At 53.9% G+C, this 57,566-nt stretch overlaps 9 protein-coding genes across 9 annotated transcripts; 7 read left to right on the top strand and 2 right to left on the bottom strand.

Moving 5' to 3' along the window:
- Positions 1 to 8,632: 8,632 nt before the first annotated feature.
- Positions 8,633 to 9,083, top strand: IUM83_13343 (Integrase catalytic core protein; the record flags this gene model as incomplete). Its single annotated transcript, XM_067938012.1, has 2 exons — positions 8,633 to 8,952; positions 9,080 to 9,083. The coding sequence occupies 2 exons, from the start codon at positions 8,633 to 8,635 to the stop codon at positions 9,081 to 9,083; spliced, it is 324 nt and encodes a 107-aa protein (XP_067788339.1).
- Positions 9,084 to 21,883: 12,800 nt separating this feature from the next.
- Positions 21,884 to 22,750, top strand: IUM83_13342 (dna polymerase beta; the record flags this gene model as incomplete). The annotated part of the gene is made up of 4 exons (XM_067938011.1): positions 21,884 to 21,964; positions 22,057 to 22,113; positions 22,184 to 22,213; positions 22,295 to 22,750. 4 exons carry the CDS (start codon positions 21,884 to 21,886, stop codon positions 22,748 to 22,750), a joined length of 624 nt encoding a protein of 207 aa, XP_067788340.1.
- A 397-nt stretch (positions 22,751 to 23,147) lies between these two features.
- Positions 23,148 to 25,807, top strand: IUM83_13341 (Poly(A) RNA polymerase protein 2; the record flags this gene model as incomplete). The annotated part of the gene is made up of 9 exons (XM_067938010.1): positions 23,148 to 23,512; positions 23,580 to 23,684; positions 23,801 to 24,391; positions 24,474 to 24,645; positions 24,949 to 24,967; positions 25,035 to 25,105; positions 25,183 to 25,466; positions 25,535 to 25,655; positions 25,721 to 25,807. The coding sequence occupies 9 exons, from the start codon at positions 23,148 to 23,150 to the stop codon at positions 25,805 to 25,807; spliced, it is 1,815 nt and encodes a 604-aa protein (XP_067788337.1).
- A 388-nt stretch (positions 25,808 to 26,195) lies between these two features.
- IUM83_13340 (tryptophan-tRNA ligase) lies at positions 26,196 to 27,901 on the bottom strand (the record flags this gene model as incomplete). The annotated part of the gene is made up of 2 exons (XM_067938009.1): positions 26,196 to 26,469; positions 26,553 to 27,901. The coding sequence occupies 2 exons, from the start codon at positions 27,899 to 27,901 to the stop codon at positions 26,196 to 26,198; spliced, it is 1,623 nt and encodes a 540-aa protein (XP_067788338.1).
- Positions 27,902 to 28,435: 534 nt separating this feature from the next.
- On the bottom strand, positions 28,436 to 29,419 carry IUM83_13339 (Delta-aminolevulinic acid dehydratase; the record flags this gene model as incomplete). The annotated part of the gene is made up of 1 exon (XM_067938008.1): positions 28,436 to 29,419. The coding sequence occupies one exon, from the start codon at positions 29,417 to 29,419 to the stop codon at positions 28,436 to 28,438; it is 984 nt and encodes a 327-aa protein (XP_067788252.1).
- A 153-nt stretch (positions 29,420 to 29,572) lies between these two features.
- IUM83_13338 (Acyl-CoA-binding protein 3) lies at positions 29,573 to 31,650 on the top strand (the record flags this gene model as incomplete). Its single annotated transcript, XM_067938007.1, has 10 exons — positions 29,573 to 29,612; positions 29,696 to 29,873; positions 29,937 to 30,357; positions 30,443 to 30,694; positions 30,759 to 30,898; positions 30,965 to 31,052; positions 31,117 to 31,211; positions 31,301 to 31,367; positions 31,437 to 31,547; positions 31,633 to 31,650. 10 exons carry the CDS (start codon positions 29,573 to 29,575, stop codon positions 31,648 to 31,650), a joined length of 1,410 nt encoding a protein of 469 aa, XP_067788251.1.
- Positions 31,651 to 31,686: 36 nt separating this feature from the next.
- IUM83_13337 (putative vacuolar protein) lies at positions 31,687 to 33,270 on the top strand (the record flags this gene model as incomplete). The annotated part of the gene is made up of 1 exon (XM_067938006.1): positions 31,687 to 33,270. One exon carries the CDS (start codon positions 31,687 to 31,689, stop codon positions 33,268 to 33,270), a length of 1,584 nt encoding a protein of 527 aa, XP_067788250.1.
- Positions 33,271 to 33,460: 190 nt separating this feature from the next.
- IUM83_13336 (putative vacuolar protein) lies at positions 33,461 to 40,727 on the top strand (the record flags this gene model as incomplete). The annotated part of the gene is made up of 2 exons (XM_067938005.1): positions 33,461 to 35,602; positions 39,801 to 40,727. 2 exons carry the CDS (start codon positions 33,461 to 33,463, stop codon positions 40,725 to 40,727), a joined length of 3,069 nt encoding a protein of 1,022 aa, XP_067788249.1.
- Positions 40,728 to 40,789: 62 nt separating this feature from the next.
- Positions 40,790 to 42,838, top strand: IUM83_13335 (Vacuolar protein; the record flags this gene model as incomplete). The annotated part of the gene is made up of 1 exon (XM_067938004.1): positions 40,790 to 42,838. One exon carries the CDS (start codon positions 40,790 to 40,792, stop codon positions 42,836 to 42,838), a length of 2,049 nt encoding a protein of 682 aa, XP_067788319.1.
- Between the last annotated feature and the right edge of the window lie 14,728 nt (positions 42,839 to 57,566).

The following is a 57,566-nucleotide window of genomic DNA, read 5'->3' as shown; positions in this document are numbered from 1 at the left end:
GCATAAGCTCAAGTAGCTGCCGGAGATGCACCCTGTGCATCTCTACGTCGGTCTTCCCGTCCACAGCCCGGCTGTGGATGAATACATCATCGAAGTAGCTCGGTGCGAAGTCGCGCACCGAGCGCAACAAGTGCGTCACGCACCTGTTGAAAGTCGCAGGGGCATTCTTAAGCCCCTGTGGCATTACTAGCCATTCCCAGAGCATGCCGCTTGGCGTGCTCACTGCCGTGAGAGGGATATCGCTCTCACGCATTAGGATTTGATAAAATCCATCTCGCAAGTCGAGAGCACTGTAAACGGTGCTCCCGGCCATCGAATCGATGATAACATCTTTTCGTGGTATCGGCGTCTGCGCCGGTACCGTCGCATCGTTCAGCTTGTTGTAGGCATGAACGATGCGCCATCCGCCCTGTGGCTTCTTGACACAGAACGTCGGAGCACTGTGCGGGGACTTTGATTCCCGCACTTGTCCTGCTTTACGACGACTTTCAAAGAAGTCGTCGATCGCTTTCACTTGCTCTCGCGGCAGTGGCCACTGCCGCGTGACACAGTACTTCGTGCCCGGCACGAGATCAATCTCGTGCTGAATGCCCTTATCCTGCGGAAGCTCAGCAGGAATCTCTTCCGGGAGTACGTCTTTGTACTCCCTCAACAATTGTAATAGGGACTCGACTTCAGCGAGTCCCAACCTTATTCCTCGAAGCGCTCTCGCTTCGTCTTCGCACTGAGAGTGTCTTCACTCTCAGTGGTACTTCCCATGAAGAGCTGCCTCAGCTCTTCGCTCTCGCCTCGCCGTTCTTTCGCTGTCCGAAAGAACGCAGACTTGTTCGATGCGTCCATCGTGCAAGTCGCGCGTGAAGCGCTTCCAGCTCATGGCTGGAAGCGAAGTCAACTCCGACGCCGTCGTCGGAGGACTAGCGAGTTCCATGTCACGATACTGGAATCCAGTATCGGTGCGCGTCAAGACGCTTAGCGTCTTGACATTCGGCGTCACCGCCGCAGTCTGCCCAGCAGACTGCTCTTGTTGCGTCTCGGTCCCGGACCGAGACTTGCGCAGCGTTTTCCGCTTGCGCCGTCTTCTTGTTGTGCGGAGCCCGGCTCCGCACAGTTGTTCTTCTTGTCCAGGCCCGGCCGTGGACAGTCGTTCGCCGGCGGACCCTGTCCGCGGGCGCGCGGTATCAAGCCCGGCTTGACCGCATTTTCCTTCGTGCAGCCCGGCTGCACGGTAATGTGTCCTTCGCCGGCAGACCCTGTCTGCGGGCGCGCGATATCAAGCCCGGCTTGATCGCATGGCGCTTCGTCGTGCAGCCCGGCTGCACGACAGCATGTAATTGCGTCAGTGCGGTACGTTTGCAACCGTCCGCACTGTTTGCAGCGTCAACTCCCGGAGTTGACACGCCTTCGTCACCTCGACGCCATTCATTGGCGGAGCCCCTCATGACTGAGGGTGCGTCGGCTCCCGGAGCCGACGCGTCGTTGTCGACCTGACCGCTTCGGGTCAGGGACTGTCCCTTACACGCTTGAACGCGAGTGTTGGTTCCCGGAACTGACACATCTTCACCTTCCGACGTCGGCAGCACCGCCGACGTGGATCCCACTTGTGCGCGCCCTCGCGCACTTCTTGGGCACTCCGGGACAGCAGCATAAAGCGCTGTCTCGACTGGTGAGCCGCGCGCACCAGCAGGTGCGCGCGCTGCGGTAACAGGGCCATCGCTCTCTGTTCCGCTGTCGCGTCCGAAGCGCACGAGCGTGCGCTTCTTCCAGTCTATCACCGGATCATGCCGTGCAAGCCACGGCATGCCCATTACCACGTCGAACTTATCGTCCAGGTCCAGGACGATAAAGTGTTCGACAAACACTCGTTGTTTGTACGAGAAGCGCACGTTCACGACGCGCTTCTCGGTCTTCACGATGGCACCTGTTGCCAGTCGTACCTCCAGAAGACTTCGAGGTGTATCTACCTCCTCGAAGTCAAGTCTCGACAGGCTTCGTAGTCGAACAAAGTTGTTCGACGCGCCTGAGTCTACCAATGCTCGAAGAGAGTCACTCGCTCTCTTCGAGTAAACCTTCAAGATGACTAGGTTTGGCCTGTCATCTTGTTTCTTGCAGTGAGAGCTGGTCTCACTGGGGGCTGCAGTCCTCAGTGTCGCGTGTCCGATGTCGGCACGCGCGACTGCATTACCAGTAGGGCGCCCCGCGCCTACTGGATGTTCGCGTTTTTGTTGGTCCGCGGCGATGCCTAGCATCGCCACGACGGCCACCTCCAGGGGCATGGGAGCTGTACACTCCCGTGCAAAGTGACCGATCCTTCCGCAGCGGAAGCATCGCACGTTACCTCCCTGCTGCTGGTAACCAGCAGTTGTTGCGCTCGAGAGGTCCATTGGCTCCGGACCTCCCGTCCTCGCTACCGGGCGCGGTTGCGGCCTCGGTACGTTTACATGGAGTTTAGCCTGCCGCAGGCTAAACTCTTCTTGCATGGCAAGAGTGATTGCAGCTTCGAGAGTACTCGGGTACTCTCGGAAGAGATAGGTCTTCACAGGCCCATCTCTAAGCCCCCTTCATGAACGTGACGACCTTGGTCGCCTCGTCAATCGGGTTAGTCACGATATTCGATACCAAATATCGTGCGCGCTGCGCGTAAGCATGGACGTCATGCTTACCCTGCTGAAGGTCGAGGAACTCCGCCCTCGACCGGAACTCGTTTGCGGGGGCTCAAACGCTTGTTTGAGCTCCTCTTTGAACACTTCGTACGTGCTGAAGCACGTAGGATCGGAGAGTCGGCGTCCATACGCCCAACTCCTTGCGCGTCCGCCAAGGCAGGACATGGCGAACGCGACCTTCGACAGCGGGTCGACGATGCGTCGAGCCGCTATGGCTGTGTCGAGTTCGACAAGCCATCGGAGGAGAGGCTCGCCCTCTCTTCCCACGTAATTGCTTACGCTCAACTTTAATGGTTGAGCACGCGGTGTCGTCCCTGACGACGCCGTCACTGAGAAGCAGCATCACGCTGCTCCTTCATGATGAAGCCCAGAGCAACACCATGTTGCTCCGTCGGCGATAGCGTACGCAGCATCGTGGCTATCGCCGCTTCTCCAATGACTGTTGACAGTCGTTGGAGGGCCTCCCACTCTGGGTCAGACAGGTGGGGGCAGTCAGCGCGTGCAACATGCGTTGCAGGCGTGTTGGAGCTCTCCATGGGCACCTCCGTGCTCATGTGGTTCTCGGCTCCGCGTTCGTACACCGCGTACGAACGTCAAGCAGTCGGTCGTTGGACGGACTACAAAGTGCTACCAGGTGTAGTGGGTCTAACTTGACTCACTACTTTAGCTTACACGTTGCGCAACGTGTATGAGGAAGCGTAAGTACTTAGTAATTACTTAGGTTAATTATATTTGAATACACAAATATAAGTTAACTTATATAAGACTCCAAGTAGCTAGTTTAAGGTAAAATGAGAACTGTATTGTTTGTAAATTGATCTTCCTCTAAAAGCTGCTAAAACTTTTTATCATCTATGAAAGGGTTGGCAGCGGCTGGCTGTCAGAGCCCCGCTAATATGCATGTCTCTGATTGGTAGAAAGATGCTGCTTTCTACCAATAGGATCTTTTGGGTATGTGTGGACCACTCACTGTGGTGGTCCACTTCAATGTATCCATCGGTGTGTCTTACACCAATGTGAGGAAGTATCCAAAACGTTTAACAGATAACCTATCTGTTAAATTCACAAGTGGCTTGCAGCCACTTGTACGTGTAACCCCGTTACACCAAGCATTGAACTGAGTGACGATCATGGAGTGTGGTGCCTATGAAACCCTTGCCCGAGAACCGCGCAAGCCCCAAGTTACCCATGTCTGAAAGGTTATGGGAGAAAAATGGAATCGCATGGGTTGAAGCCAGCTCGTATCCGCATGGGCATGGGTCGACGATTTGGGCTAACCGAGCAGGTGATGCCTACCTTACGGCAGGTACAGGGGTTTGTCAGCAACTTCAACAAGAAAACGCTTCGCCGCACAGACGACTATGACGATGTGATGGATCAGATTAACCGTTTCGCGTACGAACCGGTCGTTGCAGACACACAGCCATTCTCACTCGGATGGGAGCAAAACAGGAATGGTACACCAGACGTGGGGAACGGCTTTGACGAAAACCCGTTCCTGGTGGGTATCACGACCAAGTGTCTGTTACGAAACGCCGCCGGCGACCCAAGCTCGTTTGTATTCCACATGGACGGCAACTTCAAATTGATCCTAGTGGTATATCCAGTCGTCGTGTGTGTGGAATATCGGATTGGGCTCGGTCGTTCCACTTGGTGGTCATCTTCATTACATCGCAGCGCGTAGAAGAACTCTATGTGAAGGCGTTATCATCTCTTCGCCGGATGTTTACCGCGGTCACAAATAAATAACTGTGCTGGGTACGATGGATGAACCGGTGATGGTGGATATTTACGACTTGCACTTTGCTTCAAGTGAAGTTACGTATGACGAAATGGTGGGGAAATCGTTGGCCAAGTGGTCGAGCGACAAGCAGCTGTCTGGTGTTGGAAGCAATTTCAAGAAGGTGTGGGTAAAAGTGTATCCGCCGGTGACAATGTTTTCACGCTCCAAGTGGTTACGCAACGACCAAAACCCCAGTGGGGCAGTTTAGTCGATTGATCAAGCGCGATTACACGCTTCGTACTAAACACAAGATCGGAACTCTTACCGGTCTACTCGCGGACTGTTGTGGACATCACTCAGTGATTCTCAAACCGTGCACGGTCATTCCTCAAGCTACTCAGCAGTTAAATGCCCGCGTTAAGGATTTCCGTCGCCGCGAACTACTTCTTGGCATGATGCCGAGCCGATCCAGCATTGAGTTTTTGCTCGTATCCCCCAGCCCAAACGAGATTAGCGTGCTGTCACGTGGATGCAACCAGGTGTTTTTTTCAGAGCTACGACGAAGTCGAGAGGAAGTTCCTACTTCGGCGCAGATGGAGGCAAACTATGGTCGTATGGAGGTCGAACGTCAACTCGATGGTGGTTGGAACGTCGACCTGAGCAAGCTCACATGTGGTTGCAAGTACCATTTCAAATACGGTATCTGTATCCACATTATCTTTGGTTTGCAGGACAAGTACTATGCAGGACTGGATGGTAAGAGAACCCTAGTCAACCGTTCAGTATCGCGGAAGCGCCACAAAATCAGTAAGGAATCTGGCCGTGTTCAAGCCGGGCGACCTCGTAATAACGGTCACGCCCTCTGTCTGGACCAGGGACTTGGTAGCGGATAATTAAATTTAAATACCGCGATAATTTCACGTGGTCGTTTCAAAACGACTACTTTTGTAACCAAAGCTCTCAATTCTACCAATATAAAGCTCATTTGCAAACTTTCTGCTCAACGAACACTTCGGATGGAGATTCTCAGCTCTAACCAACCCCCCCCCCCACCACCACCGCCATCACCTCGTTCTAGATTTTTGAAGTGGTGTCAACTGTACCTTATAGAAAGAGGGTGGGGGCGACTGGATGAGATGACCGCCCGCTATTTGAGGACATGGTGGCCAACTTCAACCTCGCCCACTCTGGATCCTGGGCGCGCAATCAAACGGCTGCTTGATGCGGTACCGCATGCGCGCATCACCATGGCTCGCCTTATCGATGCCGCATTACAAGGTGATGATGCAGAGGAGGCCGAGTGGGACCTGCCACCTGACTTGGACCTGCGTGGCCGCCCACCTACCACATGAGAACTAATCTCAACCGTGTGCGCGTTAACGGGCGAACTCTTTGTCTAACGTCATGGGAGACCACGCCGGAGCTCGCGGAAAACTTGCCGTCGAGCGAAATAGAGCGCTACAGACGGCGCAGATGCCGTCAAGGATGAGCGCACTTACGTGGAGGCTGAAGTGCAAGAACAATGAAAAAGAACCACAGCAAACACGAAGCGATAGTACGCATTTACATATATTACACGATAACTTTCTAATACAAACCACAGAATGCTTTCTTGACGCAATCGCTGTAGTCGATCGAGCACACATGCCTTTGTGTACTACTGCTACGGCCATCGGCTAAAGCAGTACAGGGGATTACCCTTCTACATGTTTCGCACAAGCCGCTGCAGCAACATACACAAGCTCGACGAACTCGTAATACTGTCCGGTGCACCCCGCCGTGCGGCCGCGCGGGGCCTGGTCACCGCGCCTGTGTTGCTGTCCGCCGAGGCGCGGGTAATGTCGTCCGCCGGGCGCCGCTGTGCAGCGCCGGTGCCAGGCTCGCCGCGCCCTTGGTGATGTCTGCCAACTTGGCTGCTTTGCTGCCGATTCCGGAATAAGGATCGGTAGCGCGGGCGGTCTACCCAGTGGGATGGCTGGTCCTTGTCCTCCCGCTGGCTTTTCCCTACCTCTATCCGGGGTGCGACAAGATCACCAATCCTGGTGACCTTGCCGCGCCCATCTATGTGGCACATCTGTTTTTGGTGTGTCCCTGCATATGGCAGGGTGCTTTTCATATTTTGTCAGTTGCTCCGACCTTGACCGCCTTTCTACCAGGAACCATCTCCACGACCGGAACTGGTGCTACGCCGTCCATACTGGCGAGATCTGTGAGAGTTACCGCCACGGAATTCAACGACCGCTGGCGTGGCGGTCCCCGCTTTGACAGTGCCATCACGGAGATCCTTCTGCAGACCATGACACTGTCTGATGCGGTGCTGTGGCTTTTGGCAGTAGCTGCACACTACGCCGTACGCCTCAACTTTCATGTGATGTGTGACGGGTCCACAAAGGCTCACTCGTCCTTGGTACGACGACTTTCTGGAGTACCCTTCGCCAGGGAGTATTGTGTCTGGGCTTCCATCTTGCGGACTTTATTCTCAATGGTCACCTTGAGCTCGCCATACGGAATATACTTCCGGTTACCTTTCTAGATGCGCAGTGTTGCGGGGTACTGAACCTTGGTACACTGTACCAGTTCCGAGGTACCCGAACCGGTTAACCGAACCGGCCCAATACGACCACACGTTGATTAGACGAGTAGGTTGATTGGACGAGTAGCGTAGAATGATGGTTGATTAGACGCACTAGTTGATAGGACGCATGGCCGCGTGTCTTTAGCACTAGCCTAGGGTGTAAGCTCCAACAATCCAATCACTTCTGAATTTCGATTCAACCCCCCAAGTGACCTTCCTCGCCTCGCCCCAAGCCTCGGCGGTGTCAACGACCAAGTCTCCAAGTGCAAGATCCCAGTACGACCTTCTTCAGGTTATGAGCCCAAGCACCATGTCCTCTGTCCAAGACACCAAGATCTCCATCGACAAGTTCAACGGCGACAACTACGCCACGTGGAACCGCTACATGCGTGGCGTGTTCCTGACCAAGTCGGTGTGGAGCGTCGTGAACCGCGAGACGAAACCAAGCTTCGCGGACACGAGGGCCAAGGACGACTACGTCAAGTCGAGCAACATCGCGTTCGGCCTGATGTTGCTCCACATGGATGCTGACTACCATCATGTGGTCGACGACTGCGAGGAAGCGTGGGTGGCCTGGACGCGACTGCGTTCGCTCTACGGGGGGTCGCAGAAGGCTGGACGCATCTACCTGAAGCGCCAGCTCTTCAGCATGGAGATGGCAGAAGGCGGCAATGTGCTTCATCATTGCAATGAAGTCCTCAACATCAGCGCCAAGCTCAGCAACATCGGCGCCAAGATGGAGGATGAAGACGTGGCGATCTGCTTGCTCAGGAGTCTGCCCAAGAGTTTCGAGAACGTCGTTCTCAACTTGGAGATGAGCAACGCAGAGCTGCGCACTCAAGATGTGATCAAGGTGCTCACGAATGAGCACATCAAGCGGCAGGGCGAGAAGACGGCTCAGGTGAAGATTGAAGACGCTGCGAGGGCCTTCAATGCCGAGCGTGAAAGTCGCCATTGCACGTACTGCGGAAAATCGGGGCACGTCGTGGAAAAATGCTGGACCAAGCAGAAGGAAGAGAATCGAGGTGCACGACGTGGCCGGTCTGGTCGCGGTGCGAACAACGTCCAGTGGCGTGACGACAGCGATGACGACTGCGTCGCGTTCGCGGTCTCTATGGAGTGTGGAGTCTCCAGGACCAACAAGTTTCAAGGCTCATGGGCGATCGACAGTGGTGCCACGCACCACATCTGCAACGACAAGGCCAAGTTTGTCGACATCAAGGTGTGCGACGAAGGTGAATTCGCGGTCTCCAACGGCAACATGGCCAAGATCATGGGAGTCGGGACGGTCATGCAGCGGGTCACTTTGCCCAACGGCAAGGAGCGCGACATCCGCATTCAAGATGCACTTTACGTGCCAAGCATGAACAAGAACCTGCTTTCGGTGCCGCAGATCAACCGAAGCGGACAGCTCAAGGTGGTTTTTGATGGTGCTGAAATGCACATCGCACAGAAGAAGTCGAAGAAAATCGTGGCGTCCGCGGACCTGATCGACGGCCTCTACTGGCTCCGAGTCCCAAGCTGCGCTGCGAATTCGGTGTCCAAGGCATCGGTCAACGCGGTGGATCTTCATGCGCGTTTGGGTCACGCGCCGAATGACGTTCTTCGGAAGATGGTCTCAAGTGGCATGGTGACGGGTGCGAAAATGCCGACATCATCCAAGAAGTCAAGCCAATGTCGTGGGTGCCAACAAGGGAAAATGGTGCAAAGCCCTTCTCAAGCAACCCGAACAAGCGCAAGTACAAGCCGTTCGAGTTCCTCCACTTCGACATTTGCGGTCCCATGGAGGAAGAGTCGCTGGGTGGCAGCCGCTACTTGCTGCTCATCACGGACGAAGCCAGCGGCTGCATGTCGGGGTTCTGTCTGCGAGCCAGATCGGAGAGTGAAGGCTACTTGCGCCGATTCATCACCAAGGTGGAGAAGCAATTCGATGCCAGGGTGAAGTTTGTGCGCCATGACGGAGCCAAGGAGTTCGCAACCAATTCGCTCTTGGCGTACTACGAAGACCACGGCATCGAAGTACAGCCCACGGTTCGGTATGCGCACCAAACGAACGCAACGGCTGAACGTGTAACGGGGTTACACGCACAAGTGGCTGCAAGCCACTTGTGAATTTAACAGATAGGTTATCTGTTAAAAGTTTTGGATGCTTCCTCACCTTGGTGTAAGACACACCAATGGATACATTGAAGTGGACCACCACAATGAGTGGTCCACACATACCCAAAGATCCTATTGGTAGAAAGCAGCATCTTTCTACCAATCAGTGTCATGCATGTTAGCGGGGCTCTGACAGCCAGCCGCTGTCAACCCTTTCATAGATGATAAACAGTTTTTAGCAGATTTTAGAGGAATGTTGCAGGGTACTGAACCTTGGTACACTGTACCAGTTCCGAGGTACCCGAACCGGTTAACCGAACCGGTCCAATACGACCACACGTTGATTAGACGAGTAGGTTGATTGGACGAGTAGCGTAGAATGATGGTTGATTAGACGCACTAGTTGATAGGACGCATGGCCGCGTGTCTTTAGCACTAGCCTAGGGTGTAAGCTCCAACAATCCAATCACTTCTGAATTTCGATTCAACCCCCCAAGTGACCTTCCTCGCCTCGCCCCAAGCCTCGGCGGTGTCAACGACCAAGTCTCCAAGTGCAAGATCCCAGTACGACCTTCTTCACGCAGGACATCATTCTATGACACTGGTATGGAGTGAAACAGGTGCAGCGATTTGATGTCATCGGTGAGAACCGATTCAGTCGCTGATCGCGTCTTCGAGAACGAGGAAGAACTAGTTGACATCACTGCCTTCCCCGTATCGGTTTCCATGATACAGTATTTGATGAAATACGGATCTCCATGGAACGTGGCGCCCTCGTACTTCTTGCAGATGGCATGGAAGATGTTGTAAGCCGAGTTGAGGTCTTAAAACAAACGGATGTGGGCGTCGCCCATCGTCTTCATCAAGAAGGTTTTAGTTACCACTTCTATTCGGCGTAAGCACCTAGATGACAGCGGGGGCTGCCTCTCTTTCTCCGCTCGACGCTGCGAATGAAACAGCGAAAACGAGCAGATCGGGGAGGATGGGCTAGCTGCCGAACCGTTCTTGACGTTCTCATCGCTGGCAGCATTGTCTTCATCAGAGTTTGGCTCGTAGGCAACAGTGATGAAGGCCTTGGGAGGGTCCTCGACGTCAGACATGTTAATGCCGTTTGACGAGGCATCGTTGTCTTCATCATCGTCGTTCACGCTGTTGTAGTCCTTGGTGTCGATACCGAGGAGGTGCTTGCCATCAAGCGATGCCTTCACTGGAGTCTTCCACCCGTCGAAGTTTCTGGACCCGGTTAGCCGAGGGAAGCCTGGGACTCTTGACCTATTTAAGTAGCCGTCATTAGCGCTTTATAAAAAGACTTGCTGAAGAAGGGGTAAAACGAAACGTGATATTAATAAGCATAGGAACCCTGAGGTTCATTGGGTTCTAGTAAACCATTCTCAAAACCATAGTGACGAATTGCCAGCATGACCATTTAACATGTTGCCTTTCTTGAGAACTATTATTCTTCATGTATGCAATAGTATGAATCACAGGTAGGTCCAAAGACGAGCCTAACTTCAACAAGATTAACGCCATAAGATGTTGATTGCCTATTGCCTATTGCTATGCCCTTATCATCATTAAACATGCCACTCGCGCGAGCAGCTTTGTGGGCGTCGTGGGTAAACCTATGTCTTTCATTTCAGCGGCGCTTTTTTGTGTCCTGAAACTTTTTTCGTGTTTATTGTCAATAATCGGTACAATACTATATTGTACTGGGGTCGGTGATCCCCAATGATGAAAATGTTTATTGACTGTTGAAACCCCCAGATTGTTTTAACCCAATTATTATTTCCGACCTCTGTTTTTCAAACGATCGACTATACCATTAGATGAAGGTATGCATAGGGTTAATGTCTTACAGGGCTAGATCATCCTTAGCGTCGTCAGAGAGGTATGACCACCTCGAATGCCTCCCCTTTGAGCCTTATGTTCTTATCTCTGGTCCGACAGATGTTAAGTAGTGATGTGATGACTCATTGTGCAGCGCGCAGTATCGAGATTAGTTAGCCGTCTAAGCCGCACCAAATTCAAATATAAATACCATATCATAGTGTGGCTTGCAATTTTTGTGGGCGAACGGTGAACATTTGAACGCCTCTTGTAACTACTATATTTTTTTGTGTTGTTAGACTCTTTCCGCAATCGGGTGCTCCCGACAGCGAAGTTGTCATACCCACCTGTGGCTTGCTTGCTCAGCGGACAAGAGGTGGGCATGATACCCTCGCTACAGGGGAGCACCCGATTTGCCTGCTGAGCAAACAAGCCAGAGCGATACAGTGCAAAAGGCTCGGGCTTGCTTACCAGAAACCTGAGGCTTGTGGTTTAAGTGACAGCTACTCGAGAGGGTCAGCCGTCACAATGAACAAATATTTAGGGAAAAAATAATAACATGAAAACAGAAACTGTGAACATGCATTCAGTAGGAAGAACAAACAAAACAACACAGGGTAGTACATAGCCAAGAAAACAAACAGAAATACGCAAAGATCGTCCTAGTAGTTCAATATAAAATCAACCGTCTATCCCGCACATCGAGACCAATCACTTGTTTTTACTAAAGGACCCACCCTCAACTTCAACGACCAACTCTCTTCGGGCCATCTCGTAGCACTTGCGGGGGGAAGGCCCGCTGCTGCACGGCACTGAAGGGAGGCATTTTCAGCTCGCGGGGTAAGTGTCACATCAGCGCGACCAACCTGACTATTGGGGAGACTTTTGTACTTTAGTAGAAAAACCTACTATTGGACACTGGCGGTGGGAAAGATCTAGAGGGCATCCGTAGTGCAAATTGGTTTTGCATCTGGCCCCGGTGACAGCCCATTTGCCCAAGTAGCTACTGTTCTGAAAATAACCGCTCCGCATATAAGTCGAGCATTGTAAGTCTCGTAGCCAGTTAGTAAGATTTTGTTCTTGGTAGACCGGCACAGCAATTCGCCGAAGATGAGACCAAGGACAACTAGCGCCGTCGTCAAACCTCTCACTCGTCATCGACCTCTCACGTGTCATCGATCTCATCGAAGTCATTGAAGAAGATAAAGACCTTTTTTTTAGGAATTAATATAGACTACTTTCGTTAATTTTTACATTCTGTAAGTCAGTGCCGTAAAAGTAGAATGCACCCACAGGTATCAAGTTTCAAGTGTGGACACACAAAGTACGAAGTTTTCGCGTGCTCAAGATGGCGGATCCGGCCCAACAGCATACTGTGTTTGGGGCCGTGAGGAGCAGATAAAATTAATCGACGAGCTGCACAAGACGAGACAGCTGTCTGAAGTCAAGCTGGATGGGATGTACTTCTGTAAAGACGACTTCAAGCTCAGCGCTTTGATGGCGCGTTGACGCCGGCAACGGATGCCAATCACGTGGAGCGCCAGTGAGCTTGGATGGGCACATTTTTCCAGCGATAGCGCTCGTGGAATTGAAGTTTCCGGAGTCGCACGACGTCATTTTGGGGAAACCGTGGTTTAAGGACTACAACCCTCACGTCGATTGGCAAAAGGAGGAGGTTGTCATACCTGACCGAATGCAATTCATCGACGTGGACGCACCGTCGTTCTCGCACAACTTGAAGGAAGGAGAGTATGTCGGGTGAAGATACAACTTGTGCCCGGAGTGGAAGAATTCCAGAACCGACCTTTAACGTAGTCAGTTAGGAGTTCAAGGATGTGTTTCAGGAGCAATTACCAGACGGATTGCTTTCAATGCGCGAAGTCAACTTTGAGATGACGTGGACGAAGAGAGCTCAACCAAGCTCACGCGCACCGTTCCGCATGTCGAAGATGGAACAGGATGTTTTTGAAGAATATGTCAAAGACAAGTTGATGAATGGAGAGATCGAAGTGTCGAACTCGCCGTGAGACTCGAAGATCTTCACTATCCCGACGAAGGACCCAGTCACAGGTCAAACGCCGAAGAAGACGGAATGATTGCGTAGCGGTAGTTTGAAGATTCGGTTGCGTTGGTTTTCGACTGCCACTATCACAACAGAGTGACTGTCATTACCAAGAGCCCGTTGCCATGAATCGAGGAGTTGTTCGATAGGACGGTAGGTTGTGTCATCTGCACGTTAGTTGACGTAGCGCAGAGATATCATCAAATGCTGGTTCTGAAATCAAGCTGTCCGTACGCTGCGTCTCGAACACAGGAGTTTTTTTGTCAACCGCGGGATATGTAACAGGCTTAAGGCCGTTACTGACTTACACAAGCGCGTAGGAGATAGACAGGGAATATGACTCTGAGATTGAGTGTTGAGACAGTCGCGGCACTCTGATTGGCCACCGCGCGCTCGCGGTGGCACCCGTGTGACAGTAGCCTGTCACACCATCCCCCTCTCAAGGTTGCGACATGCACGTATCTAAAAATCTATAACGGATCTTGCGCGGCGTGGGCTTGTCAGTAGACATTCAGATCTCATGCGCGGAGAAGCAGGAGCAGCAGCATGGACGCGGGGGCCGTCGCACCGGGGCGCAACACGTACGAGAATACTCTGGAGCGGTGACCGCTGCACGACGGCAGCGCCGTTGTGAACGCTCGGGGCGACGGGGGAATGCGACGCCTGTTCAAGCGCTGGAGAGCGACACGCAGCAAACCCGTCACGGCGACCGGCGCCGTGACCCCGAGACCGCTCAACCGCGCGTGGACCGCCTTAGTCGAACGTTGGAATCCGGAGGGCGGCGACGAGTTAGTGCGGAAGCTGGAGGCGCGTGAGGAAACTCAGGCGCGACTGTCTGCGGGGGCTCGGGCTCGTGAATTGTGTAGTCTATCTTGGGAGGCTGATCGCCGTTGCTATTACGTTCACTTTCTCGAGGAGTGTCGATCGTGTCGCCGGCATGTCCAGCGACCCAGTACCACCGAGTGGTTGGAATACCTCGAGGATACACCGTCCTCCGAATCCGAGCGCATTTTTATCGGACGATACCGCGCTGCGCTTGACGTGTGGAGGACTTGCCACTGATTCCAGGGTTGCCTCGTCCACCGCCACACAGTCCGGAACGTCCACAAGGAGAACCGCGCGTGGCTCCCAATTATCTGGCATCGGCCCCAAACAACGCACAAGATACTGGCGATACGCCGGAACAACTCCGTCGCGGCGCCGCGACCCCGAAGACCAGGTTGAGGAACAGCGCGGCCATCGTCGTGTCGAAGGATACTCTCCACGATGTGACGAACGTTGGCCGCGCTATCCACAAGCGGGGCCGGACCATCACGTCCAAACGAAGCGTAGCCGCTGGCAGGACGCTGCGATCGCGCAACGTCTCGATTGTTTGGCGCGTCGACTAGACCAACTGGAGTGCGAGAATATGGAGCTGCGTCACCGGGTGCGTCAGCAGGAGACGGTGCGCTACCTGGATGATCACAGCTGGAGCGTCCGGGATTATCAGCGTCGTTGGGGAAAGTCGCAGGGTGGTATCGCCGCAGCCGACAGACGTAGAAGGTGGGATGTAGCCGTAAAGCCGTTGGTAGCTGCAATGTGTTAACGCCTTCAACACAATGAATGGTCCAATAAATCGGGCGCGAGCTTGTTCGCGCCTAAGTTCGTCACCAAAAATGGGTTGAGTACCGGTCGTGGACAGTAATACGCGGTCGCCCACGGCAAATTGCTCCATATGCTTACGGCCACAACGATCTGCATTCTCCTTTTGGTAATCAATCGCAGTCGCGATCGCATCGCGGACATATCGAACCACTGAGTGGTGCCGCAGCAGGAACTCGTTGGCAGTAGCTACGTCACGCGGATGTGGTGTCGAAGTTTACAGGAGTAGGCGCGGCGACTTCCACCGCGCTTGGCGCGTCTTGATACTCGATTGCATGACGACGCTTACTCGGGTCGATCAGCGTCCCACTCGTCCAGGCTGCGAGGTCCGATGGTGTCGCCCTTGGGGCGGCACGCGCACGTGCTCCTCTTGCAGGAGCGTCGGGTGGGCTCTGTGGTGCCGCCCTTGTGACTGCACGCGTCCGCATCGCTCTTGCTGTAGCTCGATCTCCATGTCGTGAGGTGACTCCGTTCAGTCGTGCGAACGAAGCGCCGACACTGTCCCACTTTCTTCCAATATATCAGCGGCGCCAAACCTATTCCCAACACTAAGTGATGCCCTTGACCGTGGAACGATCGCATATTCCTTCATACCCATTGCCCTTTCAAACGCCCTCGTTACGAGAATGTGATCCTGTTGCCTGAACTGACAAAGGAAGATATCGATGAAGCCACAGAACGTATACATACTGTTTTGAGCCTACTTGTTATCCAGTACGTGCCCAAACCCCAAACATATAAAACGTCAATAGCATCTTCATGTACCAAAAATTGGCGAACGAAAGCTGAATCCGAATGCCTGTCTCTCATCAAAAATAACACAGATCCTTATCCCACCTCCAAGAGGCCGGAGAGTTCTCCAAAATCGCTGGGTCGTTGTTGTCAAATATTCTGGCACCGGCGAAATGGATAGATAAAAAAACCGTCTTGTCATGAAAGGATTTCTCCGACAGTATGGTTTTGACTATGATGAGACATTATCTCCTGTCGTTCGGATGGAAGTGCTTTTCCGTATCTTAGCTACTCTTCTTGACTTCGAAATCCATAAGATGGATGTCAAGACCGCTTTCCTCAACGGTTGTCCAACTGAGGAAATCTTCATGGCTCAGCCGGAGGGATTCACCACTCCTTCGAAAGTTGATTAGAGATCGATGTGTCTTGATGACAAAAGTTGACATTTAGGCCTGCTACATTGCCGCCTATGTGGATGATTTACTTATTATCGCTCCCACGATTGACCTCGTATGCAGTATTACATCAGCCCTCAAACAGATATTTTCAATGCCAGATTTAGGGTAGGCACAATACATTCTGGGTTGATCTATCGTACGCAACCGTGAGGCAAGAACGATATTCATCCATCAACGCAGATGTGCAACTAATATCCTCGACAGGTTCAAACACCTGTCACATATCCAACTGTGACACCATCGGACCGCAGCATTAAAGTCACGAAAGCCATGGGGCCTACCACTCAAGAAGAGAGGGAAATCATGAAAGAAATACCCGACCGAGAAGTTGGTGTCAATATATGTACGTGATGGTTGGGACTCGCCCCGATCGCGTGTTTTTATGCGCGAGGTTACCCAATTCTCATCCAATCCTGGAAAGGAACATTGGAAGGCAGTGATAAAGATCTCAAATACCTGTCAGGTATAACAAACCAAGGTCTACTACTCGGTGGATCAGTACCTCTGATGACGACAAAGTAGCTGATCATCTGACACCTTACGCAGACTCGGTCTATCCTTATTGTCTTGGCACTAGAAGGTCGATTGGCGTACCCATCACAATGAACGGAATAAGTCCAGTGGCTTGGCAATCGCGAAAGCATCATACGGTAGTGCTCTCGACTACAGAAGTTGTGTACATTGCTTCATAACATTACATGCAAAAATATATTTTCCATAAGCACCTACTCAACGAACTTGACCTTTCAACAACTAAAGCAAGCACAATTATGGCGGATAATCAAAGCTGCATTAACCTATCAAACATTCCTGAACTACACGGACGAGCGAAACACATTGACATTCGTTATCCTTTTCTCCAAGAAAAGGTGGAGAGACATGAATTCAGTGTTGTTCACTACAATATCAAGTCATGGTAGCAGACATCTTCACCAAATCATTTGACAAGAATCAGTTCGGAACGTTAAGAAGTAAACTAGGAATGCGATCTATTGATTCTGTAGAAAACAGGTAAGTCAACACAGTGACACAAATTAATTCACTATTACGCAACAACTATGAATCAATCATTACACAACAACTATGAATCACAGGATAGCTCGAGATTTCCACTAAAAATAGGTTTACTCATAGCATCATATAGGGTTTACCCTCATCGAGGTTTCCCTGGCACACACACACCGAATATGCAATAAAAAATAGTGAAAATGGGTGACAGAATCACCGAAGCAAATGTGCGATCTGATTAAGCCTGAATAGCGACCTTGCGAACGAACATCACCGCTTCAATCCTTTTGCGATAATGTTCCAAGAACTTTTGACGTAACCGCCGTGCATGGTTAGCTTCCATCTTCATACGTGAAGAGCAAATGGGCCGCAAGCTCGGAGCTCCAGAGCCTTTTGCTCATTGGCCTTCCGCCAGGTCAAGCCGGTAACATTCGACACGCAATGAGACGTGTGAGAATCAAGGGAGCATATTATTTCATCAATTCCAAGTGTGTTAAGTTGTGTAGTGCGTGTAGGTGATTTATACTGGGATGTGAAAGGGCCCAGAGTCCGTGCAAAAGCAATTTAGAGCGAGTTTATAGGCGGCGCCAAAGGTTCTGATACGACATGTGGGCCAAGAAAAACAGCGAAATACAAATCAGGTTGTTCTTCAGTCTCATAGCGTCAATAAGACATGCGCACGCTCCGTTGTAAATTGGCAAATGATGCCGCCACCCAAAACTTGGCGTCCAGAACTTGGATGGGAGCCCTTTTTACGATAGTTTTTACGCGTAAATACGCCTGTTAGTGATTGGCCATTACAACCCACGTAGGTTTAACATTAAAACCAAGGTTACATTCAAATGGTTGGCTTCTGTCTACCGGAGAGGTTTGGGCGGTCCCACTCTTGCTTTTTTTCTGCGGCGGCCAAGTCGATCACTCGACCTATGCCTCACCAACTCGCAGGCTGTATTTTTGTATACCTACGTGTATGTGCGATGTGCGGCCACCATTACTGCTTGAATGTGGTGTGCATGCTTGTATTGAGGTTAACTTTGCTGTTCCGAAAGGTGGCTAAACTTAGTGTTTAATATGGTGCTACCACTGTGTAAATGCCTGCAAATGTTTTTAGCCTGTAGTACACCCTATATTAATTCTTACTCTTTGCGCTCACTCTATCCTTCGGTTTTGTTAAACGTGTTATCCGTGTGGGGAGGTGCAGGGTCTTTCATACGACCGGCAGCTTGGAACTATTGATAGCATTCAATGTGGTCAATGAGAAAACCAGTCCTATGCAGCGTGCGTAGGGTTTTTAAGGACGTTTTGACTACCACGGGCGGTGATATCGTGTTGCCGAAGAAACGAGAGCATCTCCTGCTCAACATTTGTACCAGCCTCAAGGACGTTGTCTCGGTAGCTTGCAGACCCCTCATCGAGTTGTAAACCTTCCGGAAGGAACAACTTCAAGAACACGACGACAAATTTGATAGATGACCTCGAATGCTTTGTTGCACTATCGGAAGATCTCCACCTTCGCGGCTCCTGTGCGTACCAGGTAAGCCACAGGTCTTTCAGGCTGGTGGGTGCTGATGTCTTACGCTTCCGGTTGGCTGGAGGATCGTCGGTGATTGACTCACGTGTGTCGTTTTGCTGTCGTTTTCTTTGTGGCTTATTGTAGAATGCAGCCTCCATTGTAGACACGCGGACGTCGAGCTTTTGACTGACTTGGGTTAATTGCTCAAACGACGCAGCTTGGTGGCGGAACGATGGGGTTTGTGTGATGTCCAGTGTGGTTATTGGCTTTCTAAAGGCTTGGGCGAAGGCGACGGCGACGGCTTTGGATCGCAGGCCAAATGTGAAGACCAGGATAACAGTGTGTTCAAAGTGAAGCCTTTTTCGACTGCGCACACTTCGAGGCGCTAAATTGCGAGACCATCCGGATTCAGGCTTTTGGCACACGGATAGCGGTAGGTATGCCTAGAAAGCGTCGAGTACGCGCCCATTTACATTATAATGCGCCGTTTCCAGACCAAATGATGCCGTGGAGAGTGCATCAGTCACGGATCGAATATTTGTCTGTGTGTTCGAGTCAAACTGTATAAAGACAGAAGCGCGACAGCTTGTCCGGGTCGCTACTGCTCAACACTCGCGCAACCTTGTGGTATTCCGAAGGCGTGTTGAAGACATACGCGAAGGCTTGTTCGAGGCCATCATGTTCCAAGCTCCATGGTCGAAGATCCACTTCACACATATACCAGCCTTTTCCTAAACGTATTGTTGTTAAAACTAAACCATGACAGTCCTCATGATATCACAATATTCGAGAACAACCAAAATTGAATCAAACTGTCATACAACTCGGAATTGTACGGTAGAAGCAAACATATTCGGTTTTGTACAAGAAAAAAACAGAAAGTACTTTGAAAACAAATATTTTAACACTATGATACTAAGTAAAACAAAACAAGAAACAAAATAAAGGGAAATTAAAACTCAGATAACAAGAAACAGAATTATGAGTCCAGCAACAACAATCTAGCACAAACATACTCGCCCTCAGAGCTATTTTGAAATATACCAAGCACATTTAAATTTCGCACAGTGGTTCAAACATACAATTGTATTTAAAAAAAATGACCGCAAAGGTCATTCACAATAATACTATATAGTATTGTGTTTTGCAAACATTTTGTCGTCGTTTTTACTTGGCGGTCCTCTCCAGTCGTAATAAAACCAGGTCGATAAACATATATCGAGGTCGCTCATACTAACGGCTCTGTATTACTAGCATCTGTGAAGCGGCCGATCTATATCATAAAACAGGGTAATTTTTATCTGTAAAACAAAATATATTAAATAGAAAATATACTTCATCAATTAGAAAAAGGAGCATCGAAAACTATGTACTAGCCTTCACACGACGAGATACAATGGTATCTACCGCATAGACACCACCAATGTGCTCGAAGTAGTTGTTGAGGACGCTCTCCGAATTAGGCATCACTAAATCTGAGTCAGACTTAATAAAAACAAGACGACTTCCATCCAAAGCACGGGAGATGCAGTGCCAGGTTTCAACCTGCAGTCCTGGTCGTCGACAAACCAAAATGAGTGAAGAATATTCGCACGCCACAATGGCGGCGGCAAGGAGCGAGACTTTTCAACGGCTTGAGCCGATTCAGGTAGCACAATTGGATACCCTCCCTCTGGAGGACTAGAGGTAGTGCATGGGTTGAGTAAGCGCCAAAGCGCTCATGTCCATGATCGACATCCGGACCAACCTTCTTGCGTCTTCTCAAAACCCTCCCGAGTATCAGAGGGATCAGGAAGTCGCAAATCTGAACGTTATTGTTGTTGGAGTAAAGACCGCAAAAGGTGTAGCGGTCCGGCAGGGCAGACACCCCTGATCTGGCAAATTGCACGAACACGCCTCGACGAGGTCATCTGTAGGAATTACTTAAACCCAGGTAGAATTTAATTCTAAAGTCAAAGCAGTATCAATTCGTGTTGAACAAAAGCTGATGCAACGAGTAGATTGTCCAAAACCTAGAATACAGCGAAGCCTTTCAGCACCATAGATGCCTTATCGACTAAAATCGTACTCCAGCAGAACAACCCACCCTTCGCACAGTCTTTGTTGAGGGATCAATGAGGAAGTTAGCTTAAGTCAGAAAGAATTCGAAAATGAATGAATAAGGAGAGGCAAGCTGCGTACATCTATATTATTATATTATAACCGCTACCTAGATTAAAACGCACGATAACTGCCAGCTGAAATCCCTGCGCACGACAAGCGCCAGCGCGATGATACAATAGACGGTTATACATTAGCCCCATCGCACCAAGGCAGTTATGAGATGTGTAGTCACATACAATGTCGAACGATCTGCAAGGAATTGGGGTGTCCCGCGATTGAGCTTTACTGGCTCATTTGGCGACTTGCCACCCGGAGCTGAAGCAGATAATAATATTTTTTTGCTTTAGTTCTTGCTTTTGATTCGCGCACTTGTTGTTTTCGACTAAACGTTTTGGTAGCTCTCTGCAAAAAATGGCTCGCACGAAGCAGGCAGCTAAGGTTTCTGTGGGTAGCAGGTAGCAAGCCGCCCCCCCCCCTGCCCAAGAGACAGCTGGCAGTACGAGCTGGTTATTCCAAGGCAAATAGAGCCAGGGCCGGCCATGGCGAAGAAGTAGATGGTTGCGTATCTTCGCGACAGTGTCGAGACAGGCTCCGATGTCACGTACACGGTGGTGTGGTAGACTGATGTAGAAGGAAAAGGCCCCGAGACGGACGAGCCTGCGGACAAGCTTCGTGAGAATGGATTTGGCGACGCCATGACCATCGTGGACGAGTGGGTTGGTGCCGGACGTGAGGGAGACTTTCTAGTCTGGGCAAAAACGCAACATGAAACTTTGCTAGGCGCCAACGTCAATGGCACGTCCATGTTTGGCGCTTTGATGAAGACTGCCGTGCTCGCGGGCTCTCCTTTGGCGGAACCAAGTGAAGAAGTTGAGAGTCTCCAGGAAGGCGCAACATCTCGCGGTGTGGACGTTTTGCTTGGCACTAGCTGAAACAGACGTGTGTCTTCCTCAACCAGCTACAGCGTGTCGTTTCACCTTTGTCCGTTCCCGACATGTTCAATTACCGGCAGTTCGGACATCGATGTGTTGGAGCAATCTGGCTTCTCAAGCTCACGAATGGGGTCTACGTGGCTGGTGCCCAAAGCATTATGTGTGTTGGATATCCGAAGAGAAGTGACCTTGGTCCTTGGAGCTCACGCCCCGGTCGCACAAGACTAATGAGATTAAAAACCTTGGAACCGGGGCGCAAGCCGTAGCGTGTTGATGCTGTACCCGGCGAACTGAAATTCGGCATGGTTCCACCGACGTTCACGGGTCCTACCCAGAGTAGCGAGAATCTAAACCATATCTGGTATCGCAAAAAAAAACATATATATACATAGAATTATTGACACATATAAATCACAAAGTGCATATTTTCATACATTTCACAGCGTGTATGTCCTGCCTCTGTACTACCTAGGACAATGCATCAACATTCTATATTACAGGTCACATACCGTTCCCGCCAAAATTCCGAGCGCCACACTTTTGATAGCCATGTCGAGTCGCGAGGCAAGCAAGAAGGCGGCCAAGGAGCTGCTGGCGCTGTGCGCGAAGGAGGGCGTCAAGGTCCCGACGGTAGGCGCCAGCTCAATCCACCTCATGCACCTCGACTCACCGCCTGTGCGTCGCTCCTAACCCTCTGCGTTGCTGTCTGCCTGCCTGCCCAGAACCCCATCAATGCTGCCGTCGAGGCCGGCACGATGCTCAACGCAACGCGCGAGGATGTGCGGCGCCAATAGCTGCAGCACGCGAGTCCACAGTATACGATGACTGACGTTTTGTATGCACCGATAGGGCGAGTTCCAGCTTGACGCGGCGCTGAAGGTGCGCAGTTAGAGTGATGATACCATTCCGGCAGCTGGGAAAGCGTTCTAACTTCCTGTCTATACGTTGCAACCAATGCAGGAAATGATCAAGAAATTCGGCGTGAAGGAGTCGGCGTCCCCCAAGAAGAAGAAGGGCAAGGCGGACGACAAGGCCGACGTCAAGACGGAGAAGAAGCCGCGCGGCCGCAAGCGCAAGGCCGACGACGTCAAGGACGAGGCCGCGGAGGACGAGGACGACGACAAGAAGGCCAAGAAGCCGCGCAAGAAGGCCGAGGCCGCGTGCGAGGCCAACCAGTCGCTGGCCGACGCCTTCGCCGAGCTCTCGGGCTTCGAGTTCAAGCGCGGCGAGAAGTTCAAGGGCGGCACGTGGTCCAAGGTGGCCAAGGCCATCCGCGACTGCGAGTCCGCCATCTCGTGCGGCAAGGACGCGCTCAAGCTCAAGGGCGTGGGCAAGTCGTCGGCCGCCAAGATCGACGAGTTCCTCGAGACCGGCACGCTCGAGAAGCTCGAGGAGTACCGCGCAGGCAACATGTAACACCATCAATCACGTCGCCAACGCCGCACTTGCTTTTTGTATGGCCGCCACAGCGCGTGTGGGCCACACCAACCGGCCGCCAAACGTCAACTTCAGCGTATCTTCTCGCCTGAGCCGTAGTCGACCGTAGTAGCATTCAGTCGCGTCCGAGGTCAACGGCCAGCACGTTGCGCCCCTTCCCGGACTGCTGCCTGTGGCCGGAGCTGCGCCGGAAAATCCTTTTTCTCAGCCCCCGAGCGCTGCGCTGCTGCGGCGTCTCCGCTGCCTGCCTGCACCTTCCAAAGCCAAAGCGTCTTTAGCACTCGAGCCCGTTTGAATTTTTGAACCGTGCAACAAGAAGCAGCAGGCCGAAGGCTGCAGCCTCAGCAGAGCCATTTCTGATTCAGAAGGCAGCAGAATGCAACGCGGTGAAGTGGCGGTGGCAAGCGCGTTCACGTCGCCCAGCAACCAGTTCGACCAGACGCAGCACATGCCGCAGCACTGGACGCCGCCGCCTCGAGCGAGCGTGAGGCCGCCCAGCCCGCCACCCGACGACCAAGACAGACCGCAGCAGAGCTACCGCCACTCCCTGTCGCTGCCCGGGGCTGGCCGCCGCAACGCTACAGCCAGTGGATACAACAACAAGCACAGAAAGCCCAAGCACTCGCAGCAGTCGGCAACGCCCTGCACGAAGCTGCTGTCCGGGTACGGCTGCCCTTACGGCGACAAGTGCCACTTCTCACACCACCTGCGTGCGTTCTACCCGGGCTTCTTCGAGTACGGGTGCGTACGCTTTCATTCTAACGGTAGAATGTGCAGCTGCGGCTAATTAAAGGCGGCTTGAGTGCAGGCCCGCCGGATACGACGACTCAATCTGGTCCGCCACGATCGCCGCTCCTCCGCGGTCCCGTCAAAGCTACACGCAACGTCAGATGCCAGGCCCAGGAAACCCTCCGTAAGTGGTGCTTTTCCATATTTCCCGCTATTGCCTTGCACGCCTAAGCAGGTAGGGAGGTGACTCTCTCGCTGAGCTGTTGTGCCGTGACTGACGCCTCGTCCTATCTTGTTCAGCATGCCAAAAAGTGATCCGGCTCGTCACTCTTCGACTTTGCGCATGCCACCGCAGCGAGATCGAGCATCGTCTTTTGCGGGTCACAAGTCTCATGATAACCAGACAGACGGTGTCCCGATGTCGTCCAGCGGAAAGCTAATGTTTAAGGAAGCTGTGCTCCGGCAGAGCAAGGCGAAACTTGCGCAGAGTAAGCACAACGAGGCTTCTCCCCACAATACCTCCGAAGCAAACGGGATTGGCGATGAGAACCGGCACACCAATCGAGAAGTCACGACACCAGAGAACGAGTGTTCTGACACAAACCTTCAGTATCCATTTCAACGGCACTATCCGCGACGCAAGAAAAACCTGCGTGGGCGTAAGTGCGCCTCAGGTGACAGCGCGCCAAACTCTATCAATGGGGATTCCCCTAAGTTTTGCCGCAATCCGAACTATTTATTCAGTGAAGTCGACGGCGTCGACCTACCGCGAACGGAGTCCATCCAGCCACAGCAGCAGCAGTATTACCCTCTTCCTGCGACAGCAACACAGTTACTGAATTCGGTCTGTCCTCCGTATTCACAGTACGTGACTGAGGAGCAATTTCACAGGTACTGCTCGCCGACATTACTGGTTGCAGCCTATTGAATATCTGGCTAACAATCCAATTCTCATGTTCTCCTGTTGTGACAGCAATATCAGCAAGCAACTTGAAGGTTTTGTAGACTATATTGACACCCAGCTGGCATCGAAGGATATGCACCAACAGCAAGCCATCGACTCGCTGCAGGAGCTGGTGCGATCTCTGTGGCCTGATGCTATGATTGACGTTTACGGCTCGAGCTACACGCGGCTTGCATTACCTGTGAGTGACGTCGATTGTGTGCTAGTTGCAAGATCGTTGGCAGGAGAGCAACCTTTGACTATTTTGGAGGCACTGGCAGCCGAGGTAGAGCGCCAGCCGTGGACAAAACAACTTGAACTGCTCGGAAGTGCGAAAATCCCAGTGCTCAAGATGACCTATTCCCTCGACCCAGCACAGCAAGATGTACTGCTTGACCTAACGTGCGGTCATTCAGTTGGTCATACTGGACTCGGTGCTCGTGATCTAATTTATTCGTTCCAAGCGGAGATGCCAGCGTTGCGCCCTCTGGTCCTGATTTTGAAGAGCCACCTCCTCCGCCATGGTAGGACTTGAGTGCTTCCTCTGGGTGTGCTGACACTGACTCGTAACGGGTAATTGCGACACTGTAGATCTGAAGTGCGCATTCACTGGTGGTATATCGTCGTATGTCTTGGTGATTTTGGTGATACGCTTTTTGCAGGTAATGTATGCCATATTGGACACGATTTAACCTGATTCTGTTGATTGATGCGCATTATCTATTTGGTGTTGTGAAAGGCTTGCGGTGATACCCACCGCAAGTCATTTGCCAGCGCACGCAAGATACACGGAGGGGGTAGAAGAAGAAGCTACTCGGATAACGCATCGCGGGACTTCCCAGACGAACTCGCTTACTCTTTCAGCCCGAGTGATATCGGGCCCCAGCCGAAATGGTGCTACACATTTTCGCGCAACGGTCGTGTTACGTGGCGTACTGGCATCGGCAGCCTGCTGATGCTCTTCCTGGAAACGTACATCACCTTTGACTATCGTCACTTCGGCATCTCCATCGAGAACGAAGGGTTCGTCCATGTGCTTTTTGCGAAGTGAAAATACCCTGGACTTACACTGTGAACTGATGTGTGGTTAGAGAGTTTTTTCTGCTTCCGCCAGAAAAAGTGGTATCCACGCAATGCTCCGTTGTGATCCCTTATGTCGCGGATCCGATCAAGCCTGGACGAAGCATTTGCAATTGCTTTCGCATGCACGAGGTGAGTGGTAATCGTCGATATGTACTCACAGGAAACCCTCAATGTAACACTCCTGTGTTCGCTAGGTGATTCAAGCGTGGCTAGCATTGTACCAGAACCTGGCTGCTGGTGCCCCATTGGTTGCGTGTGTTGCTGGTGGCTCTAGCCCTTGAGCGAATGAATCAAACATGACAACCAACGACGTGCCATCATGCTGAGTCGTCAGACTACGATGCAGGAGCATCTGTGCGCGCACCCACTAAATGTCCGTCCATGTTCACCCTCGTGCAGCAAGGCTGTCTCCTCCAAGACCACCGCTGACACATATTTTTTTTTCAAGTCACTAAGTAAAAACTCCATAGCGTTTTCGCGTCCTGGTGGTGTCGACAGTGTAGTAGTGCTTCAGTGGAACGATTCCGCGCTATGAGCTCTTACGCGTTTGCAGGACAGAGAATACTGAACAGTAACTCACAAATACAAGATGCAGGCGCAGAAGGTGGCACTTGTTTCCATAACAATAGTGTGCACCAGTTGACCCACACAACAACGAGCTAACGGTGCCTAAAACTCTAGGGGGCGCACGCTCATGAACTCAGAGACCAGGTCGTCGGTAATGGCGGCACGGCGCTTCTGGAAGGCCAGCGTGTACTCGGCCATGACGTCAATCAGTTTTTGCTTCACTTCACCCGACATCATGCGGCCAGCACCGTACTCTTGGCCAATGTGTGCGAGCTCCTCATCGTCCTCAAGCATGAACGAAAGGTACTGGTACGGGATGTCGGCCTCCAAGTTGGCGCCGTACTTCTCGTGGTCGGCCTTAGTCTCACCTCCGCCGCTGTGAATATAACCGCCCACCACAGTTAGAATAAACGTCATCACACCTGCACACGAATTCAACAGAACAGCTAGGAGGCTTACCTGAAGGCGTACTTCTTGATCTTGTTGGCGATGTCATCCGGCGAGTCCGAAATGTAGATAGTGGTGCTCGCCTTGCTGGCGCTCATCTTGGTGGTGCTTCCCTGCAGCGCGGGGAAGAACTTGGAGTGCATGGAGGCAGGCTTGAGGTAGCCAATACGCGGCGCCACATCGCGCGTCATACGGAAGTACGGGTCCTGGTCAATGGCGTGAGGGATAAGGCAGCGCAGTCCCTTGCGTCCGCCCAGGACGACGGGGAACGTCTCCGAGAAAGAGGGCACGGCCTGGATAGCCGGGAACGACGACTTGCCGATGTTGTCCGATCCCGTGAAGCCGAAGATGCCGCGCACCTGGTTGTACGTGACGCACTTCTGCACCTTGAGGATCTGCGGGTACATCTCCTTGATGTAGTCGGTGTTGGCGAAGATGAAGGTCTTCTTGACGTCGAAGCCGCAGGCGATGATGTCCTTGGCGTTCTCCCACGCCATGACCTCGCTCTCCTCGAGGGTCTGGTCCTTGAACAGGAACTTCTCGTCGTTGGTGAGCTGGATCACGAGCGGCACGTCGAAGACCTTCTGCAGCCAGGCCGTGAAGGTGAAGGGGATGAGGTGGCCCATGTGCAGGCTGCCCGAGGACGGGCCGCGGCCCGTGTACAGGAAGAACTTCTCGCCCTTCTCGTACGCGTCCAGGATCACGTCCAGGTCGCGGTGCGAGAAGAAGTAGCCGCGGCGCAGGTAGCGGTGCGCCTTGTGGCCCGTGAGCCGCTCCATGCGCTCCACCATCTCGGGCGGGATCTTGGTGCTGCCGAACTGCTCCACGAGCTTGTCGTAGTCGACGCCGTCCTCGGCCTCCACGTCCCAGGGCGTCACCACCTGCGCGCCGGCGGCCGCGCCCGAGCTCAGCACCTGGTGCTGGAACTCGGCCTGGCGCAGCAGCAGGTCGGCGTCGGAGGGCACGGCCGCGCTCTCGGCGGGCTTGGCGCTCTCGGAGGGCTTGGCCTTCTTCTGCTTCTGCTTGCCGGCCTGCTTGCCGCCGGCCTTGGCGGCGCCACCCGCGGCCTTCTTGGCCGCCTGCTCGGCCAGCTTCTTCTCCTTCTTGAGCTGGTTCTTGGACTTCTTGGGGGCGTCGCCGTCGGCCGCGGGGGCTGCAGCAGCGGCGTCCTTCTGCTTCTTGGGGGCCGCGGGCGGCGCGTAGTCGGCGCCCGTCAGCGCCTTGAACTGCGCCTTGAGCGCCAGCAGCTCCTGCACCTGCGCCGCGATCTGCGCCGCGTTGGCCGCGTCCTTGGCCGCCTTGAGCTCGCGGATGGCGTTGCCCACGGCCACGATCTTGTCCGTCAGCTGCTGCGCCTCCATGGTGCCGAGGTGTCGGGGGCTTTCGTGATATGCGGGGGCCATACAATCAGAGGTGAGAGATGGCGACGCGCCATTGGACAAAAAGAGACTATAGTGGGGCATACGTAACACACGTCGCAGATGGGTGTCGAGCACTGACGTGGTCAAGATTTGACCTTGACCACATTTGCTGATGAAAGGAGGGCTCTTGGATATTTTTTTTTGCCAAGTATTCAGCTTAATGCATTCACAACTACAAAGTCGAAGCAAAGTCCGAGACACTGGGTCCCACGAGATTTCCTGCTTGTTTGCCAGACTTGCCATACTGGTCATGGGAACGACGAATATCCTTTGGGCGTTCCAGAGCTTCCTCCAGCAGTCCGATCGCTTTTAGCAGATCCACAATATTCTACCCGTTTGCAGAGCGAATCGAGGTCACGGCGATCTGGAACTACAAAAGATGTCTCCTTGTTTTGTAAAACAAACTGGTTTGCAGTTAGAGTCACAGGGTCAAACATTTATTACAACTTCTGCCCTGTCCCGAGTCAAGCCGATCTACCACTTGGCGCAGCGGTCCAGGATGTAGGGCGTGAAATACGTCACGAGCACGCTGGCGCCGGCGCGCAGCAGGCCGAGGTGGGCCTCGCGCACGACGCTCTCGAGCGAGTTGGTGGAGTCGCCGTAGTCCTTGACCATCTTGTACTCGCCCGAGACGAGGTAGCAGACCACGGGCACTGTCTTCTTGGCAGCGAAGCTGGCCACGATGTCCGAGTAGAAGAGCGACGGCTTGACGATGACGCTGTCGGCGCCCTGCAGCACGTCGCGCTCGAAGGCCAGCGCGGCGTGGCTCGTGCTGCCCACGGGGTGCTGGTAGCGCTTGCGGTCGCCCTGGAACGTGGACTCGACGGCGTCGCGGAAGGGCGCGTACATGACGGAGGCCTTCTTGGACGTGTAGGCCATGATGGACACGTGCTCGAAGCCGTTGTCGTTGAAGATCTTGCGGATGGCGCCCACGCGGTTGTCCATCATATCGGACGGGCACACCATGTGCGCTCCGGCCCGCGCGTAGGCCAGCGCGATGCTGGCCAGGCGCTCCAGCGTGCGCGCGTTGTCCAGCACCAGCTCGCCGTCCACATCGCGCAGGATGCCGCAGTGGCCGTGGTCCGTGTACTCGCACATGCACACGTCGCAGGCCACGAGCAGCTCGGGAATGGCGCGGCGCAGCGCCCGCGTGCACTTGATCACGGGCGTGGCGTCGTCGTCGGCCATGGAGCCGCGTGCGTCCTTGTTCTCCACGACGCCGAAGAGCATGACGCTGGTCAGGCCCTTGGCCACGAGCGCGCGCAGGTGCGCCACGAGCGTCGCGAAGCCGCCGTCCGCGCCCTGGCCCCACTGCAGCTCCGGCTCGAGCCCGCGGATCGGCCGGTCCTCGGCGCGCAGCGTCACGAACAGCGGGTACATGAGCTGCGACGGGTGCAGGTGCGGCTCGCTCCACGCGCGCTGCGCGGGGTGGTGCAGGCCCGAGTGCAGGGAGTCCATGGGGGCGAGAGGAGCAGGAGTGTTGGTCACTTGCGCGCTGTCGGGAGACTTGGCGAATGAGCTGAGCTTTGGCTCAACTTTGATAGGTAAAGTGCGTCGATACTGACAGGCATACCGGTATATATACCGGTAATATGAAATGGGGCGCGTGCCATGAGCGGCTACGAAGAGATGGGGGTGATTTTGGGTAAAGGTAGGACTTTCGCACCGGAAAGGTCCAGGAAAATGGTCCCACATAAATGGTGTGGCACACGCCACTAACTTGTAACTTATTAGTGTTGAAGCTGATGGCGGCGGCGTTCGAGCGTGCGGCGCAGGAGCTCAAGGCGGCGGGCCGCGTGGCCGCTAGCGACGCGCAGAAGCTGCAGCTGTACGCGCTGTTCAAGCAGTCCACGGCAGGCGACTGCGGCGCGGCCGCGCCTAGCGCCTTCCGCGTCGTGGAGCGGGCCAAATGGTAGGAATTAGCCCTGGTTTTACTGCGTCCTCGCTATGTTTTACGTGCTGCCCGCTGCTGCAGGTCGAGCTGGAGCGAGCTGCGCGGCACGCCGCCGGAAGAGGCCAAGCGCCGCTACGTGCAGCTGGTGCAGACGCTGCTGCCGAGCGTCCAAGCGGCGGGGGACGCGGCGCCACAGCCGAAGCAGCAGCAGCAGAAGAAGCAGAAGTCAATGCAGAAGCCTACAGCGCCGATGCAGGGCCAAAGACCCAGGCAACAGGCCGCCGGAGGACGCGCCTCCTCCGTGCTGCTGCAGCTGACGTCGTGGCTGGCGGTGGCTGGGGCCGCGCTCTTGTTCGGCGTGAAGGCGGCGCTGCCCATGACCCGGCGCGCGGCCTACACGCTGCCCGACGAAGTGGCGCAGTACGAAGAGCTGGGCCAGAAGCTCTCGCCGCTGCTGTGGTTCGCGGTCGGGTACGCGGCCGTGATCTTGCTGCGCTCGAGGGTGCGTTGTACTTGGTGAATTTGTCATATTTGGGGGCCTTATACTGGCACGGAGTAGGAGCTGATGAACTGTTGGTGGAGCGTAGAGCTTCCCGTGGCCGAAGGGTCTGTGGGTCTCGACCGTTGCGCCGGTTGCGCGCTCCCGGGGTAGAAGGCGTCGACGTCGAGCGCTGGCGGAGTCAGAGCTGGATGTGTTTCTTCGCGAGCACGGGATTAAAGTCGTGCGCCAGGCGGAAGCGGGGAATACTGTCCCTCGCTTGGCTCTAAGTCTGCCCGAAGACGCCGACGCGTTCCAGTTTGGCGACTGCAGTGCCACGATTCCGTACACGGTCGAGCAGGTATGTTCGTTTATTGTGAAGGCAGCAGTGTTTGTAACTGTGCTGAGCTGCAATTTGTTTCCAGACGGCGGATGTGTACTACCGCAAGTTCAAGGAACCGTTGCCGGACCCAGCCAGTCGGTTGCTGGATTCGATTGAACTGGTCGAGGAGCGCCAACTCGACGAGTATTGCGCTGTATTCAAACGCCGGGTTTTACGCTTCCGGTACGTCTGCTGATGTTGTACGGTATCTTGGTGATATTGCTCACGTTTTGGAGGAATGTGGTGCAGAAATGAGGCACCGTCTTTAATCAAGCGGTTTGCGAGCTCAGATTTCGTCGAGTACATCGAAGACTCACTCTTGGACAAGCAGAATCGCGTACGTTTATCGCTGCTCTTGTGCTACGTTCATGTAAGATAATATTCTGATGACTTCGGTGTAGCTATTCTACGTGTATGTCAAGAACGAGTCTTTCCAGTCGTTGGGAGCCCTTGAAGATTTCTCCGTGTACAAAGCACACTCTGACAAACCGTATTGGTAGGCGATACCTTATGCCGTGCTATTTCGTTCGTGTAAGCAACATTGCTCTGACCGCGTGCAAATGCTGACTCTGGTCTCTTTAACAGGACGGATCTCCACCAGTTCTGTCGCGTTCATATCACGAGCTCATCGCTGTCCTTTTTCCGATCGAGGGTATGCATCGTGGTTAGTGAATGTCAGTTAGGATATTGTGCGCTAATTCCTGTTTTATGATGTGAACAGCTTGAAACATTCATCTCGAACTTCTACTGCAAGAATGCCCCGACGCCAGAAGCTATCATCTGCAGCGCATTACAGAGGAGTTCGGCGATCCTGCCGAGTAAAGAGGTAGCAGTATGCGAACCACGTTATGAACACGTACTCGTGACCCCGATTTGTTCGTTGACGGTTTCCATTCTTGGTGATGAGGGGACACCAGCTATCTTCCACTCTTTAAGGGGCCGCGCAAATAGCTGGTCCCAGGTTGGACAGGATGTCCAAGGTGCTGGAGCAGCTGATTGCGCGCGGGCGACGCGAGCGCAAACCGACCGAGCAACGCGATGTTGCCTTTAGCTTGGCTGAAATCTCGACCAATGCTGAGCTACACGAGAAGATGGTGTCCAAGGGCGTGGTAAAGGCTCTGCTTACGCTAATTCTCCAGTCGAGTGACCCCGAGGCGCTTCGCCTAGCATGCCTGTGTCTGGCTAATGTGGCATCATGTCCAGCAAGCCGGGTTAAGATCGTTGAAGACGGTGCGCTGCCGCCACTCGTGAATTTCTTCAAGGACGTTGAGAATGAAAACGATGCCGTGGCGAAGCAGTATATAGCGATGATCATTGGCAATTTAGCAGCTGAGCCGGAGAATCACGAGGAAATTGTACAACTTGGTACGATTGAGCCGCTTGTCCAGCTATTGGATCCTGAAATGGTCCATTCGGGCGTGTATTGTGCCTTTGCGCTGGCAAATCTGTCGGTGAACAACGAGTATCGACCCCAGATCGTTGATGAAGGTGCGATCCCTCGTCTTATCGCTCTGGCATGCTGCAAGGAGTTGAACGCGCAACGGCAGTCATTGGCGTGTCTTCGTGGAATATGTATCTCGCCGGCCAACCGGATCGTCGTAGTCAAGGAAGGGATGTTGGACCCTCTCGTGCTAATGGCACGCTCGGACGAGCCCGACATCCAGCGCGAAGTTGCAGCTGCGTTTTGTGCGCTTTCAGCTACGCCCGAAAACAAAGTAGAGATATCGGACCGAGCACTGCTCACGATTATTTCGATGTCACTATCTGGAGATCCTGCAGTCGAAGAGTACGCGTGCAGCACGATCGCCAATCTGGTGGAGTTGCATGAGCTGCACGATAAATTACTGCGCGAGAACGGCTTAGCATCTATTATGGCGTTGGCGGTAGCCAGAGATCTCAATACTCGCTCGGAGGCTTGTCGATGCCTGGCTAATCTCACAGCGAATGAGGAAGTGCAACCAGCGCTGATGAAGGAAGGTGTGCTACAGCCGCTGGCAGCAGCGCTCATACTGGACCATCACGTATGTCAGCGGTATGCAGCACTGGCGCTTGCTAACCTGAGCACGACCGCCAGCTACCAAGTTCAAATTGTTGGCCTGGGCACTATTAAGCCACTTATCGCGCTTGCTCAAGCTTTTGACCGTGAGCTTGAAGCCCGACGCTACGCTGTGCTAGCGATAGCCAACCTGGCTGCTATGAAAGCTAACCATCCAGCGCTAGTTGAAGCTGGATGTCTCCTGTCGCTGTTCTCTCTGGCGAGTACGGCCGATGCACTAAGCCAGTATTATGTTGCGTTTGCCCTAGCAAACTTTGCGTCGAATGAGCAGAATCACACGCGCATGATGGAAGAGGGCGGGCTCCAGCCAATTATCACCCTGGCATCGTCTGAAGACACCGATGTACATCACCAAGCCATTGCTGCTCTGCGTGGCCTTGGTGTGAGCGAGGCGAACAAAATCAAGATCCTGCAGGAAGGCGGATTGGAACCTCTTGTGTTGCTACTTCAGTCTGATGACCTAGAGATTTTACGCGAAGCTTGCGCAGCACCTCTGTAATTTGTCTGTTAGCGAGGAGACCAAATACGAGATTGCCAAGAGTGGTGCGGTAACGCCGTTAATCGCTCATGCTCAGTCTGAAGATATGGATCTTGCTCGCCAGAGCTGCGCTACTCTAGCTAATCTCGCCGAGGTGGAGGAAAACCAAGAGAAAATATGCGCAGATGGAGGTGTCCCGCCCCTGATTGCCATGATGCGCTCCCAGTTCGTGGAGGTTCAGCGCGAGGCTGGTCGTGCTTTAGGCAACCTGTCAGCCTTCCGCCTCAATCATGAGGACATTATTGAGCACGGTGGTCACCAGCTTCTGATCTCGTACTTGCTGTCACCTGACATGGCTTCTCAGCGCGTTGGTGCATTGGGCATTTGCAATCTTGCCACAAACCCTGCTATGCGAGAGCTTCTCATGGAAAGTGGCGCCATGGAGCCCCTTATGTCACTTGCACGGTCGGAGGATGTGGAGTTAGAAATCCAGCGGTTTGCAATTCTCGCTATCGCAAACCTTGCTACGTGTGTTGAAAACCACCGCGCTATCGTAGAGGAAGGTTCGCTGCCACTACTTATTTCGTTGTCCAGTGCTCCAGATGAAGAAGTTCGGCAGTACGCCGCTTTCGCATTAGTCAAGGTTGCGCTCAACGCTGATCTCCGCAAGCAGATTACTGACGAAGGCGGGCTGGAGCCCGTGCTTTTCCTTGCACGTACCCAGAGCTCTGACTTACAAGCGGATGTGCTACCGGCTATCTGCACGTTGTCGTTCGCGGATGCAAACAAGTCCGACATCTGCAAGTGTGGTGGTTTGCCACCAATCCTGTCAGCGCTTAAGAGTGTTGATGTGGGTGTTCAACGACAAGCCCTTTGTGCAGTAGCAAATTTGGCCGAAGATGTGGAGAACCAAAGCCACCTCGTGGCCAACGGTGCTATCCCGCCTATTGTGGATGCTCTGCTGCACGGAAGTATCATTGAGCAGCGTGAGGCGGCTCGGGCACTAGGGAATCTATCTGCGAACTGTGACTTTGCTGAAGTGATCTTGCGACAAGGTGCGGTGCCACCGCTCGTGCAGCTTGTGGGTAGTGAAGTGGTGGATTGCCAACGTATGGCAGCGATGGCGCTCTGCAACCTCGGTACGAATGTGAACAACCAACCCAAATTGTTAGCTCAAGGAGTACTTCCTCCTATCCTTGCGCGTATCGAAGAAGCGTTGGATCCTCGCTCGCTCGCAGACAATGATGTCATTCGGTATTGTCTCCTGGTGATGGCCAACTTGGCTGTTTCACCTTCGACCCATGAGGAAATACTGGATAAGGCGCTGACTTTCCTAGCTGGTTACGCCAAGCATCGGGATGTCAAGTGCCGACAGTTCGCCATCTTCGCACTTGGAAACTTGTGCAGCAATCCGAACAACATCGAGCGCATTGTAGCTGCCAACTGCCTGCAGCCTATAATCTCTTTCGCATTTCCGGGAGATGCTAATGTGCAGTTTCAAGCCATTGCTGGACTCCGAGGACTATCAGTAAATCAAGTGGTTCGACAACAGGTTGTACGTCTTGGCGCTCTGGAGCCGCTTATCCTTGCAGCCTCGAGTGAAAGTATTGAAGTACAACGTGAGGTAGCGGCGACACTCTCCAATTTGTCGCTGAGTGAAGAGAACAAGATCACGATGGCTCGTGGTGGATGCTTACCAGCGCTCATTGCACTAGCAAGCAGTCGAGATTCGTACCGTGAACGTCAGGCCGTGTGTGCACTTGCCAATTTGGCTGAAATGATTGAAGGACATACGCACAAGAAAATGCTCGAAGAAGGTGTACTAACACCTCTGTACGCTCTAGCAACTGGTGCCGACTTGGAGGTCAAACGCCAAGTGTCACGCTGTCTTGCTTTGTTCGCGGCCAAACCATCGAGTCAGGCTACGTTGCTGCGCAGCAACGCATTACGCTATATCGGAGCATTTGCGCAGGAGACAGAGGATGTGGTTTGTCGTCGATTCGGGACGTTGGCGATTGGAAATCTTGCTGTGGACCCCAAGAACCACCGTGATCTCTTCGACCAGGGTGCCGTCACGGCACTCATGACGGTGGATAAGGCTACTGATCTGGAGACTCGTCGTGCATTGGCATTTGCATTGAACAACTTAGCGGCTAACGAAAGCAATAGCGCACAAATCTCGAAGCTGGGAGTGCTGCGTACTGTGATCGCGCTACTTCATGACGCAGATGAAGATACACATTTGCAGGCGTGCTTTGCACTACGACGCATGGTTGTTGAGGCTAAGAACCGCACTCAAGCCGTATCGTTTGGTGCCCTTGCCCCGCTATTCAAATTAGCGCTGTCAGAAAGTGTTGAGGTCCAACGCGAAGTGTGTGCTGCACTCCGGAACTTATCACTGAGCGAAGACAATAAAGTTGTCATCGTGCTTAATGGTGGCCTGGCGCCTCTATTGACGTTAATCCACTCCGCGGACGGAGAGGTAGCTCATCAAGCATGTGGAGTACTAGCCAATTTGGCAGAAGTGGTGGAAAACCAGGGCCGAATGGTGAAGGATGGCGTCTTGCAACACATAAAGTTCGTGTTACGAGCAAAATCGTGGACGTGCAGCGCGAAGCTCTTCGCACCATTGCCAACATGTCAGCTGAGTACGCATATACAGCTGAAATCGTATCCGGCGGTGGTCTGACGCCACTCATGGCAGCGTTGAATGCACCCGATTTCCTGAGTCAACGGTATGCGGCGATGGGTATTGCTAATCTCTCCACAAACGTCGACAACATTACCAAGATCGTGCAGGATGCACTTGTGCCCACCCTTGTCGCGCTTGCAAATGGATCACTCAACGGTGACCTCGATACCCAAAGGTATGCTGTCTTCACGCTCACCAATATTGCAAGTGTGCGGGCTACTCAATCCGTACTTGTCGACGCTGGTGTACTCCCGCTGTTCGCCGACTTGTTGCAACACGCTGACATGGCGTTGCGAAACGGAGCGGCATTCGGCATCGCTAACTTCACAGCGTTTCCAGACAACCATGCGATGCTTCTTGAGCTGGGAGACACCTTCCTGGAAGCTTTACTTCGTCTGCTGGAGTCTCAGGACGCGAAGTGTCAATATCGAGCTGTTTGTGCATTGCGAGGACTATGTGTGAACGAGCTAGCGCGTCGGGAATTTGTACGCCGTGGTGTTTTGCGTCCACTGCTAGCTTTAACAAAATCCGAGGATATGGATGTGCAGCAGGAGGTGCTAGCTTGCTTGTGCAACCTGTCGCTCAGTGGTTGCGTCGGAGCTTACCCAGAAGTGTTCATTGCGGCGTGCGAGATGCAGTCGCTTGTGGCATTTTGTGCTCTGCCGATGCTACCTATCGACTTTTGGCGCTGTGACGTTGGGCAATCTTGCAGCGAAGACCGAGTACCAAGACGAGCTGGTTGCAGCTGGTGCGGTATCGCCATTAGTCGAAGTGGCTAACAGCGTCGACCTTGAGACACATCGATGCATTGCTTTCGCCTTGTGTAACCTTGCGGCTAACCCAGATCGCAGGCAAATGGTTGAGGCTATGGGAGGTCTACCTCCAATAATTCAGCTAGCTTGTTCCGACGACGTGGACGACCAGAAGACAGCCATCGCAGCACTTCGTGGCCTCTCGAACCGTCCTGAAACCCGCTTGCATATCGTGTCGGAAGGTGGATTGGAGCCTTTGGTGTTGGGAGCTCGTTCATCTGATACCGAATTGCACCGTGAGGTTACTATGACAGCATACAACTTGTCCCTTGCTGAAAAGAACAAGCTCATAATCGCCGCTTCGCCGCTAATGGGGAATCTGATCACCCTCATGCTGTCAAATGATGAAGATACGGCTGCTTTTGCGTGCGCTAGTGTTGCCAACATCGCTGAAAACTCTGACACGCATGGAGCTATTGCGGAGCACCGCGGTTTGAGATTTTTTCTGGAATTTGAGGCTCACGGTGCTCCGGCGCGGGTAGCTCGTGAGGCAGTCAAGTGCGTGGCGAACCTCTCTTCAAACTACTCGCTCCACGACTTGTTGCTCGCTGATGGTTGCCACGAATTCCTTGTTCGAGCTATACAACATGCGGATCCAAAGACTCGGCTTTTGGTGTTATCGGGCTAGGAAACCTCGTGTCAAACCCGCAGAATCACTCCCGGGTGCTGCGCGAAAGGTTGTGGTGCCCCTTATTGAGCTGGCCTGTGATGCAGACCACGCAGAGCCTCGCCAGTTTGCACTGCTTGCTCTTGGTTGTATCTTCACGAACGAAACAAACCACGAGCCATTCGTGGATAACGGAGTTCTTCCTGCACTTATTGCGGCCCTGGACACGGCTAATGACATGGAGACGCGCTTCTACGCCGCTTTTGCGCTGGGCAAGATATCTACCAACGAGTCACTCCATGAGCTTATAGGTCAGTTGAGCGATAGTGGCGGACCTCTTATCCAATTAGCCCTCGATGCTGAAGATGCAAAGCATCCAAGCGCTCAGTGTCATGCAGTTTCAGTGCTGCGCCGCATTACGAATTTGGATGTGAATCGAGTATCCATGGTGGCGCAACATCGTGAGTCTCTCGCGGCGGCGCTTCTTGCTTGTGCGCGACGCACAGAACTGCTAGAGAATCAGCGTGAGGCAGCAGCGTGTTTGTGCAATTTGAGTCTGGCTCAAAGCAACAAGCTCATATTTGTGAGCAGCTCACCGACGCTTTTCCAGCAACTTTTTGCGCTGTGTTCGTCTCCTGATGTCGAGGTTGCACGAAATGCTTGTGGTGCGGCAGCGAATCTCGCAGAAAATATCCGGACGCATGAATACATGATCGATGTTCACGCAGTACACGTAGGAGTGAAGGCGATGCGAAGTCGACACTTGCCGGTATACCGTGAAGCCTCCAGGCTTGTCGCCAATCTGATGAGTACGCCAGAGTTTCATGCCGTGCTTCTCAACGAGGAAGGTCTTGCTGCAGTAGCCCGCGTCGCCAAGATAGAAGATCACGAGTGTCAATATAACACGGCGCTCGCTCTGCACAAGCTTACGAGCAACTCCGATACTCACCGCGCTATGCTGGGCAGTGGGTCCGTTCAAACACTGCACATGCTGCTTGGTGCTCCTGGGTTGGATGTTCAGCGTCAAGCGGCAGCAGCACTTAAGACTCTAGCTGCAAATAAAGACAACAAGCCCACGCTAGCTGAGGACGGCGGGACCATGTTGGCTCTTATATCGCTGCTACGAAGTGCTGACGTGACACTCAAAACCATGGGAGCTGCAGGAGTACGGCATCTGTCACTATATGCACCGGTAAAAACTCAGTTCGTGCATGAAGGTGGTCTTCCTCCTCTTTTCAGCTGTTGTGCCGTAGACGATGACGACGTCAGACTTCAATGCGCCGGGGCGATGGCCACACTGAGTGAGAACGTATTGAATCAAGTGCAAATGGTGCGCGAAGGAGCCTTGCAAGCTCTCTTAGCACTCACAAAGGCGTGTTATCACGTGGAGATCGCGCGGCACACGAGTCGCACTTTTGCCAACTTGTCCAGCAATCCTGAGAACCACCTAGGCGTATTTTCTCTCGAGGAGTTCCGCGCAGTGTTCAAGCTCGCTCACAGCAAAGAAGAGTTTTGTGGTCGCGATGCAGCGATGTGCCTTGGAAACCTGGCTGTCACGACACACAACCAGTACCAAATCTCGGAGCTCGGCGGCCTCGTTCCGCTATCTGAGCTATTGAAGAGTGAATTCGCTTCGACACGACAGTATGCTGCTCGCGCTTTCTACCGTCTCAGTGCTCACGCAGAAAACCAGCATCGCATTGTCGATGCTGGCGCGTTACCCGCACTGATTGCACGCCTCGGTGAGGTTGATAACCAGGAAATTCAGCGCTGCGCTGCTATGGCCATCTGTAACTTGTCCAGCAATTCCAGCAACGAGCAGAAAATTATGAAGGCAGGCGGCATGCGCGCGCTGGTAGGTCTACTGCGATCCCCTAGTATGGAGTGTTCCAAGTATGCGGCCATGGCACTATGCAACCTGACAGCCAACCCAGCTAATCAACTGCACCTCGTGGTGCAAGATGACGGTCTTGATCCGCTCGTAGACCTCGCAGGGTCTCATGATCCAGAGTGCTCTCGCTACGCCAGCATGACCCTCGCGAACGTATCCGCTCATCGCCAGAATCGCCTCATAGTTGTGGAGCGCCATGCACTACGACCGCTACGGGCATTATGCTTGTCGCCAAACCTCGAATGCCAACGCAGCGCGGCCTTGGCTCTCTACAACGTGTCATGTGCCCAAGCAAACCAATTGAAACTCGTGGAGGCAGGCATCGAATCTGCACTGGTGCGACTTGCTGGTGCAAAAGATGGAGACTGCAAACGATACGCCACCATGACCTTGTGTAACTTGGCGGCTAACAGTGAGACCCGATCGGCCGCAGCACGTGGTGGAGGATTACAAGCACTCTTGCTGGCTGCGAAAGACGCAGCCGATCCAAGTGTGCGTCGATATGCCTGCATTGCGTTGTGTAACTTGGCTTGTGATCCACTACTCCAGGTTCAAGTACTCGTTCACGGTGGTCTCGCGCCTATCCTCGCGCTCACGGAAGATGATGATGATCTAGAAAGTCAGCGGTTCGCTATCATGGCGCTGTCAAACTTGGCGGCGAACGAGAACAACCATGACCACATGATCGGACGTGGCGTTTTGAAAGTGGCGCTGCGGTTGGGCCAGTCAAAGGATGAGGACATACGTTTGTACGCAGCCTTCGCGTTGGCAAACTTCGCTGGTAATACATCACAATGCGCGGCTATCGGAGATGAAGGTGGCATTGCAGCACTCATTATGCTAGCTCACGCTGAAGACTCCAACTCTCACACGCTCGCGGTGTCTGCTCTGCGTCGGCTGTGTCAGTTTTCGGCTCAAAATCGTGGGCGCATCGTGCGCGGTGGTGGTTTGGCTCCGTTAGCCATTGCTGGCATGTCTGAGGAGCTCGAGACGCAGCGTGAAGTCGCTGCGACGTATTGTAATTTGTCGCTCAGTGACGAGTACAAGGTAGAAATCGTTGAGCAAGGAGCCCTTCGTCCATTGATCAAGCTGGCACAGTCGCCCGACCTTGAGGTCGCTCGCCAAGCATGCGGAGCTCTTGCGAATCTTGCTGAGCACCAGGACACGCACTCCCATTTCGTGGCTGAACGCAGCGGAAACTTCCTCATTGCTCTCATGAAGCACCGTCACGAAGAAATTCACCGAGAGGCATCACGTACGATCGCGAATCTGCTCTCAAGTTTCGAGCACCACACGGATATGATAGCTGATGGTCTTCCAGGCCTCGTTCATCTTGGACTATCGCTGGATCCTGAGTGCCAATACAATGCTGCACTAGCACTGCGCAAGCTTGCACCAAACTTTGCAAGTCATCGCGGACTTGTGTACGAAGGGGGTCTTAAGGCGCTGTTCTTCCTTTGCACGCTAAAGAACTGAATACGCGTCGACAGAGCGTACTAGCACTGCGTGATCTAGCAGCTAACAGTGAGTTCCGACGCATGTATGTAGAAGAAGGCGGACTCAAGGCTCTCATAACATTTCTTAGGGATGTCGATTCTTCGCTGCAAGCCCCTGCGGTTGCAGCATTGCGGCACCTGACTTCCTCGGCATCGCACCCGGAGATTAAGCAGCAAGCTGTCGAAGAAGGAGCTCTGCGCCCGGTGTTACGATGTCTGAACTCTAATCCTGGCGCAAAGGGGCTCCGAGACTTGCAGTGCCAGTGTGCTGGATTGGTGGCGAATCTGTCGGAGCATCCGGCGAACCAACAGAAAATTGTGGCTGAAGGTTTGACGAGTGCACTTGTCGTGTTGGCCAAGGTCTCTCCTGACAGTGCGGAGATTCTACAAGACGTCAGCCGTGCGATAGCCAACCTCTGCTCTAATGAGGAAAACCACATCGCAATATACAAGCAAGGTGCGCTGCTGTGCCTAATCCAGCTTACCGAGTCTGTGGATGACATCACGCAGCGATACGCAGCGATGGGCTTACGCTTCCTGTCGGCCAACCCAACCATTCGAGTATACATCGTGCAAGAATCACTTCTGCAGCCCTTCATTAAGCTGGCCCAAAGCCCGCTTCTGGACTACCAGCGCACAGCAGCGGCGGCATTTTCCAGCTTCTCTCTCAACGAAGAAAACAAGCTAAAGCTTGTACGCGACGGTGGCTTGACGCAGATCCTTCGATGCTGCGCTTACGATGACCTGGAAGTGAAGCGCGACTGCGTTTTCGCTTTGGCAAATGTTGCTGACTCGCTCGAGCATCAGTTAGATGTGGTGCGTGAAGGCGCTATCTCGGCCATGATAAATGTTGGAGCGCACGACGATGCTCGAGTGCAGCGTGACTGCGCGCGAGCATTCGCTTCGTTATCAGTCACGAATTCGATCAAGCCTGAGCTGGTCCGCCAAGGTGCGCTGCCTTCACTCTTCCGTCTTACACGATCTCTGGACGTGGCTACGCAGAGATTCGCAACGTTGGCGATATGCAACGTGGCTTCATCGGGCGATGACAAGGCGTTCATCGTGGAGCAAGGCGCAATTCGACCGCTTACGCACCTCATTCGCTTCCCCGACGCGCAGATTCAGCGTTATGCGGCGTTGGCACTTGCAGCTCTGGCCCTCGGTGGAATAGGCAACAACAAGCTGCGCTTGATCGAGGAGGGCGCTGTGCCCCCACTGATCGACCTACTTCGATATCCAAGCGCTGACGTGCAGCTCTGCGGTTGTTTGGCCTTGAACGCGTTGGCGCTCGGGAAGCTGAGCGTGACGAAGGTGTCGGTGATGCAAAGTGGTGGCCTATTGCCTCTATTAGCTCTGTTGGCGTCTACCGACGAGGAATGTGTCCGTTGTGCGCTCTACTGTTTGGGCTCGTTGGCTGAAAGTAAAGATGTTCTGCAGAAGTTGGTGGAACTGGGTGCTCTTGCTCACGTGATAGCGTTGACGAAGTGCATCGATACAGAGACGTTGAGGAATTGCGGGTACTTGCTAGCGCTGGTGGTGGAGCAGCAGACCGACTACCACGACGATCTGTACCGTGAAGGTGGTTTGGACGCAGCTATCGCCTTAGCCTGCGTCGAAGACATGGAGTGTCAAGAATACGCGACCTTCACACTGGCCCACCTTGCGTCCAACCGCGAGTACCAGGTCCGTCTTGTCGAGCGTGGCGCACTTCGGCCGCTTATCGCGATGATGTCAGTACATGCCGAGCCACGCCACTACGCCGGGCTAGCACTTCTGAAACTAGCCGACAACTACGAGAACCACTTGCGTATCGCCGAAGAGGGCGGTATTCAAGCTCTGCTTCGTATCGCGCGAGCTCGATCCACGGACGAGGAGCTGCAGTACAAGGCCTCCCTCAGCTTGGGTCAGCTCGCCAGCAACGCTACTCGTTCACTGCCTAACCACACAAATCTGAAAACGGGTGACGCCGTCATCGGCACCAGCGTCAACAAGATGGCTCAGATCACTCAAACAGTTGCTGCCAAGCGTGCTGCGAAGGACAAGACCACGCAATATCTCGACGATAAAATCGCGCGCGAGGCAAACAAGTAGAGTAGATTCGATGTTCAGCACGAGTACGTCGTAGCTGTAGGTTTTCACGAACCGACACGAGGATAATAGATCGATCTGTACGGACGTCGGGGGATAGTGCAGTTGTGGAAAACTAGCCGATCGCCGCCGCTTCGCGGCGGTGTGTGTGTGGTTAGTCGGAGCCGGTTACGCTCGCTGTTCCAGCTCGCTCCACTATTTGCCATAGCCCCTCTCCGCTTCGCCCCGGAGGGTGTACAGTTCGTTGCAACCCGTTACGCTCGCTGTGCCAGCTCGCTCCACTACTACGCGATCGCGTTCGGTGCTCGAATGTCCAGCATGCTTGAAGGTCCTGCGTGCATAAAGTTCCTGCAAGTCGCGTTTGAAGATCCGGGTTCACCCCTGTCCAGCGCACGTCTTGTATTTCGCGCGCTGTATCGCGAAATGTGTGTGGCACCCCGAATAGCAATATATTCTAACGGAGAGGATTTCGACCAATCACACAGCAGTAATAATATATTATGTATTTAGCTCACGCACAGACGGTCGTCGTCTATTTACTTTTTAGCGCTATCGCGCACATGCACAGGTTGCTATGTCGCGCACGCAGCGCACCGTTGTCGCTGTGCGGCGCTCGCGTCCTGTGGGACTCGCAGCGGCGCCCGACGTCCGCGCGCTGCGTCGCTTCGCCGCGCCCGAATTCGAATTCAAAAACGGAAATTTTAGCGGGGAGGCAATATCAGCCAATCACAGGACGAATAGATATCACGCAAAAAATAAGCCAGTCCGGAAGATGGTGGGATGCCATAGGGCAGGTTACTAATGCGTTCATGCAGGGCGGTAGGACGATGCGCTATGGTAGGCTAAGGCCCGAAGACAGAGAACGGACGGACTGACGGACAAACACACCGGAGACTCTGTTAGTTGTAGTAGACTAGCCGATCGCCGCCGCTTCGCGGCGGTGTGTGTGTGTGGTTAGTCGCAGGCGGTTACGCTCGCTGTTCCAGCTCGCTCCACTATTTGTCATAGCCCCCTCCGCTTCGTTCCGGCGGGTCTACAGTTCGGCGCAACCCGTTACGCTACTTGGAATACCGTTCGTTGTAACCCGTTCCGCTCGCTGTGCTAGCTCGCTCCACTACTGAACATACCGTTGCTCGCAACCCGTTCCGCTCACTGTGCCAGCTCCCTCCACTACTTGGAATACCGTTCGTCTCAACCCGTCACGCTCGCTGTGCCAGTTCGCTCCACTGCTTGGTCTACCGATCGTTGAAACCCGATACACTCGATGTTTCAGCTGGCACCACTACTACGTGATCCAACGTGCTTGAAGGTCCAGCGTACTTGAAGGTCGGACGTGCTTGTAGGTCCAACGGGACGCGCTTGGCGGTCGCTCCACTACTCGACATACCGTTCGTCACAACTCGTTACGCTCGCTGTCCCAGCTCGCTCCTCTACTTGCGATACCGTTCGTCGCAGCCCGTTACGCTCGCTGTCCCAGCTCGCTCCTCTACTTGCGATACCGTTCGTCGCAGCCCGTTACGCTCGCTGTTCCAGCTCGCTCCACCACTGACCATACCGTTCGTTGCAACCCGTTCCGCTCGCTGTTCCAGCTCGCTCCACTACTATGCGATCGCGCGAGGTGCTTGAAGGTCCTGCGGGCTTGAAGGTCCGACGTGCTTGAAGGCCCAGCGTTCTTGAAGGTCCGGCAGGTCGCACTTGAAGGACCATTCATCGTAACCCGTTACGCTCGCTGTGCCAGCTCGCTCCACTACTTGATTTCCTGTTGGTCACAACCCGTTACGCTCGCTGTGCCAGCTGGCTTCACTACTTGACTTCCTGTTGGTCCCAACCCGTTACGCTCGCTGTTCCAGCTCGCTCCACTACTTAGCCTACTGTTGGTCGCAACCCGTTCCGCTTGCTGTGCCAGCTCGCTTCACTACTTGGCTTACTGTTCGTCCCAACCCGTTACGCTCGCTGTGCCAGCTCGCTTCACTACTGAATATACTGTTCGTCCCAACCCGTTACGCTCGCTGTTCCAGCTCGCTTCACTACTGGATATACCGTTTGTCCCAACCCGTTACGCTCGCTGTGCCAGCTCGCTCCACTACTACGCGATCGCGTTCGGTGCTTGAATGTCCAGCGTGCTTGAAGGTCCTGCGGGCTTGAAGATTCAACGTGCTGATAGGTCGAGCGTGCTTGGCGGTCCGGCAGGTCGCGCTTGAAGGACCATTCATCGTAACCCGTTACACTCGCTGTGCCAGCTCGCTCCACTACTTCACTTCCTGTTGGTCGCAACCCGTTACGCTCGCTGTGCCAGCTCGCTCCACTACTTGACTTCCTGTTGGCCACAACCCGTTACGCTCGCTGTTCCAGCTCGCTTCACTACTCGATATACCGTTCCTTGCAACCCGTTACGCTCGCCGTTACAGATCGCTCCACAACTTGGTCTACAGTTCGTCTCAAACCGTTACGCTACTGAACATACCGTTCGTCTCGACCCGTTACGTTTGCTGTGTCAGCTCGCTTCACGACTTGGGCTACAGTTCGTCTCAACCCGTTACGCTCGCTGTGACAGCTCGCTCCTCTACTTGGTCTACTGGTCGTCTCAACCCGTTACGCTCGCTGTTCCAGCTCGCTCCACTACTTGACTTCCTGTTGACCGCAACCCGTTACGCTCGCTGTTACAGATTGCTCCACTACTGAACACACCATTCGTCCCAACCTGTTACGCTCGCTGTTCCAGCTCGCTCCACTACTACGCGATCGCGTTCGGTGATTGAAGGTCGTGGAGGCTTGTAGGTCCAGCGTTCTTGAAGTTCCGGCTTGCTTGAAGGTCCTGCAGGTCACGCTTGAAGGACCATTCATCGTGACCCGTTACGCTCGCTGTGCCAGCTCGCTCCACTTCTTGACCTACCGTTCGTCCTACCCCGTTACGCTCGCTGTGCCAGCTCGCTCCACTACTGAATATACCGTTCGTCACAACCCGTTACGCTCGCTGTGCCAGCTCGCTTCACTACTTGGCCTACTGTTCGTCCCAACCCGTACCGCTCGCTGTGCCAGCTCGCTCCACTACTTGGCCTACTGTTCGTCCCAACCCGTTACGCTCGCTGTGCCAGCTCGCTCCACTACTCGCTCGCTGTGCCAGCTCGCTCTTCTACTTTGCCTACCATTTGGCACAACCCGTTACGCTCGCTGTTCCAGCTCGCTCCACTACTACGCGATCGCGTTCGGTGCTTGAATGTCCAGCATGCTTGAACGTCGGGCGGGATGTGCTTGAAGGTCCTGCAAGTCGCGTTGGAAGGCCTCTGTCCAGCGCACGTCTTGTATTTCGCGCGCTGTATCGCGAAATGTGTGTGGCGCCCCGAATAACAATGTATTCTAACAGAGAGGGTTTCGGCCAATCACAGAGCAGTAATAATATATTATGTATTTATCTCACGCCCAGAAGGTCGTCCTCTATTTACTTTATAGCGCTATCGCGCACATGTACAGGTTGCTATGTCGCGCACGCAGCGCACCGTCGTCGCTGTGCGGCGCTCGCGTCCTGTGGGGCTCGCAGCGGCGCCCGACGTCCGCGCGCTGCGTCGCTTCGCCGCGCCCGAATTCGAATTCAAAACGAAATTTTAGCGGGAGCAAATCGGCCAATCACAGCACGAATAGATATCACGCAAAAATATAAGCCAGTCCGGAAGATGGTGAAATGCCATAGGGCAGGTTACTAATGCGTTAATGCAGGGCGGTAGGACGATGCGCTACGGCAGGCTGATGCCCCAAGGGCGGAATACGACGAACAGGACAGACACACCACTCTGTTAGTTGTGTAGGACTATTGATCGCCGCCGCTTCGCGGCGGTGTGTGTGGTTAGTCAGGCGGTTACGCTCGCTGTTCCAGCTCGCTCCACTATTTGTCATAGCCCCTCCGCATCGTTCCGGCGGGTCTACAGTTCGGCGCAACCCGTTCCGCTACTTGGCATACCGTTCGTCTGCAGCTCGCTCCACTACTGAACATACCGTTTGTCTCAACCCGTTCCGCTCGCTGTTCCAGCTCTCGTCACTACTTGGCCTACTGTTCGTCTCAACCCGTTACGCTCGCTGTGCCAGCTCGCTCCACTACTTGCCATACCGTTCATCCCAACCCGTTACGCTCGCTGTGCCAGCTCGCTCCACTACTTGACTTCCTGTTGGTCACAATCCGTTACGCTCGCTGTTACAGCTCCATTCACTACTGTATATACCGTTTGTCCCAATCCGTTACGCTCGCCGTTACAGATCGCTCCACAACTTGTTGTACAGTTCGTCTCAACCCGTTACGCTACTGAACTTACCGTTCGTCTCGACCCGTTACGTTCGCTGTGTCAGCTCGCTTCACGACTTGGTCTACAGTTCGTCTCAACCCGTTACGCTCGCTGTGCCAGCTCGCTCCACTACTGGACTTCCTGTTGGTCGCAACCCGTTGCGCTCGCTGTGCCAGCTCGCTCCACTTTGCTACTTGACTTCCTGTTGATCGCAACCCGTTACGCTCGCTGTTCCAGCTCGCTCCACTACTTTCGTGCCAGCTCGCTCCACTACTTCACTTCCTGTTGGTCACAACCCGTTACGCTCGCTGTTCCAGCTCGCTTCACTACTTGCCATACCGTTCGTCGTAACCCGTCACGCTCGCTGTGCCAGCTCGCTCCACTACTGAATATACCGTTCGTCGCAACCCGTTACGCTCGCTGTGCCAGATCGCTCCACTACTGAATCTACCGTTCGTCACAACCCGTTACGCTCGCTGTGCCAGCTCGCTTCACTACTACGCGATCGCGCTCGGTGCTTGAAGGTCCGGTGTACTTGAAGGTTCGGCGTGCTTGAAGGTCCTGCAAGTCGCGTTTGAAGGTCCGGACTCACCCCTGTCCAGCGCACGTCTTGTATTTCGCGCGCTGTATCGCGAAATGTGTGTGGCACCCCGAATAGCAATATATTCTAACAGAGAGGGTTTCGGCCAATCACAGAGCAGTAATAATATATTATGTATTTAGCTCACGCCCAGAAGGTCGTCCTCTATTTACTTTATAGCGCTATCGCGCACATGTACATGTTGCTATGTCGCGGACGCAGCGCACCGTCGTCGCTGTGCGGCGCTCGCGTCCTGTGGGGCTCGCAGCGGCGCCCGACGTCCGAGCGCTTCCTCGCTCCGCCGCGCGCGGAATTCAAAAAAGGAAATGTGAGCGCTGAGGCAAAATCGGCCAATCACAGGACGAATAAATAACGCATAAGCCAGTCCGGAAGATGGTGAGATGCCATAGGGCAGGTTACTAATGCGTTAATGCAGGGCGGTAGGACGATGCTCTACGGCAGGCTGATGCCCCAAGGGCGAATACGACGGACAGACAAACACACTGGAGACTCTGTTAGTTGTAGGGGACTATTGACGCCGCCGCTTCGCGGCGGTGGGTGTGGGTTTGGCCACAGTAGACCGCCGCCTCCGCTTCGCTCCGGCGGGCTGGTTGGTTTGCTTATACAACGCTTGACGTTGGTATGGTATACCCGCTTCGCTCCGGCGGGCGATGGTTTCGTCAAAGGGATGCATTGCTAATGTGAAACGCACTTCCAAAAAGACATGTATTTATGTAATTATGAAGTGTGTACTGCTGAATGCCTACTCCGCCTAAGCATCTTCGAATATCTGCCTGTACACAATGTTGTCAGTGTATGCACCGTCGTCTTCCTCCAGCTCCGGATACTCGATCAAAGCCTTGAACTTGGACCTGGATGTAACTCTCGACAGCGCCACGTAGAGCTGTCCGTGGGAGAAGCAGGGTGTCGCCAGATACAAACCTAGGTTCTGGACGGTTTGGCCTTGGGCTTTGTTGATGGTCATGGCGAAAGCTGGTACAACTGGAAACTGCTTGCGTCGCAAGCGGAAGGGGAACTCGCGCGCGTCCCCATCGCTGACGAAGACGATCCTTGGAATTAGAACGTTTTGGCCTATGCGCTCGCCAGTCATGATGGTAGCATGAATAACGTGGGGCTTGAGCTGGACAACCCGTAGTCGCGTTCCGTTGCAGAGGCCCAAGTCGGGGTTCAGGTTTCTCATCATCATAATTGGGGCGCCTTCCTTCAATGTAAGTTTGTGTGGAGGAATACCGTTGATAGTCACCGAATGCAACACCTCCGGCTCGAAGAAGTTTCCTTCGTTGTCGTCATCCACTGAATCCACCGATAGATACTCGCGGGCCTCCCCGGAGAGTCGTTCAGAGACAGCTTGGTTGATGCGGTGCACCACGGCGTTGGTAGTCGTCAAGATGGTCCTGTTGGCGAAGTACTCGTCCGTAGCAACCTCGGGATCGTTGATGTCGGCGTACATCTTATCAATAATGTTCTTCAAACCCCGTGGAACAGCTCCAGGTGTGATTTCTTCGTCTTCAATGTCGTCTCCTTCTTCGTAGATGTTGTCGATCAGCATATCGCGCGGAATCTTCACAAAGTCCCTGCCCAGGGACCTGTTGACCTCGTGTCTACCCTCTCCCACTTGTAGGAGAAACTCCGAGAAAGCTGCGAGCTCTGCGGCGGTGCTTTCGTTACTTGCCGATTGTACACGCATGTTTTCCGTGAGATGCAGCTGCTTGAAGTGTCGCCATAGCGTAGATGACTTCAGACACGCGCCGATGGTCTCCGCTGGTGTGCCGCGCACTACCACCGGCAAAATCTGGCGGAAGTCACCGGAAAGTACAAATACTTTCCTCCAAAAGGCTCCTGGTCGTTACCCATGATGTCACGCAAAGACCTGTCCACCGCTTCGAAGGCGTGCCTGTGAGTCATTGGAGCTTCGTCCCAGATAACCAAACTGGCTCGCTCGATCAACATCTTGAGGCGCGATTGTTTGTAAATCGCACACGTCGACTTGTCGTTCAGCTTGAGAGGTATCTTGAACGTCGAATGCGCTGTGCGCCCACCCATGAGCAACAGCGAAGCAATTCCACTCGAAGCCACAGCAATCGCGATCTTCCCGGACAGTCGCACCTTCGCCAGGATATGCCGCAGCAGAGTTGACTTTCCTGTACCTCCCGGGCCGTCAATAAAGAACAGCTTGTTGCCTTGAACTGGTGCTTCGGCCGCCTGGATGATTTCGTCGTAAATAGCTCGTTGGCCGTCGTTCAGCTGGCTTTCTTGGTCCACAATGGCTTGAAGGGTAGAGTGCTGGTACCCCTCCAGTTCGCGTCGAATGAGGTTGTTCCGCAGCAGCGAATCCAGCACCAGCCGCGGGTAGTCATCCAGCTGAGGGAGGTCAAAGTCCGCCACTACGTAGCCATTGATTTGGAGCAGGTCGTTAAGGTCCTTGAGTGTGTGGAACCTGATCATGTCTTCCTTCTCCTGTCCTTCCAAGCCCCGGTATGTGTGCGCGAAGTCTTCAGAAAGAACGTCGTAGAATCGATTCCACAGAACGCGAACCTCCGAAACTTGAGAATAAACAATGATCGTCGCGAAGAGCTGGCGGAGTTGGTACGGCATCTTGAAGGCAGCGGCTTCTTCCATACACGCAATCCATTCTGCGTCGTCTTCAAGGTAGCCCAGTTTGAGTGCGGCTTGGCGGTACGACGCATACGTAACACCATCCACTGTCCGAAGCTTGGCAAAGGACTGAGGTCCCTTCCGGTGACACAGCAGTACACGCATGTAGAACCGCTCCATGTCCCGAGGGGTCACATGAACCATCCGCCCAAGCGCCGCTTGGTATTGTTTGCGACGAACCCATTTCTTTGCCTTGTCATCCCATCGGAATAGCTTCGGGATGTCTTGGTACACCATGGTCTTTGCAACTTGGTTCTCCGGAGCCTCGCTCGCACACAATTCGAAGAAGCGGGTCAACATCGAGTGGCGACCGCGAGTGAGAACTCGATCCGGGTTGTCGCTCGAACGGAAGGTCACGAATTGCTCGTTCTCCAGGTGGATCGTCAGCTGTACGATGGAATGCGTCTTGCCTTGAACGGAGAAGTCGAGAAGCCGCATACATGCCTCTATCGGAGATATATACCTTGCGTTCAGGTACCGAAGAATCTCGTTGGGATCCATCCTTGCACCGTTCGACTCCCCGCCCACCGTTTCCACAGTGATTACAGCCTTGTCGGACCCCTTGTAGACGTACTTGTACAGATATTTGACCGCCGTGAGGGCCGTACAAACCTCCACGTTGATATGGCAGTTGTACTTCTGCGAAAGGTAGGGATTGTACGGGACCACCCATTGGTTAATGGTGGCGTTGTCGTACTCCCTTCCCTTGAACTTGAGTACTCCCGGTGGCCGGCGGCGACGTCTGCAGACAGGAAACCCGTTCACGTTTCCTTGGGTAACCTCTACCAACGGCTTCGGGTATCCCTTCGTGCACTTTCCGTCCTTCATGCAGGGGCTGGAGGGGTTCGCCGCGCCACATGGACCATGCATCATGCAAGTGAGGATGGTCTCGTACAGCTGGGGTTGATCTCGGCGTCCGGGAGCTCCGAAGAGCACAACTTGTCGATGATTTGTCTTGTACGCGGCTTGTCTTCGTCTGCGAGAATAATCAGAATGTGTGCGTGTGGGAGGCCCTCTTCTGGAACTCCACCACGTAGATCCTCGCCAGAACACGTCCCAGTACGCCTTCATCCAAGTCTTTCAGCATCGCCGCCAATTTCTGCTGCCAAACGCGGGCTACAATGTCCGGGCGGTCTTGTGCGCTTTGGTTTGGCTCCGGTATCTTTCCTGGATCTCGTCCCACGTAGGGTTGCACGTCATAGTAACGAAGACGTCCGGTTTCCCGTACTCCCGCACGATAGCCATGGAATCTTGGTAAGACTTGTACATGGCCCGCGGACTCCCCGAATGCGTAGCTGGTAGAACGATGCGCTTGCCGATTTGGTCCAGGAAGTGTCCCGAGCGACGCTGCGGTTCATCGGGGTGCTGGAGCGCCCCAGTTTCGCGGTTGTACTCCGTCAATAGGGCTTCGCCCTCGCGCAGAACCGCCGTGTTTTCACTTAGAAGCGCGTCTCGAACCCCGCTGTACTGATCGGCGCGAAGTTCAGCTTGATGGGATGCCACCCAACGCAGTTGCTCTTGCTCGCACTTGGCTCGTTGATCTACGCAGTACTGCTGGAATAATCGCCCACCTTGGTGCAGTACCGACTCGTCACCGACTTTCTGGAATAACCGGTAGGCTACATGCTCTCGGAGGGACATTTCACGCTTCTTTCTGCGCACCACGTTGTTCGCATACACGTCTGTGTAGGTCCAACCCAGTTCTCCATGCGGAAGAAGTAGTGGGTACTGCAACGGGTCATACACAGAGTGCGTCTCGAAGAGCCGAAGCAGCGAGTGATCTTTAGTACGCAGAAGGATGTCGCGCGGGCTGTCCAAGTTGCCATCCTCGATAAGAGTCGCCCCAACTTCCGAGACCGTTGGTAGGTTGTGGGTTCGTGGGTTTGACCTCTTCTCGTGCAGCCGGAACACCATATCAACCACCTCCTTTCCCGCCGCCTGGTCGGCGCGCAGCTTCTCCGCGAAGTTGAGATATTGTTGCGCGAACGGATTGCACTCCTCCATCATCTGCTCCATCTCCAGCAGCGTCCCGGCGTGGAGGTCAGCGAAAATACCTCGGCGACGCTCCGCTCGCTGTTGCATGTCTGGATCGACGATGTAGATCTGGGCAAACTTGGGGGCATGGGCTCGTTTGTGAACGTATCGATACGCGGAAGTAGAGAGCCCAAGTAGTGCCCCATGGCTCCTTGAATACGATACGTGTATACACCACGTTGTCCAGCAACGCTCTCGTCTTGGTTCACGTCCCTGAAGTTGGACCGGTTGCTACAGGAAGCCCCAATCGACGTGAAGGCAAAACTTGGTTGTAGGCACGAATGCGGCGCCGAAACTCGGCATCCGTGTACATCTGGTGCAGTCGCGGAGGCGCAGCTCGTAGTGAAGGTAGCTGCACCGCTCCCTCCAAACAACAGCCTTTTTGGACTCTGCAGGCCATTTCCACGCGTTGCAATGAGGGCAGATCGTAGTTGGAGGCAGTCTGTGGCGCCCATTAACGATGTTGTCGCCGCTGAGCATGGAGACTCTGAAATCCTCCTGGTTTGCGAGTGCATGACCTCTGCGAAGAGTGCTGCGCCGTATACGCTCCTGTTGTCGTCGTTCCTCTCTCACCTCCTCCTCCTTGAGCGTCTCGAACCGTGGCTTGATACTCCCGAAGAGCCACTCGCTCTGCTTCCGCTTCTTCTTGCGTCAGATTAGCCCGACGTTCTTCCTGGCGAACGCGTTCGCGTTCCTGGCGTTCTTCACGTTCATCTGGCGTTTCTTGCTGGCGTTGTTGGGCGTGTTGTAGACGATCGGTCTCCTGCATGATCTCCCGTTGTTGCTCGGTTTGGTTAGCTCTTCTAGCGGCCTGTAGTAAACGGCTTTGCTCGCGCGCTGTGCTTCGTTCGGCCTCTGTTAATAGAGCCCTACGTGTCCTTTGGCGTTCTGCATCTCTACGTCTTTGACGCTCGCGTTGGGATCCCGTCATGTTCGCCCTTCTAATTCGGGCTCTCTCTCTCTGTCTCGCGCGCGGCGTCGTTCTGTTTGAGACGCCGTCATTGCAGCGCGCCTCCTACGCGCTGCCTCCGCCGGGGTCGAGCCAGGAACTTGCTCCGTTGTGCTGACATCAGTTGCTACAACTGTAGAATCAACAGGCGCCGCTGCCTGGACCGGAGGTTCTTCTCTGCGGATTGGTGGAGGCCCAACAGACGTGTTTCCGGCCGCAACATGACTCTCGACAGCCGTGACAGTAGCGGCCGTGTCTGTCACGATAAGCGATTGAAATTCCTTGTTTAAGTTGTATCGTTTAGCCCTCCGACGCGCTTGGCGGCGCCTTTTAGCGGCAGGCTCCTCTGGAGCAGCCGGGGTTGCGTTGATACGCTCGTTGTCCCGCAAGGCCTGCTCGATCTCCTCGCGCGTCCATTTCCTTTTCGTTCGAGCCATTCTGGGCTGCGTACGCAACAGAGTCACATGACGCGTTAGACATAAAGTCTAAGAACACCGTCGCCATTTCCAGGGTCCTATACACGCGCCCCGCCGCGGACACAGAAGCGCAAATAGGTGCGTCCACCTAAAGCGCCGGTCCCATACACGACCACTGGCCCGGAGATGAGGCAGGTCACCCGGCTTCGCCGAGATCTGCCCCATTTACCCCGGATTGGTATGAGATTTCCCACGCCGCTGGCGGGCGGACGTGGGCACCTCAGGGTCGCGGCTCCCAAGAGCGGTCGCTGCGGCAAGGGCACGCGCAATCCTACGTCGGCGGCGGGTGCCAGCTGCAGTCTTTCTTATCATCTTAAAATGGGTATTGCTACCCACTTTAGAGAAAGTAACGGTCAGTATAGTGGAGAGCTGCAGTACCCAAATGCCATTCTCCAAGGTAATTAAACCCGGGATGCAAGCAAGAGAGCAATGTTGCAGATTCGGGACGGCCTGCCTGGCATCTGTGCGCCAACGGGGAGTCTCGACTACATGGCCGTGTCGTGGAACCCACTGCAACTCCCCGTGGCCCCACCGGAGTAGGCACCAGGCCGCCCTTAATCCCACACTATAATACCTCGACTGCCCTGAAGGTACCAGTTATCCCAACAGGCGGAACTCCCGAAACCGACACTTCTATTACAGTTAGGAAACTATAGCTAAGCGTACCTTAGTCCCTGTGCGGCGCTCGCGTCCTGTGGGGCTCGCTGCAGCGCCCGACGTCCGAGCGCTTCCTCGCTCCGCCGCGCGCGGAATTCAAAAAAGGAAATGTGAGCGCTGAGGCAAAATCGGCCAATCACAGCGCGTTATAATTATCACGCATGGCTATGCAATATCGGGCAAACATAAGCCAGTCCGGAAGATGGTGAGATGCCATAGGGCAGGTTACTAATGCGCTAATGCAGGGCGGTAGGACAATGCGCTACGGCAGGCTGATGCCCCAAGGGCGGAACACGACGAACTTACAGACAAACTTACAGGATACTCGGTTAGTTGTGGTAGACTAGTTGAGCGCCGCGCTTCGCGGCGGTGGGTGTGGGTTTGGCCACAGTGGTCGTACTCCGCTTCGCCCGGCGGGCTGGTTGGTTTGCTTATACAACGCTTGACGTTGGGTAGATACCCGCTTCGCTCCGGCGGGCGATGGTTTCGTCAAAGGGATGCATTGCTAATGTGAAACGCACTTCCAAAAAAGACATGTATTTATGTAATTATGAAGTGTACTGCTGAATGCCTACTCCGCCTAAGCATCTTCGAATATCTGCCTGTACACAATGTTGTCAGTGTATGCACCGTCGTCTTCCTCCAGCTCCGGATACTCGATCAAAGCCTTGAACTTGGACCTGGATGTAACTCTCGACAGCGCCACGTAGAGCTGTCCGTGGAGAAGCAGGGTGTCGCCAGATACAAACCTAGGTTCTGGACGGTTTGGCCTTGGGCTTTGTTGATGGTCATGGCGAAAGCTGGTACAACTGGAAACTGCTTGCGTCGCAAGCGGAAGGGGAACTCGCGCGCGTCCCCATCGCTGACGAAGACGATCCTTGGAATTAGAACGTTTTGGCCTATGCGCTCGCCAGTCATGATGGTAGCATGAATAACGTGGGGCTTGAGCTGGACAACCCGTAGTCGCGTTCCGTTGCAGAGGCCCAAGTCGGGGTTCAGGTTTCTCATCATAATTGGGGCGCCTTCCTTCAATGTAAGTTTGTGTGGAGGAATACCGTTGATAGTCACCGAATGCAACACCTCCGGCTCGAAGAAGTTTCCTTCGTTGTCGTCATCCACTGAATCCACCGATAGATACTCGCGGGCCTCCCCGGAGAGTCGTTCAGAGACAGCTTGGTTGATGCGGTGCACCACGGCGTTGGTAGTCGTCAAGATGGTCCTGTTGGCGAAGTACTCGTCCGTAGCAACCTCGGGATCGTTGATGTCGGCGTACATCTTATCAATAATGTTCTTCAAACCCCGTGGAACAGCTCCAGGTGTGATTTCTTCGTCTTCAATGTCGTCTCCTTCTTCGTAGATGTTGTCGATCAGCATATCGCGCGGAATCTTCACAAAGTCCCTGCCCAGGGACCTGTTGACCTCGTGTCTACCCTCTCCCACTTGTAGGAGAAACTCCGAGAAAGCTGCGAGCTCTGCGGCGGTGCTTTCGTTACTTGCCGATTGTACACGCATGTTTTCCGTGAGATGCAGCTGCTTGAAGTGTCGCCATAGCGTAGATGACTTCAGACACGCGCCGATGGTCTCCGCTGGTGTGCCGCGCACTACCACCGGCAAAATCTGGCGGAAGTCACCGGAAAGTACAAATACTTTCCTCCAAAAGGCTCCTGGTCGTTACCCATGATGTCACGCAAAGACCTGTCCACCGCTTCGAAGGCGTGCCTGTGAGTCATTGGAGCTTCGTCCCAGATAACCAAACTGGCTCGCTCGATCAACATCTTGAGGCGCGATTGTTTGTAAATCGCACACGTCGACTTGTCGTTCAGCTTGAGAGGTATCTTGAACGTCGAATGCGCTGTGCGCCCACCCATGAGCAACAGCGAAGCAATTCCACTCGAAGCCACAGCAATCGCGATCTTCCCGGACAGTCGCACCTTCGCCAGGATATGCCGCAGCAGAGTTGACTTTCCTGTACCTCCCGGGCCGTCAATAAAGAACAGCTTGTTGCCTTGAACTGGTGCTTCGGCCGCCTGGATGATTTCGTCGTAAATAGCTCGTTGGCCGTCGTTCAGCTGGCTTTCTTGGTCCACAATGGCTTGAAGGGTAGAGTGCTGGTACCCTCCAGTTCGCGTCGAATGAGGTTGTTCCGCAGCAGCGAATCCAGCACCAGCCGCGGGTAGTCATCCAGCTGAGGGAGGTCAAAGTCTGCCACTACGTAGCCATTGATTTGGAGCAGGTCGTTAAGGTCCTTGAGTGTGGCTGATCATGTCTTCCTTCTCCTGTCCTTCCAAGCCCCGGTATGTGTGCGCGAAGTCTTCAGAAAGAACGTCGTAGAATCGATTCCACAGAACGCGAACCTCCGAAACTTGAGAATAAACAATGATCGTCGCGAAGAGCTGGCGGAGTTGGTACGGCATCTTGAAGGCAGCGGCTTCTTCCATACACGCAATCCATTCTGCGTCGTCTTCAAGGTAGCCCAGTTTGAGTGCGGCTTGGCGGTACGACGCATACGTAACACCATCCACTGTCCGAAGCTTGGCAAAGGACTGAGGTCCCTTCCGGTGACACAGCAGTACACGCATGTAGAACCGCTCCATGTCCCGAGGGGTCACATGAACCATCCGCCCAAGCGCCGCTTGGTATTGTTTGCGACGAACCCATTTCTTTGCCTTGTCATCCCATCGGAATAGCTTCGGGATGTCTTGGTACCATGGTCTTTGCAACTTGGTTCTCGGAGCCTCGCTCGCACACAATTCGAAGAAGCGGGTCAACATCGAGTGGCGACCGCGAGTGAGAACTCGATCCGTTGTCGCTCGAACGGAAGGTCACCTCGTTCTCCAGGTGGATCGTCGTACGATGGAATGCGTCTTGCCTTGAACGGAGAAGTCGAGAAGCCGCATACATGCCTCTATCGGAGATATATACCTTGCGTTCAGGTACCGAAGAATCGTTGGGATCCATCCTTGCACCCATTCGACTCCCCGCCCACCGTTTCCACAGTGATTACCTTGTCGGACCCCTCAGACGTACTTGTACAGATATTTGACCGCCGTGAGGGCCACAAACCTCCACGTTGATATGGCAGTTG

Source organism: Phytophthora cinnamomi, assembly GCF_018691715.1.
Source record: "Phytophthora cinnamomi strain GKB4 chromosome Unknown Contig54, whole genome shotgun sequence".
NCBI classification, from domain to species: Eukaryota; Oomycota; class Peronosporomycetes; order Peronosporales; family Peronosporaceae; genus Phytophthora; species Phytophthora cinnamomi.
This window is presented reverse-complemented; position numbering and strand designations above follow the sequence as displayed.